We start from the raw sequence: 55,093 nt of genomic DNA, 5'->3' as shown, positions 1-55,093 counted from the left end.
TTCCAGAGGCAATCACACCCCATTTTTTATGAATCTTTCCAAAAAGAATGGAATGCATATTTCTATATACTGTATTATTGAAGCAACTAGCATAATTCTGCTTTTTTTAACTTAATGTGTGGCAACAGAGAATATAACTACATATGGAATGACCTCATGCTTTTTAACAGTCGCATATTAGTTGGTTATGTGATATATCTGTCATATAAATGCCTAGAAGTGAAATTCCTGGGTCAAAGATGAGTGCGTTTAAAATTTTGTATTAATATCTGCAAATAGCCTCCCATGGGAGTTGTGTCAGACATCTATAAGCGTCTTTGTTCTCCATACTCTCATTAGGACAGATCAGGCTCTCTTTGACTTTTGCCAATCTGATTGATGAAAAAATGTCTTTTTTTAAAAAATTATACTTTAAGTTCTAGGGTACATGTGCACAATGTGCAGGTTTGTTACATATGTATACATGTGCCATGTTGGTGTGCTGCACCTGTTAACTCGTCATTTACATTAGGTATATCTCCTAATGCTATCCCTCCCCCCTCTCCCCACCCCACAGCAGGCCCCAGTGTGTGATATTTCCCACCCTGTGTCCAAGTGTTCTCATTGTTCAATTTCCATCTATGACTGAGAACATGCAGTGTTTGGTTTTCTGTCCTTGCGATAGTTTGCTCAGAATGATGGTTTCCAGCTCATCCATGTCCCTGCAAAGGACATGAACTCATCCCTTTTTATGGCTCCATAGTATTCCATGGTGTATATGTGCCACATTTTCTTAATCCAGTCTATCATTGATGGACATTTGGCTTGGTTCCAAGTCTCTGCTATTGTGAATAGTGCCACAGTAAACATACGTGTGCGTGTGTCTTTATAGCAGCATGATTTATAATCCTTTGGGTATACAGCCAGTAATGGGACGGCTGGGTCAAATGGTATTTCTAGTTCTAGATCCTTGAGAAATCGCCACACTGTCTTCTGCAATGGTTGAACTAGTTTACAGTCCCACCAACAGTGTAAAAGTGTTCCTATTTCTTCACATCCTCTCCAGCACCTGTTGTTTCCTGACTTTTTAGTGATCGCCATTCTAACTGGTGTGAGATGGTATCTCACTGTGGTTTTAATTTGCATTTCTCTGATGGACAGTGATGAGCATTTTTTCATGTGTCTGTTGGCTGCATAAATGTCTTCTTTTGAGAAGTGTCTGTTCATATCCTTCACCCACTTTTTGATGGGGTTGTTTGATTTTTTTTCTTTGTAAATTTGTTTAAGTTCTTTGTAGATTCTGGATATTAGCCTTTGTCAGATGAGTAGATTGCAAAATTTTTCTCCCATTCTGTAGGTTGCCTGTTTACTCTGATGGTAGTTTCTTTTGCTGTGCAGAAGCTCTTTAGTTTAATTAGATCCCATTTGTCAATTTTGGCTTTTGTTGCCATTGCTTTTGGTGTTTTAGACATGAAGTCCTTGCCCATGCCTGTGTCCTGAATGGTATTGCCTAGGTTTTCTAGGGTTTTTATGGTTTTAGGTCTAACATTTAAATCTGTAATCCATCTTGAATTTTTGTATAAGGTGTAAGGAAGGGATCAAGTTTCAGCTTTCTACATATGGCTAGCCAGTTTGCCCAGCACCATTTATTAAATAGGGAATCCTTTCCCCATTTCTTGTTTTTGTCTTTATAGTCTTAATTTGCATTTCTGTCATGAATTAGGCCAAATATACTTTGTAAGAGCTATATGTGTTTTCCTTGCCTGTGAACTCTACCCTTTGTCCATTTTTCATTTGGATTGTTCTTTTTCTTGCCCCCGATGCAGACAGTGATGCCCCGGCTAGCACCCCAACCCACTCCCCACCGCGGGCAGTGCAGCCCCGGATAGTGCACCTACCCCACAGCCTTTCTACCACTCTGGCCGTGCTGCAGTCTCCGTCGTTGTCACCACCAACCACAGCGAGGCGAGCCACGGTGCCACACCCAGCTAATTTTTGTATTTTTAGTGGAGACAGAGTTTCACTATGTTGGCCAGGCTGGTCTCAAACTCCTGACTTTGTGATCTGCCCGCCTCAGCCTCCCAAAGTGCTGGGATTACAGGCATGAGCCACCACGCCCAGCCGAGAGATTTTTAAAAGAATCTTTGCTAAATATTTATAAAGGCTCTTTCTGGATGGTAACATTTAAGGTGAGTTTAAATTCATATTGTTGTTTGAATTTCTATAATGTATGCATCATTTCTACAGAAATATAGCGATGGCATTTTGCTACAAAGTGAAAAAACCTTGTTCAATGGGAAGGATGGGTGAAAATCAAAAGGTATTAGAAAAGGAATAAATGTAATTAGGGCTGCCCAGCAACAGAACACAGCAGTCTGCTTTACAAAGGTTGATCCACTGGCTTTGGAAGTATCCCGGCAGAAGAGGATGAAGGGCTGTCTCTGCAGAGATTTCACCCTGTGCCTCCAGCCCTGAGTCCATGCATCTGAAGCCATGACTGTGCTGCAGTTGGCTACTGTCCAGCGACATTTGGGAGGCACTGGTCTCATTAGAGTTTTTCACTCAAAGCCAACTGGAGGAGGGGTTATTTCTGGAAATGATTCCTAGGCACGTCTGTTGTCTTTGCTGACGTGTAGATTCTTGTTAGCCTCACAGAGGCTGTTCCCTTTAATTTGGGTGTTCTATCAACCTTCCCACCTTTTGCCTCAAGTGTTCCTGGCCTTAATTTAGGCTAAATTCACTTCTGTTTATATGGTTCTTCTGCAATTTCTGCAGACATTCCAGCTTTAATTCCGTTTTATCTTTCTAGGGCCATCTGTTCAGGTTATTTGAATCTCTCCATTTGTGGGATGAGTGTCCAAAATAAACTCCACAATCCTTTGTCTGGTCATTGGAGGTATTTATCAGAGTGACACTCAGAAGCATGGTATAAAGAGGAAATATGCATTTGTCAAATGAAAAATTAAAATGTAAAAAAATGTTTAAAAGGGAAAAACAGAATGAGAAGGGCAGGGACCAGATTATACTTTTGTCAACTGGGACAAACATTGCAGTTTTAGCCAAATATTTGCCATCTTTGTAGTGGAAGACTTTGACATTAAGTTCTAAATTATACTTTTATTTATAAATACCTGTAGCTTAATAAGATGGCTTCTGTTAGTATCTCAGGCCATCTGTTGAAGGTTTACTGAATCCTTCCAAGGCATGTGAATCAGTGCTCCTCAGCAAAGCAGTGACAAACCTGCTTTTCCCTGGTTTCCCCAACTGTGTAAAACCTTATTAAAGAATTCCTGAACAATATAAAGTTCCCTCAGCAAGACGGAACTTCCCAAGCTCTTGGCCCAGGAGACAATGTGGATTATAGAAAGATTGTAGGTGTGAGTGGAGTGGGAAGTTATTGAAGTAATAAGATTTTTAGGCTGGGTGCAATGGCTCATGCCTGTAATCCCAGCACTTTGGGAGGCTGAGGCAGGTGGATCACCTGAGGTCAGGAGTTTGAGACCACCCTGGCCAACATGGTGAAACCTCGTCTCTACTAAAAATACAAAAAGTAGTCAGGCATAGTGGCATGTGCCTGTAATCCCAGCTACTGGGGAGGCTGAGGCAGGAGAATCCCTTGAACCAGGGAGGTGGAGGTTGCAGTGAGCCAAGATTGCGCCACTATACTCCCGCCTGGGCGACATGACCAAACTCCTTCCCCCAGCTGCCAAAAAAGAAAAAATTTTCTTTTAGGCAAGGAAACAAATCATAAAAACAAGATTGGGAAACAGAAGTATGATGCTGCTATTGGTAAACTTTGATGAAACAAAATTTTAAAACAATAAAGGATATTGAGATTTAGAACAAAGTTTACGACAAAAGTGTAAAAAATACATTATTTTTCAGAATACATAAATAACTTATAAATCATCAACAAAAGATGATAATCGATTAAAACATCATCAGAGGAAATGACTAGATATTTTTTCAAAGAATATAGACAAATGGCCAGTAACCACATGAAAAGATGCTCAACATCATTCCTGCACATTTTATGAATGACAACTTTTAAAGTAGCTAATGAACTCTGGTGGAAATAAGCGTGCCCAGTTTTGGGTGCATCAGCCTGGATTTGGACTGCTGATTGCCTGGCCCAGCAGTGTTTCCACTTTGCAAGAGAAAGAGGAAGCTGTACTCTTGTGCCTGCAGGAAGGAAGAGTGGGGCCTCCACTGGCCTGCTGAAAGAAGATTAATCAGACCAGATTTTTCATCCCCTCTTGTGGGATATCTCACCACTATTTGCCTTTGGTGTTTGGCCTTCCAAACTGCATATCTACATTCTGACATTTTGTGCCCTTTATTGCAGAAACACGGAGCAGATCCTTTAAATCCACTTTCCTCACCCCTTTCCAGTACACACTACTCACTAAGGCAGTCTGATATTCAATGAAGCTGTCCCCAGAGAGGGGCAGATCTGCTCTCTTGACTTTTTATTAAGTCATGGTCAGGGCAAAAGGGGTGAGAGATAATGTAAATCTATTTTGAAAAATTTTGAAAATGCAGGATTTCACCTTGACCATTTCCCTGGGCTTAATGTGTCTCTCCCTACAGTAATCCCATGTCAGTTTGGCTGAAAGGTGACTTAAGGACTTTGGACTTATCTCTGTTTAAGTTGTAAGTAAATGTTCTCCTCTGAAATGGCATCTGCTTCTCTTGCACCCTATCTTTGTGGACAAAAGTTCTTGGTTAGTGTCAAGGATGACTGGAAGTTAAAATTTATCAAAGCTTAGGTACACATATATATATGGTGCCAATTTGCAGTAGGGAGAAATGTAAAAACAAATTTTAAGGTGCAGTATTAAATCATAACTGCCTAAAATTAGCTCTAGTACATAATGTGCTACTGGAATAATTTTGTAGCCACTTGCTGTTGCTATTGCAGTGAGCTCAAGTGTTATATCACTTAAAGTGCTGTATGATGCTAATCTCCAGATGGAACAATCTGTCTCTCCAGAAAACTGCATTTTGCAGTAAAAAGTGATCTCTCATGGTTCTCGTGTATTGTTCATTGTTACTAGCACAATAATGTGAACCTTGACACCATGGAAGCCATACAAAGGGCTACTAGTGATGCTGGAAGTACTACAAATATATTCTCTTTCTTAATGGCTTTAATAACATTTCCCTAGCTTACTTTAACAGTCTAGAATTCATAGAACATAAACATATGTGTTAATTGACTGTTTATGTTATAGGTAAGGTTTCTGGTCAACAGTCAGCTATCAGTAGTTACATTTTTGTGAAGTCTAAAATTATATGTGGATTATCAACTGTGGAGAGGTGTCAGTGTCCCTAGTCCCTGCATTAAGGATCAACTGTACCAAAGGGAACAACTAGAATAAACACTGTGAAACTGGATTAGAATTGAAAGTATTGGTGAGAACCCATGGCTCTCAACATATTTTAATAGAGAAATATAGGTGAATGTATGCGTGTTTATGTATACCCATGTATTCCCTGCTCTGTTCACTGAGGAAGCCTGTGAGCAATGAAAACCCCTGCAGCCATACACTCACCTATCACAGTGAGCACCCAAGACCTTGGTTTTTAGATATTATTCTCTCCTCAGAAGAAATCAGGTTTTCTAAGAAAAATGGCTGATTTCAGGCCTGAAGCACAGAAAATATAAGCTTGGAGCATATTGTTGTACCAGAAAGTAAAGTGCTCAAGGAGTAATGGGGACAGGCCACAAAGATGTGAAGCCAGCTTGAAATGGCTGCCATTGGCCAAATCTGGGAGCACCTGAGCACCACAATCACAAGACAAGACTTCTCTTTTCCTATTTGTTTGTTGGTTTTGTTTTAATAATTTATCCATGCAGAACAAATGAAAGAATACAAGAATCATCATCTGGAAATCATCATCATAATTATTGCAAGTAAGACTAATCAGTGAAATGCTACTCTAGTGGGTGAAATTCTGAGGAGTAGCCAGATATTTACAGAGCTTCCAAGTATCTTCACATGGATAGTAGGAAATACAAAGGGTAAATAATAACTTTACCATGGACAAACCTGGCAGATTCTCCTTAACTAAATAATCAAAGTCAACACTGGCCAGTAATGGAACCAAGTGAAATCATATGCCTCCAGACATGCTGCATTGGGAAGAACTCAGCCTCACTTGTGCAACATTCCTGCCCAAATGGCATAACCTAAATCTAAGTATGAGGAAACATCATATGAACCCAAATTGAGAGAAAATCTACAAAATAACTGGCCTACACTTTTCAAAAACATAAATGCCATGAAAATCAAAGACTAAGGAACTGTCTCAGATTAAAAAAGACTAAAGAAACAGGACAGTTGAACACAACACACCATGGATTGTGAAAATCCACCCACTTGGATTTTCTTTGACTACAAAAGATATTATGGAGACAGTTGGCATCTCTGAATAAGGTCTGTAGATGATTAGATATTAATATTAGCCAAATTTGGCCAGGGGCAGTGGCTCACGCCTGTAATCTCAGCACTTTGGGAGGCCAAGGTGGGCGGATCACGAGGTCAGGAGATCAAGACCTTCATGGCTAACACGGTGAAACCCCGTCTCTACTAAAAATACAAAATATTAGCCGGGCGTGGTGGCGGGCACCTGTAGTCCCAGCTACTCGGGAGGCTTAGGCAGGAGAATGGCATGAACCCAGGAGGCGGAGCTTGCAGTGAGCCGAGATCACGCCACTGCACTCCAGCCTGGGCGACAGAGCAAGATTCCATCTCAGAAAAAAAAAAAAAAAGAAAATTCCTTCTTTTTAGGAAAAACACTAAAATATTAGAAGTAAAGAGGAATTGGATCCCCAACTTACAAACAGTTCAGGAAAAAAGTCTATGTTATATACCTACATTTATATTTATCTAGAAAGAGAAAAGGAGAAAGAATAAAGCAAATGTATGTAGTCAAATGTTAGCATTTGGTAAACTGTATCCAAGAATTCTTTGTACTACTTTTTTTTCCTGTAAGTCTGGAATTATAAATTAAAACATATCTAAAAAGAAAAATCAATTTTAAAAAATTTTAACAAATTATAACCTTTGAAATGAAACATGAATCCGTATTGATACAAATAAACAAATTGAAAGTTCAATGAGGAACAAATATATTTACAAAGTCTCAAATCTCCTCCCCACAAACTACTAATTACAAGGTGAAAAAGTAACATAACAGGAGAAACCCAGAAAATAACACTATTGGTGATCAAGGCTAACGTCACCAGTAACATGACAAATCAAAATTTTAGGTCACGTGATAGGATGCAATGAGATCATAAGATACTCATCAAAAACATATGATCTAAGTAATCATAAGAAACATCAGAGAAACTCAGCTGAGGAAGCTTCTACATTACTGGACTTTATTCTTCAAAAGATTCAAGGTCATGAAGGCTAAGAAAAGACTGAGGATCTGTTCTAAAGAACCTAAGAGACATGACAACTAAATGCAATCCATGGTTCTGAATGGGATTCTTTTGCTATAAAGGACATTATAGACAAGTAATACAACTTGAAAAGAATCTGAGGATAACATGATAGAATGTATTCATGTTACTTTCTGATTATGAAAATTGGATTGTACTTATATAAGAATGCCCTGACTTGTAGAAACACTCACTAAAGTAATCAGGGGTGATGGGGTAATGTCAGCAATTTATTCTCAAGTGGCTGCAAGGGAAAAAGTTGTTTGTATGAAAACTTGGAACTGTTCTCTAATTTTTGTTTGTTTTTGTTTTTGTTTTGAGATGGAGTTTCACTCTTGTTGTCCAGGCTGGAGAGCAATGGTGTAATCTCAGCTCACTGCAACCTCTGTCTGCCAGGTTAAAGCGATTCTCCTGCCTCAGCCTTCCAAGCAGCTGAGATTACAGGCATGAGCTACCGCACCCAGCTAATTTTTTGTATTTAGTAGAGATGGGGTTTCACCATGTTGGTCAGGCTGGTCTCGAACTCCTGACCTCAGGTGATCCACCCCACTCAGCCTCCCAAAGTGCTGGGATTACAGGCGTGAGCCACCACGCCCAGAACTTTTCTCTAATTTTAAGACTGTTTCTAAAAAGTTAATCAAAAATAAAAAAACAGAAATGGTAAACAGCCTTAGGCAAACCTTATTTTTCCATTCAACATTCTATATAATTCAGTGTTGAAAATTAAAATTATATAAGTTTTATAGAATGAAATAATTGTAATACATCTAATATTGATGATGGGCACGATACCAGTGTATCAAAATCATGTCTGTCTATATCTAAATCTAAATCCCTATATATAGTGGTAAAAAGTATAAAGTACAAGTAAGACATCAATTCACTAAAGTATTAATGACAACTTTGTTGTTTAATTGTTTAAACAGCTGAAATTTGGGCAGTTTGAATATGTAAAACTGAAAAATTCTGGTTTTCATTTGTAAGATTCACTTAAAAGTTAAAGAGGTCAAGAAACATCATTTAAAACACTATCAGTTGTCATCAGACATATAAGATACAAAAATATTTTCATTTAATAAACATCTTTGCATGTCACACATTTAATGGGAAACAAAATATCATGTGAACAGTCTAGTAATACAATTTTATTATCTTTCAGAATTTTTTTTGTCAGCACATATTCTTTTTGTTTTGTTTTATTTTTGAGATGGAGTCACTCTGTTGCTCAGGCTGCAGTGCAGTGGCGTGATCTTGGCTCACTGAAACTTCTGCCTCCCGGGATCAAGCAGTTCTCCCACCTCAGCCTCCTGAATAGCTGAGACTACAGGCATGTGCTACCATGCCTGGCTAATTTTTGTATTTTCAGTAGAGATGGGGTTTCACCATACTGGCCAGGCTAGTCTTGAACTCCTGACCTCAAATGATCCGCCCGCCTCGGCCTCCCAAAGTGCTGAAAATACAGGCATGAGCCACTGCACCCAGCCAGCACATATTCTTGTTATGTTTTTAAAACTAGTTATTAAATTAGATTTTACTCATTAGTAGATTCTAGTGCAGAAGCTATAGAGCAGCAGTCCCCAGCCTTTTTGGCACCAGGCACCAGTTACGTGGAAGATAATTTTTCCACAAATGGGGGTTTGGGGGATGGTTTCAAGATGATGATTCAAGCGTATTACATCTATTGTGCACTTTATTTCTATTATTACTACATTGTAATACACAATGAAATAATTACACAACTCATCATAATGTAGAATCAATGGGAGTCCTGAGCTTGTTTTTCTCCAACTAGATGGTCCCATCTTGAAGAGATAGGAGACAATGACATATCATCAGGCATTAGAGTCTCATAAGGAGCATGTGACCTAGATCCTTTGAACATGCAGTTCACAATAGGATTTTCACTCCTACGAGAATCTAACGCCTTTGCTGATCTGACGGGAGGCAGAGCTCAGGTGATAATGTGAGCAACGGGGAGTGGCTGGAAATACAGATGAAGCTTCACTGGCTTGCCTGCCACTCACCTCCTGCTGTGCAGCCTGGTTCCTAACAGGTCATGGACCTGTCCGTGGTTTGCGGGCTGGGGACCCCTGCAAGGATCCAGATTTAAATTCAGAAGAAGCTAGAATGAAAAAGAATTATATTCTTTATCTAAATGATTTCACAGTTAACAAGAGAAAATAAAAGTTGAAAAGTTTATCAGTGTTAATAAGAATGAAAAATATGTACAATATGCAATTACTATTAAATATAATTTGCCCATAGTTGCACACTGAATTCATTATCATGGCGGTTAAGTATCAGAGCTTCTGGTTTTCTCACTCTTCATTCATGTATTCAGCAACCATGTGCTAAGGTACTAGGACAAGCACTGGAATTACAAGATAAAGATGATATGGTCCACCCCTCAACAACTGTATGCTATATAATCTGAAAAAACAAACAGGCAATTCCCATACAGAGTCATACATACAATGACAGGCATAAGACGGCACTTATTGGAAGACACAGAAGGGATACTAGCCCAGGTTTGTGTCAATATTGTAGGCTTTTTGGTAGAGGCAAGTCATAGGTTGATATCTGAAAGGGAAGGAAAACACATGTAGGATAGAGGGAAGAAGTAAATGCAAAGAGCTGGAGGTGAAGACGATCACTGTGGAGCTCCATGTAGTCTAGTTTGGCTGGATGCTAGAACAAAGGTGCAAGTATGTTAAGTGGCGAAAGATAAGGCTGAATAACCTGACAAGAACCACACTGATGTGAGAGTTTTGATTCCTTGCTAAGGAGTTTTCAACTTTTCCCAGGGGCAAAAGTAAACCAACGACAAAGTCAATGCTTAGAGATTTAAAATGTCACTGGTCAAGTGACTGCTTGTGACCTGTAATTGCTTCACTAATTCTTATCACATGAGTGTGGGGGCTGTTAGCCTTAAATCACTGCCTTAACCTTGACAAGCTGATGATGCCTTTGTTTTCTGAGAACAGTTTCATTGTGCAGGCTGACAGTTCCATAGGGGTGGCAGAAGAAAAGTGTAGGGCCAGAAAAAAAGGGATACACAGACTTCTTGTGATTTTTTTTAAAGCTATGGAACATGATGAATTAACAAGGCATAAGTATACTCTTCACTATGAATGTTTATGTTTTCACATCTTTCACTAGATGTAAGAAAAAATATTTAATATAGTATTTATTAACCAAGCAATGGAGAGGAATACCATTCACTACTTAGAGTTTATTTCAGAAATCAATGATTTGAATTTAATTCATAAATTTTGGCAACATACCTTCATCTACTTCTGTAGTTCCATTTTCTTGCAACACCTGCTGCAGCTGAAATAAATATTATAATGTTCCAGTCAAACAAGGGCTATTATCACGTAAACCCATTGTAAGTCAAGGAGCATCTGTACTGTAGATTGATCATCCCTAATCTAAAAATCTGAAATCCAAAATGCTCTATAATATGAAACTTTTTGAGCACGGACATGACACCACAACTGCAACGTTCCACACCTGACCTCATGTGACAGGTTCCAGTGAAAACAGTAAAAACTTTGTTACCTGCAAAAAATTACTATAAAACATTGTAGAGAATTACCTTCAGGCTATGTGCATAAGGTATATATGAAACATAAATGAATTTCATGTTTAGACTCAGGTACCATCCCCAAGATATTTCATTAGGTATATACAAATATTCCAAAATCTGAAAAAAATCTACTTTTGGATCCAAGCATTTTGGACAAGGGGTATTTAACCCATCCTACTGGAAAAATAAAATTCCTTTTCAGTATGACAGAAATTAAGAGATTGGCTTACCAAACTTGAACACTGCAGGATTTTCTCAAGCCGCTCAGTTTGGTCATCTTGCTTTTTTATAGTTTTTCTTATCATGGCATTTTCTACTTTAAGCCTAAAATGTGCATTTTAAAATAATTACTCTCACACATAATTTTTTTTAAATCATGTAAATTCTAAAACTTCTGAAGGTACAATTACACAAATTCTTAGCGATCGCAAAAGTAGATGATTGGGCTACTGTGTCATTTTTCTACCTGTGTTTTGTTGATAATATGCAAAATTTATGAATAATGTAGAAATGTGATGTATTTCAATATAGCTTACAAACGAAACTTTTCCTTGGCTTCACAAAGACATACTTATTATCATAACTGATACAATTCTCATACTACAGTGCTCTTTTGCTTTATAAATACTGAACTTATTTTGTGTGCTGCTTCACATTGTATTTTTGTGCATGGCCTTCTGTCTCCATAGTACATCTTATAGGTGCTGTAAGTTGATCCTGTATTTCTTGAAACTAAAACAAAGAATTAAAAAAAAAACCATTTACATTTGGAAATGACCTAAATGTCCATCAGTAGATGAATGAATCAACAAAATATATATAAAATATTTTTAGACTATCACAATCTTTTTTTATGTAAAAAAGGTCATAATCTAGGAGAAATCATCCCATTACCTGTTTTTTGTAATTAATTTTAGTGGGACACTGCTACACCCCTTCAATCTGCATACTGTTCATGGCTACTTTTGTGCCATAACTGCAGGGCTGAGTTATTGCAACAAGGATCTTATGGCTCACAAAGCCTTAAATAATACTATCTGGCCCTTTACAGCAAAGTTCACAGACCCTTGCTCTAGGACTAAAACACAACATTCTTCTTGCTTTTGAATTACATTTTATCAGATAAATACTCAAAGTTACAAACTGGTAAAATGAGGAAAGAGAAAGGATTACCTCATGGTAAGCATTTATATTTTTGAATTCCAAACATTACCACATCAACTATAATTTTATTTTTTGTATGTATGCATTTAGTTGTATTGTAGCAAAGCAACTTGTACATTTTTAATATTTAAAACTAAACATCATCTTTCCTTTCTAGGGAAACAAGAAAATTTAAAAATAAGGAAGAACAAAATTAAAATAGACAAAGTCAGTTCCAAATAAGATCCTACAGGATCTTACTGACTCTCCCATTGAGTAGTAGGACTCAAGTCATCATTAGGAGAGAAGTAATTTAAAAGCATCATCTTAAACTGCAAGGATGTCCATTAAACATGCCAAGGGAGGCCAGGCATGGTGGCTCATGCTTGTGATCCCTGCACTTTGGGAGGTTGAGGTGGGCGGATCACAAGGTCAGGAGTTCGAGACCAGCCTGACCAACATGGAGAAACCCTGTCTCTACTAAAAAAAAATACAAAAAAATTAGCCGGGCGTGGTGGCAGGCCCCTGTAATGCCAGCTACTTGGGAAGGCTGAGACAGGAGAATCACTTGAACCCAGGAGGCCGAGGTTGCGGTAAGCTGTGATCGCGCCATTGCACTCCAGCCTGGGCAACAAGAGCAAAACTCCATCTCAAAAAAAAAAAAAAAAAAAAAGCCAAAAGAGAAGCCCTGTTGTCCAGATGCCCACTTAACCAACCCAAACATCTCAAACCCATCCTTTGCTGACCTTTCTATAACCCCCTTTTTAGTTTAGTTTTTTTATAAACAAGAGAAAATAGATACATGTTGGCAAATGCTAACTGTCCATATTCATATAGAGACAGTGCGCTCTCTGAGCCCAATACAAAGTAAGGATTTTCATCAAAATAAAAATGTATTCAGTAGAATGGCCTTTCTGTACAAGTTAACCTGAAATCTATGAAATAAGTATACACAGGTTCTTTATTCATTCAGAAAAGTAGAGATTAAAAATAAGATAATTTTCTGAAACATTCCATCAGACATTATTCTCTGAATTGATCGGGCTTGCCTCACCATGGCAACAGAGAAATCACTAAAAATAGATTGTTTAACAGGAAAAACTCTCTTGGAACTTCTGTGAGAAATGATGCATAATTCTCAACTTTCCTAAGGTTAACTATTTAAGAAAAAAATATATGTATAAAAAATGGCAGAATGAAAGCCAGAGATTAAGATATAGATGCATTATAAAGCTAATAAAATTTTAATAAAATTAATAATAATGAAAATAGAGAAGAAAGCCATCCACTAAAATTAGTACCCCAAAACACTTTATATTAGTTAACCAGCTACAGATTAACTGTTGTTGACATGCGAAGTTTCATACATACTCGACTTCTCATCTGGCCTAATTTCTTTCTTGAATCCTGCATCTCACTTTCTAATGGATGCAGTGATGCGATGAAGCATCCAGCAAAGCTTTTGATGTTGGTTCTTTGTTTGGGACAATCACCCAGTTTTTGTTGAAGTTGTCTCACAACTACCTGATGTTATTTTTGTTACTGATGTTACAAATCACCTTATTATGAAACCATTAATAATATTTAACTCTGAAGTATACACTTTAAAATATATCACCACACAGACTGATTCACCTTCTTTTCCTCACGTGTACACATCCCTGTTCATTACTGAATCCAGTTAAGGATACAGAAGGTGTTATCTTCCTGCCAAACTGGTATTGTTATTCACACAACATATTCAGCCCACTAGTCATTCCTCCCCTGATGACTCTGCAATGCTTAAAAACCTTCTGAAGTCTCAAAAAGAAATGAGTATGTGGGTGAGACTGATGGTAGGAAATTACACATTGTGGAATGATTTCCCTCTTTTTTTATTAGAAACTCAGATCAACCTCAGAGTTCCTCACATTAAATCATCTGCTTAAATCCTTCCAATAGATTTGTATCTCAGAAGAAAAGTAAAATTCCAGTGGCCTTAGATACTCTAAGTAACCTGCCCTCCACCTCCCGCCCTGACTCAGCTACTGTATCTCTCCTTCCTACTCACTCCACTCCTACTCTACATGAATCCTGCCACTCCTCGTTAGTCTGAAATCCTCCTTAGTCTGAAAATGGGGATCCAGTGTCAAACGAATAAATCACAGATAGCTATGCCTCTCTTTGTCCTGGACAAAGTTATATCCAAATGATAGTAATTGAGCCTTGAAATAAAAATTATGAACGAATTTTTAATTTAAAAAACTGAAAGTAAATTATAAATGTCAGTGGGAAGATTAAATCAAACATGGTTTGGCTAAAATTTGCCGCATTTTCCCCGTATTATAAGTAAAATTAGATGCCTTTAAAGAATGGAATGATCATATCTACACATAATTTAAGATTGAAATAGTTTCAGATTTAAGTCTAATAGTTTCAGATTTAAGTCAAATTGACATGAAGAAAAACAAAATTGTACCAACTAAGATATATTTAAAGCTACTGAAGAAAAATAATTATGAAATAGGGAATACAGGTCATCTGGGAAATCTGAAATTAACTGTCAAAGTACCCCACCCACTTAATTGAATCAATTTCAAAATACCATATTAGGTATGAGCATTTCCATATATCTGATTTATCATGGTCATAAAATGTGGCAATATAAATATATTAATATTGCTATTTCAGCAGTATAAGACATTATTTTCATCTATATTAACATTTTATAACTTAAAATTTCATAAGCGACACATTGACTTTAATCAGAGGAAAGCATCTCTCAGTTCTAACTTTGACTTGCTGGAAACAAGGAATGTTTCTAAGCTGATATAGCAGATATATTTATCATATGTATCCTTTTTTATATTCAACTAGATTCAACATTTAGCTGTACCAAATATTACTTTAAATTTTACTTCAGGAAGTTTGAAAATACTTATTTTTTTGATACTTATGTCTCTTTCTGCTTTCTCTTTTTCATATTGACATTTTCTTTCAAATGATTACATTCATTGATCAACTTATTGTCTTCTAGCAAAAGATGGTGCTTTCTGCACTCAGCTTGAAGGTTTTGTACTTTAGCATCACATTTGGCTTGAATATTAATTGTTTTCTTCTTGACTGTCAGCTTTGTTGCGAGCATCATCCAGTTGCTGTTGAAACAACATATTTTGTCTTTGTAGTTGACATAATAATCTTTGCTGCTTTTCTATGTGTTTTTCTATTTGATCTTGGTCATTTTTGTACATTTTTTCAATGTTCTTCATTTGACACTGTATTTGATTTAGGTCTCTTTGTACGTGTTCAAAAACCAAAGCCTTTTCTTTCAGAGCCTCTCTTGTGTAATGGAGCTCAGTTTCGAGGCCCCTGGACTTACTCTCAGCTTTAGAAAGTTGCTGAAAAAGAATCAGAAGATGAGAATTCAAATTTTCCTGTAAATGACACCATTTATCTACTGTCCTCTGAAAAGCAAGCTCTTGGTCTCTTTCTGATGAGTGACTTTGGTTTTTTATTGTGTCTATTTCCAGCCTGAGCCTGGCAATTTCATCTTGCATCAAGTGGTTTTCATGCAGCAGGTCTTCTTCTTTCTCATGAGTATCAGAAATCTAAGTAAAACAAAGAAAACGGCCGGGCGCAGTGGCTCACGCCTGTAATCCCAGCACTTTGGGAGGCCGAGGCAGGTGGATCACGAGGTCAGGAGATCGAGACCATCCTGGCTAACACGGTGAAACCCCATCTCTACTAAAAATACAAAAAATTAGCCGGGTGTGGTGCTGAGCTCCTGTAGTCCCAGCTACTCGGGAGGCTGAGGCAGGGGAATGGCATGAACCCGGGAGGCAGAGGTTGCAGTGAGCCGAGATCGCGCCACTGCATCCAGCCTGGGCGACAGAGCGAGACTTCATCTCAAAAAAACAAAACAAAACAAAAACAAAGAAAACTTGTAACTACTACCCAATAGTATAACTTATTATGATTGCTTCTGAAATTTAATAATAACCTGTACATTTATACAATGAGAGGGTTGCCATAACTGGATATCTAACTGGGAAAAAAAAAAGTTGAGTCAAAACCTCAAACCTCATAAAGCATAAATTTCCCAAAGTTTAAAAATGTATCTGAAGACAGTGAATCCATGAAAGCAAAAAAGAAACCATTAGATAATTTTTTTCAAATCTCAGAATTAAGAAAGACTTTTACTGAATTACAACAAACCCCAAGGCATAAAGAATAACTACAACTACATTAAAAAATTAGGTTTACACTCTAACATCTAACCTATACCTCTCCCTATAGTATGTTAAATTGTCCATAATTTCTATTGCTTAAAATTGTAATTCAGTGTTTGATGTTACCTTATTAGTTCAAATGAATTTCATTTGATTAACTAGTATCAACACTTGTATATAACTCTCATAAATTATTCCCACCACTTCTTTCCTCTTTATTTAGCAGTAGTTATGTCTTGAACTGCTCTCCAATGGTTCTTCTTCCCAATTTCAGTGTAGCGAAGTCTATAATCTTAGTACTCAGATCATGGCCAAGGACCAGCAGCATCAGGGTCACCCGAGAACTTATTACAAATAAAGAATCTCAGGCGTGCTGAATCAGAACGTGCAGCTTCAATGCAGCCAAAATCAAATCGTCTTTTGTGCAAATATTCTAAATGCATCAGAAGTGAGTTCACTTATACTTAGTCATAATTCAAAAAATCATTTTCTTTATACTCATGAAGGCTTCTGATATTCCTACAGTTCCTGGATTTGCCCTCTTGCTGTTTCTTCATCCACTTTTGCAAAAACATACATGTCAAAGAAGTAATGTGTAACCAGATTCCCATGAAAATAAACTAAACAAAATCTCTAACCAGAGACTTATTTTCTTATTAATAACCAACCAAATATATATATATGTATATATATATGTCATGATTGCCAAAATTATTGGCAGTTACCCTTTCAGTACTCAAGAAATGCATTCTTTGATTCCTTGTTCCTAAAAGCTGTTTGATATGATATACCATAGAGTTATCTCAGGTCCTTTTATGAAATAACTACCTCGGCAAACACAGCTTTCCTAAAGAAAAAAAAAAAACTTTTTCTAGATTAAGCTGCATCCCAATATGCTAACTGACACGAATGAAACACAAATCATTGATGTGCAAAACTTCTAGGGAGAACAAATGAGACACTGTGGGTCACCCTCATCCTTCTAACTTCTACTTTCCATTAAGTGACTCCCCACAAGTCTCCTCATCAGAAATCTCCAAATTACCTAGCTAGCTGCTTTCTTTGTTTACATCTGCCCAATTTGACATACACCCTTTTTTGTTCATAAATCTAATATCCATATTGGTGGACTTCATTCTTTGCCCTCCACATTCATTTCTTCATTATTCTCACCACCACTGTATTGTGACATCTGTACAATCCCATTCTGACCCATGTGAAGATAAGGTTTTACTTCATTAAAATGTTAAATGTGTCAGACACTTGACTAACGTGTACAAATTCCTTCTTCACAAAAGCAGCCCCATGGCCTTCTCTCTCCCATAGACACTGTTTCACAGCTGTTCTTCACTCACATCGGTTTGAGTATCTATCGTCTCTCATTTTGTCTCTATGCTTTCACCTCATATTATGAGTTATTATCATAGGCTCAGCAGCCTATCTTACCTATTTTCCTCTCCAGAAGACATTACTGAGCAGTAAATTAGAATCTTCCAGGATATGAACACTTTTATATACACAAGACTTTGTGGAGCCATTTTATGTTTACGCATAACACCACTATGTCTACGCCTTCCAGAGAAATGGGCTCTGAAATGTTATTGAACATAACCTATTTTAAAACTTCTTTAACTACTATGACACCGTCTCTCCTCGACACACCAGCATCTTCAAAAATAACTTGTGAAGACTTGAAAACATGTCCATCATTGACCTGAAAAATGAAGCGTTGACATAATTTTTTGCAGGTATAAATAAGACACGCTGAGATCCTTACTAGATTGAAGAAGAGCAGAGTGCCATGAGACAGGAAATAAATATGGAACAGAAATATTTTCATTTGTAATGAAAATTCTATTTACAGTTTCAGAAGATAAAAAAATACACACACACACAAACCCACATTCACACAGAAAAACCAGAGCAATATGGCTTTACAGGGTGTTCCTTCATCAAGGGTCTATTTGCCATTTGACATTCGGGAACACTCTATAGGGATCAACAAAGGGGTTCTAAATTGTGACCTGAGTAGTTTAGAGCTTAACATTCATGAGGGGGAGCCGAGAGGACAAGTAACACTTTGACCACTGGCCATTTCCACTCCTTACTGTTATTCTCTGAAAAGCACACACTGGATTTTCTCAGAGTCAGGACATGTCAAAAAGACATGCTTTAAGGGGGAAACAGTTGCAATCAACACAGCCATGGGAGAGATACAGCTATGCTTGCTAGGATTTCCAATACTTCTGTTTCATTTCTAATATAGTACACATCAATAAAAGCAACCACATAAGCATATCCATGTTGGTATGTCATCATATTTATGTCCATATGGTATCAGCATGGAGAGACCTTAATTAAATATGCTGCAGTCATCACATGGCATATCATGAGACCATACAATACATCAAGAAATACCTCAATAGGTCAGTGTGGATAGATCTGAAATACATATCACGGATTTTACAAAGACCAAGTTGTAGTCATTATGTGCACTGTCTAAACTTTTCTACAAGATTTTAATACACAAAATCAGGATCCATCTGTTACGTATGAATGTGCACATATGTTGTAAGAGGTTTTTAATGTGCATTGGGGTGATTTCTTTTTTTTGTAATTTAATTCCAGCTCTTGGTTACATGTCGTCAATAAGTGTCAGTAGTACAGACAACCCTAAGACCATAACAGCTCAGAATCACTGTCTTAAAAGGCTATGTCTACCACAGTCAGGAAAGCATGACTACTTATTTTCTCATTTTTAAAAATCAGAGGTACCCCACACACACTCCCAAATAAAACTGCACACAAGCTCTTTAGTTTAATTAGATACTATTTGTCAATTTTGGCTTTTGTTGTCATTGCTTTTGGTGTTTTAGTCATGAAGTTTTTGCCCATGCCTGTCCTGAATGGCATTGCCTAGGTTTACTTCTAGGGTTTTTATGGTTTTAGGTCTTACATTTAAGTCTTTAATCCATCTTGAGTTAATTTTTGTATAAGGTGTAAGGAAGGGGTCCAGTTTCAGTTTTCTGCATAAGGCTAGCCAGTTTTCCCAACACCATTTATTAAATAGGGAATCCTTTCCCCATGGGTTGTTTTTGTCAGGTTTCTCAAAGATCAGATCGTTGTAGATGTATGACATTATTTCTGAGGCCTCTGTTCTGTTCCATTGGTCTCTATATATATCTGTTTTGGTACCAGTACCATGCTATTTTGGTTACTGTAGCCTTGTAGTATAGTTTGAAGTCAGGTAGTGTGATGCCTCCAGCTTTGTGTTTTTTTTTTTTTTTTTTTTTTTTTTTGCTTAGGATTGTCTTGGCTATATGGGCTATTTTTGGTTCCATATGAAATTTAAAGTAGTTTTTTCTAATTCTGTGAAGAAAGTTAATGGTAGCTTGATGGGGATAGCATTCAATCTATAAATTACTTTGGGCAGTATGGCCATTTTCACAATATTGATTCTTTCTATCCACAAGCATGGAATGTTTTTCCATTTGTTTGTGTCCTTTCTTATTTCCTTGAGCAGTGGTTTGTAGTTCTCCTTGAAGAGGTCCTTCACATCCCTTGTGAGTTGTATTCCTAGGTATTTTATTCTCTTTATAGTAATTGTGAATGGGAGTTCACTCATGATTTGGCTCTCTGTTTGCCTATTATTGGTGTATAGAAATGCTTGTGATTTTTGCACATTGATTTTGTATCCTGAGACTTTGCTGAAGTTGCTTATCAGCTTAAGGAGACTTGGGGCTGAGACAATGCAGTTTTCTAAGTATACAATCACGTCATCTGCAAACAAAGATAATTTGACTTCCTCTCTTCCTGTTTGAATACCTTTTATTTCTTTCTCTTGCCTGATTGCCCTGGCCAGAACTTCCAATACTATGATCAGAGTGAACAGGCAGCTGACAGAGTGGGAGAAAATTTTTGCAATCTCTCCATCTGACAAAGGGCTAATATCTACAGTCTACAAGGAACTTAAACAAATTTACAAGAAAAGAACAAACCACCTCATCAAAAAGTGGGTGAAGGATATGAACAGACACTGCTCAAAAGAAGACATTTATGCAGCCAACAAACTTATGAAAAAAAGCTCATCATCACTGGTCATTAGAGAACTGCAAATCAACCACAATGAGATACCATCTCACGTCAGTTAGAATGGCAATCACTAAAAAGTCAGGAAACAACAGATGCTGGACAGGATGTGGAGAAAAAAGAATGCTTTTCCACTGTTGGTGGGAGTGTCAATTAGTTCAACCATTGTGGAAGACAGTGTGGTGATTCCTCAAGAATCTAGAACCAGAAATACCATTTAACCCAGCGAGCCCATTACTGGGCATATACCCACACTATATGTATAAACACACATACACACACACACACACACACACACGTATGTGTATGTATATATACACAGTGGCTTGTTCCTATAATCTCATATATATACATATATATGTGTATATATGTGTGTGTGTATATATATATATATTTATGAGACTCCAGTCTGGGCAACATAACAAGACTCTTATGTTTATTTAAAAAAAAAAAATCATGCAGGCTGGGCGCGGTGACTCACGCCTGTAATCACAGCACTTTGGGAGGCCGAGGCGGGTGGATCACTTGAGGTCAGGAGTTCGAGACCAGCCTGGCCAACATGGTGAAACCTCATCTCTACAAAAATACAAAAAAAATTAGCCAAGTGAGGTGGCACACGTGTGTAATCCCAGCTACTCAGGAGGCTGAGACAGGAGAATCACTTGAACCCAGGAGGCAGAGGTTGCAGTGAGCCGAGATCGTGCCATTGTACTCCAGCCTGGGTGACAGAGTAAGACTTCATCTCAAAAAAAAAAAAAAAAATGCATACTTTTGTACATGCTTTAGACCTTGTAGGAAAAAAAGTGTAAGACTTTGATGCTTTATTACAGAGACTCTCATGATTTGTTACAAAGCAGTTCTTTAGAAACATACTTGGAGGCTATACTAAAATTATTAATTATACTATTTGTAGGCAACTAATGAATTAAGAAATCTTATTTCCCGTCTTATGTGCTTAACATATATTTATCAAATGCAAAGAATAGAATTTATCAAAATTTGATACAAGTGAACCTCAGTATAAAATAGCCATAATCCTAACAGAATCATATCAGACTGACAGAAAATGGCATCATTAGCAGAATCAATATAATGAGCAGACAGTGTCAAAGAACATGATTTCTGGACAAATGAACCAGGAGTAGCTAGAACACAGTATACAGCAGTCCCCCTTATGTGCTGTATGTTTAGAAAACACATATTCAACATGATGTTCCTCTTCTCTCACACCGCAACAACAATCATCAACACAGAAGATTTCTGTGACCAAATACGTATTTTTCCCCAGCAACAAGCAAACAATCAATTCCGATGGGTGCCCTCTAATTCTGACACTATCTACTTGGGGATTGTGTCAGATCCCACAGGTTGAGGGCTCAGTACCACAAGGCTATTCCCCCACAGCAGTTACAAGTCTGGGCCTCCAGAACTTCTAATCAACTTCCAGTTGGACTTCAAGTTGGGTTTCCCAGGACCCCCTCTTTGGTTTGATTAATTTACTAGAGTGGCTCAGAGAACTCGTGGAAACACATTTACCGGTTTCTTATAAAGAATATTAAAGGATACAGATAAAGAGATGCATAGTGCAAGATATGGGGGGAAAGTAACATGCTTCCATGTCCTCCCAGGGCACTCACCCTCTGGGAACATCCATTTATTCTCCGTACGCCTTCATGTATTGGAGAGCATCCAGGTAGCTGAACACAGCTACCTGGATGCTCTCCAAATCCAATCCTTTTGGGATTTTATGAAAGCTTCATTACATAGGCATGACTGATTAATTGAACATTCAGCCCCTCTCACATCCCAGGAGGTGAGGGGTGGGGCTGGAAGTCCCAACCCTCTAATCACACCCTGATCTTTCTGATGATGGGCCACACCCTGAAGCCATCTGGAGGCTGCCTGCCAGGAGTCAATCATTAGCATACAAATGACATCATGTTGGAAATTCTGAGGATTTTAGGAGTTGTATGACAGAAAATGGTGTTGAAGACCAAATATATATTTCATAATATGACATTGGTGGTTTTACTGACTGCAGATTCAGTTACCCATGGTCAACCATGGTCCAAAAATAAAATTCCAGATGTATATACATCATAAGTTTTAAATTGCATACGATTTTGAGTAGTGTGACAAAATTTGAGCCATTAAGCCATTACATCCCAGTCTGCCCAAGATGTGAATCATCCCTTTGTCAAGTGCATACACATTATATATGATATCTGCTCATTAGTCATTGACATAATCTGTTCCTCACATCCAACCAACAATATCATCATGGCTCACGGATCCAAGATCACCTGAAGCAGATGATCTTCTTTCTGACATATAGTCAAATAGAAGGTCAATAGTAGCCTAAGACTACATGGCAATGCCTACTGCATTCACCTCACTTATCACATAGCCATTTTATCATCTCACATCAGTGCAGAAAGTAGGGTGACTATAGTACATGATATTCTGTGAGCTCACAGTCACATAACTTTTATTACAGTATACTGTTACATTGATCTACTTTACCATTAGCTATTGTTACTGTGCCTAATTTATGCATTAAATTTTATTATAGATAGGTATGTATAGGAAAAATTATTGCACACATAGAGTTCAGCACTATTCATGTTTTCAGGCATTCACTAAGGGTCTTGAAATGTATCCCCCATGTATAAGAGGAAATTACTGTACTTATTTTGTTGAAACACAACAGTTTCTCCACCTCTTCAGATTAAAATGTTTACTGTAGGATACAGCACTCTAATTCAAAAAATCTAGGTCTATGAAAACTGTACTCTATTCTATGGCAAAACACAGGGTACAGACCAGGGTCAAGGATCCCTGCAAAGACTTTTCAGCTGCCAGTGCACAAGAGCCTAAGAGAGATCAGTGTCCTTACTCTCACTAATCCTCTCCTAGGGAAGATTCTGGTAAGTTTGCTTAGTTCTAGCTATTCATTCACCCTATGTAGGGCACAAACAATGCTGAAATTCAGCTTTCATTTTAGCTCCTATAAAAAAACACACACAGAAAAGATCACTCCCTTAAAAGCTTATCCAATCTGAGTCTTATCTGCTTGTCAGAGAGAAGCTTATAAAGAAACACTGGAAAGGTATGGCAAGTTGCCAGGGAGTATGTACTACCTAATATAAAAAATATACATAAAAGAACCATAAACTCACTGGAGCTACCAAGATGTGCCAACAGTTGTCCCACCACCTACTGGGCAAACAACAACAACAAATCTACGTCACTTTACGTAAACAAAATAGTATGACTCTCTTGGCATTTTTCATGATGGAGAACCTAGTTATAAGTGAGCCATGTTATAATAATATAGACTGTTTTCAAACTGATCCCTCAAAGAAAGAAGGTGAATAAGAAACATATTTATATGCCTATAGTATTCACTAGCTGGTCTTATTTCCAACTGCAAGGTAAATAGGAAAGACTTTCTGACTCCAGTTTTATAAAGCACAACCTCTTGAGATTGTCCCTTTCCACTGCTAGTCTATCTGGACCCATCTCACAGAGAAGGATGATCCAGTTAGTCTGTGTAGTACACAGCATGAAGTCATTTTCCTCAACCCTCCCCATTATGTGGCAAATGTCTATATAAATCATGCTTTTTCAACATGTAAAGCATATGCCATTAGATCCTACATAAATAAGCAACTAAAAGCAAAAAAGCACAATGGATAGCTTAATTGAATACATTCAATTATCTTGGAAATTTATGTTTTTTAATATTGAAAAAGATACCCACAATATTGTCCTCAATATATGACTATGCTGGACATATCAAAACTACGGAGACAGCAGAAGAAATATTAGTAGTCAGGGGTTCATTGGGAGGGAGAAATAAAAAAAGAGAGAGAGGAATTTCAGGGCAATGAAAGTATTCTAAGATGCTACAATGGTGGGTACATTTATTATACATTTGTCCAACCTTATAGAATGTACAATACCAAGAGTGAACTTAAATATAAACTATGGACTTTGGGTGATTATTATGATGCATCAATGTGAGATTCTCAGTTGTAACAAATGTACCACTCAGGTGGGAGATATTGATAATGGGGGGAGCTATGCATGTGTGGGGGGATGGGGTATATGAAAAATCTAGGTTCTTTTCAATATTGCTGAGAATATAAAACTGCTCTTAAAGTTATTAATTTTTTAAAAAGATTGTCACTGAATCTTCTATTACCATATATTATAGCAAGATGTACTCAATTTGAAACACAATATGAATATTCTCTCCAGAATTATAGTATATAAAAGTACATAAAGCAAATAACTTAACTGTATTAATACGCAAGAAAATAACTGATAAATGATTGATTTTTTAAATTTCATAATTTTAAACAGAAATTTAACAAAATATAAAACAAAACTGAACCATCTATATAATTAAAATGAAACAAATTTTTTATTTTAATTTTAAATCAGAAATCATTACTTATTTTATCTAACCATTTTACTGAAAGGTTAATCAAATAAGAACAGATTATAATTACCTAATATTGCCATAGTAACTTATGTATAGAAACCTGTTAAATATTCACCAAAATTCCAAAATCTAACAGCACAGAAACTTAACATTTCATAATAAGTTGCAACTGACGCAAATGAAATAAGCACCATGCTATATCACCACGTTATTCACTATTAAATAGAATTTTTAAGACACTAAAATTAAGTTGGGGCTGTAACTGCTGTGAAGAAAATAATTCATATAACAGTCATAAGACTGTCATTCTTAGAAAGGCTTACATGCAAAACTGGCCCTTCGCTGGTGTTTGGAAATTTGCATTTTAAAGGTTTGTCACCATTTCCTGAGAAAAGTAGCTCACTGTACCTAAACTGTTTGCATAAACAATGTGGCTGACTCTGAACAGCTGCTTTTCTTCTGGAAGTGTGGAATTTGTGTGTGTGTGAGAGAGAATGCCTATGCAACCAGCTTCCATAAAAACCTTGGACACTGTGTAAGTCTCTAGTCAGACTCACACTGGTAGACAACACTGCCCATGTGCTGTCAAAATTCGTAGCTGCAAGAATTCAGCACATCCTGGTGACGCCACAGGAGAGGGCTCCCGGAAGCTTGTGCCCGGCTCCCCAGGACTTGCCACATGCCCCTTTGCCCTGAGCCAATTTTCACTTTGTATTCTTTCACTGTAACAAATCAAAGCCCAGAGTAGGACTGTTTGCTGAGTCCTTCCAAGTGAATCACCAAACACAGAGGTGGTCTTGGGAAACCCTCACATAATGGCTTATATGAAATTAGTTTTCTTTAAGGTGATGTGACCTGTGACTACAATCAGAAGGCTGTTTATAGAATACCTTTCCCTAATCTGTTTTCCTTAACAGTTGCCCTTGAGATTCCTGTATTTCCACATGAATAAATCCATAAAGGAATAGAAATAAGTATGCCAAAAAATAATGAAAAACAAGCAGCAATCCTATTATAACCAGAATAAAAAATTGAGAATATGGATGATTAAAAATATATCCCATAGTATGAAAGCTTCTAGAAGAGAAACAAAAAGATCGTAGTCAATTGTCTTCAACTCAGCAAGATTTCTTTTATAATAATTGGGGATCAGGCCAGGTGCAATGACACGCACCTGTAGTCCCAACTACTCCAACGGCTGAGGCAGGAAGATTGCTTGAGATCAAAAGTTCGAGGCTGCAGTGGAGATTGTGCCTGTGAATAACCATTGCACTCCAGCCCAGGAAACAGAGTGAGACCCTGTCTCTAAAATGTATTAGTAGGCCAGGCGCGGTGGCTCACGCCTGTAATCCCACCACTTTGGGAGGCCGAGGCAGGCGGATGACGAGGTCAGGAGCTCAAGACCATCCTGACTAACACGGTAAAACCTCGTCTCTACTAAAAATACAAAAATTAGCCTGGCGTGGTGGCACACACCTGTAGTCTCAGCTACTTGGGAGGCTGAGGCAGGAGAATTGATTGAACCCGGGAGGCGGAGGTTGCAGTGAGCCGAGATGACACCACTGCACTCCAGCCTGGGTGACAGAGTGAGACTCAGTCTCAAAAAAAAAAAAAAAAAAAAAAATTAGTAAAAACATACATAAAATAATTTGCATCTTTCAGGTCACTGTGATAATTATAGAAATATATGTAGCCATTGGATAGAGTATAATACTGTACTACCAATCATAGAGCTCATTTAACTTGTTTCTAATCTTTTTTCTTAACTTCTTACAAAACTAAATATATCTATTAAAACTAAAAATCATCTGTTAAAGATGTTTTTGACAGAACAGGTCAAAAAGTCAAGAACTGCATTGAAAATGTAGGATGAGTTATCCACTTCTCCTCCCAAACAGTGGGTTTTTATTATTAAGGGCCAATAGGACTTTAAACTCATTTTGGGGAATAAAGGAAGTTATGGACCAGCACGATGGCTCGTGACTATAATTCCAGCACTTTGGGAGGCTGAGACAGGAGAATCTCTTGAAGCCAAAAGTTTGAGACTGGCCTGGCCAACAGAGAGAGACCCTTGTCTCTAAAAATTAAAAAAGTCAGCTGCGTGTGGTGGCATATGCTTGTAGCAGTCTCAGCGACTTAGGAGGCTGAGGTAGGAGGATCACTTGAACTCAGAAGTTTGAGGCTGCAGTGAGCTATGATCACACTATTGCACTCCAGCCTGGGAAACAGCAAAAGACTCAATTTCAAGAAAAAAAAAATCCAGGAAAGTTTTATGTAGATGGTTAAAAACGCGGTAATCCAACTGACCAAATAGTACCAATATTTGAAGAAATATAATATCAGAAAAGTGTTTTACATTAAAACTATGTCAAGTTTGAAAATTTGTCTTAATTTAAAAATTTAAAAGAAACTTAAAATCTTAAAGGGCCATCATCACTTACACTGTCATTGTGCTAAAGATATAAAGATGTTTAGCATTAAAGATTAATAGAATACCAGATATACTTTAGAATAGGTAGCTAATTCTCTTAAAAGAAAATCATATGTAGTTGTCAAAAATACCTGTTGAAAATGTGTTCTAACAATATTTTCTTTAGGGATGAAATTCAAAAGAAAACAGTAAAAGCAGAGATATTAGAAGAGGTCATGAAAAGGGAATTGCACTAAAACAAAGTGTCCCAGAACACAGAGACTTGCTGTACTTAGCATATCACCTTATATTTTTCTCCATGACATTATATAAAAGATGTCAGCTTCTCCAAACTGCTCGTCTGTAGACTACTTCTGATTGAAACTTGAAACTCACTAAATGCGGCTGTGTTATGATTCCATGTTGGAGGGAGTCGGGATGTATGTGCTTTGGACAAGCTGGTTCCAGTTACTGCTGCCAGACTTTTGTTTCAGAATGCATCCAGAAGAACTTATCAGGGATTTCAGTACAAACTAAGTATTTCCACAAGGAGCAGATAAGAAGACCACAGTTTTTCTCACACATTACCCTTAGGTTTTGACAATTCTGTAAAACTGTGGGCACACGTTCTCAGAAGTCAAGACCATTTTCCCTGACCCTGTGCACGTAGCTTCTGCAGTTACAAAAGAGTTACGCAGGATCTTGGTAGATTTCTTCCTGCATATTTGGACACCAGACATACCAATCACATCAATAGCCCACATTACACCTCAAAAATGGTTCTTTTGAAAAGAGTACCGCCAAAGAGCTTTTAAAAGTTAAATCTAATTGGCTTTTTAGTAATCTTACTTGTTAGAATTGATGCTCCCTCCTTAAAATTCTCACATTTTTTATTTTTGCAATATCACTTCCTCTGACTCCTCTCCTACTTTTCTCTAGCCACTGCTCATTCTCCTTTACCAACTCTTTTTTTCCTGGGGGCGGGGGGTGGAAATGTTGACATTCCCAGGGTTTTGTCACTGGATGCCTTCTCATTCTACATCTGCATCATGGACAGCTCATTGAGATCGATGACTCTGCCTAATAATTGTAATAACATCATTCTACGTCTGCATCTCCAACCTCAGAGTTGTAGGGAAGGGAAGTTATTCTTCCCTGTTGACCAGCTGTACTTCTCCATTCAGTGAACACATCCTACTCCTTTCTCATGTGCAGTATAAAGGCCAGTACGCAACCTGGAAACCTATGAATGATCCAAGATTTCTCTCTCCCCACTAATGTTTTACATTCAATGTTCACTAAATCATATTAACTGTACCTCTTTTCTGCTTCTGTTTTATATATCTACTGCCACCAAATAAGTATGTTTATATTTCCTAGATCAACATGGCCTCTTCACTGATGGCTTTCATGGGAAAAAAATTCCCTACCAACTATTACTGTTTTTTTATAAATAAAAAATTAAGCAAAACAAACAAGGCATAAGGGCAAGATAAAGACCAACATTTTAAAATGAGTAAATGCAACTTATTTACTTATTTTACCACGGATGGGTGAATACCTCACACTATACTGATAGCAGTTCAAAGACTGAACTACAAGGAAACCACAGCTTTACTGCAAAAGCTTCCTTTCTCTAGCTTACTTTCTTGTACTCAGAATACAATATATAATATATATAACATACCAAATATGTATTTTCAACAGCATGGGGATTGGCAGCACTAAATCCCATGTTGTTCAAGGGTTAACTGTAGTTATTGTTCATTTACTAACTGCAAAGAATTTATTTTACAAATTAAATAGAAGTTCTAATTATATAAAAAGTCTAATTCATTATAATGTGACTATAAAGAAAACATACAACATAATAATTTAAAAATTTGTGTTCTTATTTACACAAAAAGATCATCTAAAATATTAGGAACCATAATTAAATAATAATTTTGTCAAACAATGTTATTTGAGATTATAAATTACATACAATTAACTTTTTAAATAATTATGAAATCTAGACTAGTAAGAAAGTATTTTTCAAATGTGTGCAATTTAAACAGTGATTTTTTAAACTGCTTTTTTGTAATCAAAACATCCTTATTCTTTTTCATCTATGGTAGTACCATCAAGAGTAATTCACTATCAGAAATCTACCTGGATTGCTATTTATAGAAAGCTCTTTAGATTTCTTTTCTTCTTTGTATTCAGGAAATAGTATGATAATGCTATGCATAAAAATTAATAAATGAAATTAATATTTTAATACTATTATCAAAAACACTTACCAAATATACTAAATTATTAGAGTATTTTAAACAATATCAAGACGTTAATTATCCTATACACTTCTCTTCTGTAAGCTCTACAAACTTCTTAGTACCTTTCTAATTAAATAATAAAAACAGGTGAAGTACTCATGAAGTGAAGGCAGTATAGCTCAGCAAACTGTCTCACATCAGCTTGACATAATGGAAAGTCACCTTCCTGGCTCTTACTGGTAAGTCCTGGTTCTATAGCCAACAGGTATTTGCTCTTAAACGAGTTACTTCTCTTAGGCACAAAAAATACAAAAATTAGCCGGGTGTGGTGGTGCGCGCCTATAATCCCAGCTACTCTGGAGGCTGAGGCAGGACAATCGCTTCTTCTAGATTTTACTGCCTTCTTTCACTAGGTTGTTATACAGGTTTAATGAAGTAGCATTTTTAACATTCACAAAGAAATAGTAAAGCAGTAGAATTTGTTCTTGAACTTTATTGCTAAAACTATTTTGAAATCCCAAATCAAACCCAATGTGTATTTTTTCATAGGTTCTAATATTCAAATACTTCAGTTTAAGAAAAATGTTGTTAAGTCCAAATTTTGCTTATTGTTGTATTATTTGTGGCTTATAATTCAGGGCATCTCAACTATTTCATAATTTGTAAATAAATTTATTTATGAATACATTATTTCATTAAAATAGGTAACACGATTGTTCATTATTATTGAGCTCATCAAATTCCAAGGGCAGAAAACTAACATGTCAAGATCTGGCTTGGGCTACCACTGTTACTTCTCTACAGACTCTAACTGAACCAGCAGATGTTTGCTAGAATGATGGTTAATCTCCATCAGTGACATTATCTCCAACTGACATGGAACACAAAACCCAACTTTCATTTTTTTTAAGTTCCATGAAGTAGATGAAAGTTGACATTTTCTCATTTCCAAGATACATACTAACAAAATATTTACACGACACCCCATGTGTTACTTATCTCCATTCTCAGTTTATAGATCACCTTACACAAACGTTTCTGTAGTGAAAAATCACAATTCTAATATAATGTGCCACCCATTTTGTTTTGATTCAAACTATGACTTAGCTAGCCAGCAGTCAAGTGACCTTCCCGTGACTGCAAAATATGAAATGTTTCACCATGCTAATTTTCTCCATATTGTTCCAATTTTAGTATTTGTGCTGCCAAAGCAAGCACAAAGCCTTACTTTTACATATAAATGCTGATAAGTCATGGATGAAGGGTTAGCTCTGTTAAATCTAACTAACCAACTTGAGACTCAGATAATTCTAATGAATGGCTTCCTGTGAGGTAGAAATTGAAAATATTTTAAAAACGAGATAGTGATGCAAGCAGCATGAGAGATATTCATTATTACAGAAAACAGATCACTTGAGGGGCCAACCACAAGTTGATGCCTCCTACTCTAAGGAAGGATGGCATAGAAGCTTCCACTACCTGAGAAAAGCTCTTACACTGTTTATTTAAAAAGTCTCAGGGTACAGATCTGGTAGCAATAAAAATAAAAACTGTAATCTCTTTCTACAATGTTATCTGAATATCTCTGATGGTTTAGAACTATCCCAACTAATGTTTGCTCTAAAGAGAAAGCAAACAAACAAACAAAAAAAGGGACCCCAAAAATAACTCACCATGAAGGTCTAGAAGCCCAGGTTAAAATGTGGGCTCTACATCAGGTTTTGAGTGTGGGTGAAAGTGTCAATTTGCTCAGTATGTATGTTGATAAAGTTAGAATATCCAGCTAACAGAGCAAGGTTCTGCTGTTTTGGAAACAATGGCTGAGCATATAATAATGTGCATGTGCACTAAAAAAAAGTAGTTGTAACTTTGAAGCCCTTTTATGGATCAACATGAAGACTGAGGGATCTCAAACAGAAAGGGCATCCTGGCGGCAAAAGTTAATAATTACCAGACTGCAAGAGTACTTTCAATGGCAAGAAAGCAGCAACAGAATCAATGAAAACAAAGCAATGATTACAATGTCCTTTCCCCTTCTCCTTCTGACTTATAGACACTGATTGTCTTCCTTGGACTTAGGGAACCCCTTAGGTTCTTGAAAAATTCAAGGATCAGGCTATAGTAGATGGTCCCCAGTAAACAGCACAAGATTTTTTGATAAACTGGACATTTTAAGACCCAAGTAACTAATTAGAAAAATCAAAGATGTGAAACTACTTTATCCTATGCATAGGGGTTATACTTGAAATAAAATGAACAACATTGGAATCCCTAAGGAGAAAAGTCCTAAAGGTTTCAATATCAAGAATCCTGCACCTACTGCTACTTATCTAGTCTTTTGCTTGATTTCTGGCTGACGAAGTTGCAGAACTCTTGAAAACTTAAAAATTTGAAAACTTGCCACTTGAAAACTACCTGAACCAAACTATGAAATCTCACCCGATATATAAGATGCAATTGTTACAATTATTTTAAACTTCAATTTAGTGTTCACTAGCCTTTTTATGTAAAGACTTACATTTTATTCTTAGCCTCAATTGCATAATCTTCTGCAGTCTTTCCATATGCATCTCGAGAAAACACATCAATATTGTGCTGCAGAAGAAGAATGACTATATCTTTTTCTCCAAGATTAACAGCAAGTATGAGGGCTGATCTAAAATAACAGAGAGGTAATTAAAAACTTTAATGACATTTTAAAAGCTAAGTTTATATACTTTATCAAACATGTTGCCTGTCCATGTAGAATTAACCCAATTACCTGTGCTAATAAACAAGCATCTTGCGTGCTCAAGGGTTTATCTTTGTAAATTACCACAAAGGTTAAAAGCAAGGAACAAAAAGGAAGCCTCTTGTCCTACTGTGGTATGACATAAAGTTGCTAACTTAAAGTCCTTTGATGGGCAAGAAACTATGCTCAGGCCACCTATCTACAGTAGGCAAATTTAAGTGAAGAATTATTCATTTCTTCCCTAGTCTGATATCATATATTGTAATGCAAAATCAGCTAAGGGGTCAGATAAGAGCTATCTACAGGCTTAAAACAATATTAATAGGAATGCTAATGGTAGTAGTCGTAGCTTCAGTTAATGATGATGATAAGCATGTGCTAGGCGTTTAATTAAACACTATATATATATATTTGCTTCTGTCACAGCATTTAGCATGGCGTGTTTCAAGGGTTTTATTGTTTCCCACCTCCATATACATGGAGGGTAAAATATCCCAATAATTAAAAGTTAGTCTTCTTATTAATGTAACATTTCTGACTTGAGTGACTGCTACCACTCTAAAATGACACTCAGGTTTAAAAACAACACAACAAGAACTAAGGTCTGTACCTGTTAAATGAATCAACTGCATTTACATTTGTATTTTTCTTTAATAAAAATCCCACCATGTTCAGTTTTGCTTGACTCACAGCAAGTAAAAGTGGTTGATATTCATACTGTAAAACAACAGCAACAATTTATAATCACATAATTACATATTTATCAACTGAACTGAAAACCTTATGTAAGATCCTGTGAGCTTAAATATATACAACTGAAAGGACATAAGAGGTAGTCCCTTTCTCTTCACTCCTCGGTGCTCTTCTACGTTCTGCTCCTTCCCCAGGAAACAACCTCCTCTGCCTCACCACAAGAACTCTGGTCATCTCCAAAACTCACTTCAAACATTTCCCAGTTCCAAGAATCTTTGCTTCTGTCACAGCATTTAGCATGGCATGTTTCAAGGGTTTTATTGTTTCCCACCTGAACCAAGAGCTTCCTGAGGGCAGCAGCTGTATTTTTTTTCTCTATGTCCTCAAACTCTAAGACACAGTAATAAATGTTTCAGGTATTTTTATTAATGATCTAAATTATTATCTATAGAGCAGTGTTTCTTAAACTATTAATATATTCCAAAGGATATTTACCTTACCAGAAGTTGAACATTATACCCCAAAAGAAAGACTCCATGATCACCCATGTTTGAAAAATGTTACAAAACTGTGCATTATGTGTCTAGTATTTGAGAAATCTTTTGAACTTCACCTAATCCCTATTTGTAAATACTTATTATAGAGAATATTAACATTTGAGAAATGAGAGTTTCAGGGATACAGTTGTGAGAGCTTACGAGTAAAGGTGGAGGTTTCCTCTGGGTGATACACACTTGCCTGATTCTCTTCTATCGATGGTGTCAGAATCTCAGATGACAATGTCAGGTGCTCCTGTTCCAGGAGCCTCTTGTTCCAGGAGCACCTGACATTGTCATCTGAGATTCTGACACGATTGACAGTTCATTTGAAGCCTATCTCTTTTTAATTCGGAGAGCCGGGCTCTGAATTAATAGAGATAGGCTTCAAATGAACTTTCACTGCTTATTATTAAATAGTCCACGGGTTTTATCTAGTAATATTTTTATCTTCGCTGTCAGAAAGCTCTGTATGAAATCTTACTCTCAATTACAATCTTAGGACCCTGGTGCAAATGTTGATGCAATGATAATCTTAGGACCCTGGTACATAACTCCTTTAAAAATTTATTTGTATTCTAGTTTCCAGATTGTTACTTAAAATTTCTTTTATTTTAGGTAAAATATGAATCAGAAATAAAAATACAATGGCTTACCAATTAATGCTCTAATAATGACCTGTATGAATTATTTATAGCATAATAAAAGCCACTAAATTACTTGCTTTTTTTGAGACAGAGTCTTGCTCTGTCACCCAGGCTGGAGAGCAGTGGCGCAATCTCGGCTCACTGCAACCTCTGCCTCCCGAGTTCAAGTGATTCTCCTGCCTCAGCCTCCCAAGTAGCTGGGACTACAGGCACATGCCACCATGCCTGGCTAATTTTTTGTATTTTTAATAGAGACGGGGTTTCACCATGTTAGTCAGGATGGTCTCGATCTCCTGACCTCGTGATCTGCCCGCCTCGGCCTCTCAAAGTGCTGGGATTACAGGCGTGAGCCACTATGCCCAGCCAATTACTTGCATTTTTAGGAGACAATGCTGAAGAGAAAGATATAATGTTGTCTGCAATATGCATAACCTATGCAACTATAGAATCATTCACCTCAAAAAGCTTACATGCATTCTAATGGGAAGATGATTATGGTATATATAAAGAAAAATAGTTTATAAAACCCCACCATTTAAATTCAAAATTCAACCCCATTACTAAGGGATTTATATAAAATATGGACTCTATACTTAAATAAATATAAAATGTCTTGAAAACCTTGAAATATTTACTAAAATATACTATAAAACAGGACTTGTAAAGTCATCCCTACAGAGGCAAGGGAGATGACCTGAGGAAGTGAAGTACCTAGGTAGGCACAGTAGCAAAATGGAGACCACGTGCCTCATAGAAAGGGGCAAACTCTGCACAGCATCCTAAACGTGAGAGGCTCAAGGGACACCAGATCGGATTCCTGAAGAGAAGCCTGGAATCCAGATCTGTGCATGAGTCTCCTAAACCTTACATGTTGACACAATTTATAGAGGCAACTAAACATCTCTATGGGCCACATTTACACTATAGACCTTGTATTTTTATATTTGCTATGGATATATCTCCAAGCGGTTGTGTATAAAGCCAGTATTTTCATGTAAAATACTTCTTTAGTTTCAGATTTTTTTCCCCCAAAATACGCCCAAGAATGCAAAAAAATTATTGAGTCATAGTACCCACTTTAAGCGCTTTTACAACATTCATTCATTTATAATTTACGTTTAATTTTCCCAGATTGTTAAGAACCACCGGATGGCTAAGTATAATATAAATTCCTCTATCTCAAAAACTTAAGAAATCTCTAGAAGAGTTGGATAGGTGCTGAAACCTCTTTTCCCATCTTATTGATAAGAAGGTAAAATTCAAATCCTGAACAGATCTTTCCATCAGAACGTGTCCTTCAGTTTCACAATCACAGAAAAACATACATGGCTCACAAACATGAAAAATGTTCAGTCTCTCATAACAGACAGAAATTCACTTCGCTGAGATACAATTTTTCACTCATCAGATCGGCAAAACTAAAAAACATGTGAAAAGATTGTGTAGGTGCAGCAGTGGAAAGCAGGCTCTCTGTCACATCTTGCTTGTAGGTGGGCATGTGCTCAATTCCTGCCAAGGGAATTATCTACCAAAACTGGACTGATTTGCTTTTGATCCAACAAACCACTTCTGCAGATCTAGAAGACACATACACATGTGAATCCGCAAAATGTTATGTACAAGATTTTTCACCGTGCCACTATTTGAAACAGATTGTCAACAACCTGTGTCTATAAATAGTTGACTGCTTAGATCAATTAGGGTACACGAAATATTACACAGTTGTAAAAAAAAGAATAAGAAAGAACTTTAGGTATTGGTAGAGATCTCCAGGGATATTGTTAGGCAAAAGAGCAGTGTATATACTGTTATATTTTATGTGTGGTAAAGGCAAAAAATGTATACAAACATGCAGACATTTAATATATTATAATAATGTAAATATTTATATTTCCAAAAAGAAACTAGAAAAACGGTTACATGTGACAGAGTAGGACAGCAGTCAGGTACAGGAGTTCTCGGTAAATACTGTTCTAAATCTTTTTTTAGTCATATAAACGTATTGCTTATTTTTAAAACTAAAAAAAAATTATAATTCTGAATTTTGAATGTCCCTCATGCCTTATAGCAGAGGGACAAATCCCTATTTCAGAACCTTTCTTCCAAAATATGTCTAGTAGGCTCGCCCAAGGTAAACATTTCATATTCTAACACCAACCACATTTCTCTAGTAAAATGACCTAAATACACGGTAATAGTAAAACATCCAGTTCATTAAAGCAAATTCATCTTTTGACTTACTAAGTCAAAATAGGACCAGGAATATCTGCTTTCCCTTTAAAAAAGGGGCGGGGGACGTCTGAAAGAAAATAATTTGCTGGCTAGGTTGAAGGCTACAGAAAAAGTCTTAGAGCAAATGGATTTTTGTTTTGACTGTATTTAACAATCTCGGTCTTCTGATCCCAAAGAACTGATAAAACGGACCAGTTTTACTTCCTGCACCTATGACTTAATTGTTTTAAATGCCTTTAAGTAACAGTCTGGGTAAATCATCTAAGTCATAAAACAAACGCGTGGGAACTTTAAAGAGTTAGTGATGTTAGCAGGTTGGCACACATCACTCAATAATGAGCAAAGCTATTTTTTCTTCAATTTTTTTTCTTAAAGTACACTGTATTCAAACTTTTAAAAAATAGCAGTGAGATTATGGATAGGAGAGCAACTTTAAATTCGTTCCCTACTGTAGTCGAATTGTTAAATACGTGACTTTGAAAACATCATAAAATCTAAACACAAGGTTCAGGATTTTTGTTAGGTTGAACTGTCAGGAGGGGATTCCTTACAAAGAATAAACGAGAGCTCTGAGGGCCTAACGAATTATCCAGATTGCTCCAAACGGCCACCGTGGCGCAGATGGGCGGACAAGCGCCGGGCCTCAGCGGAACCCAAGGTGCCGGAGCCCTCCCTCGCCGGCTCTCAAGCAGCCCACGGCCTTGCTGGGTGGGACACATTCCAAACCCAGGAAGGGGGCGAAGGGGGCAAAAGAAGGCAGGTCTGGGGCGGGCCGGGCCCGAACCCCAGGCGCCCCAGCCCCCTGGGCTTCCGCACCCCACCAGACGGACACTTACTGAAGGACATTTTCCGGGGTGTCCATGACCAGAGGACGCTGGCCGGCAGCGGCGAAACTTGAACCGCAAACGAGAAGCCGCCGCCGATTCGAATACCCCGCGCAGCCGCAGTCGGCTCGCCGAACGTTTCAGGGCGCCTGCCCATTGGTGGCGGCTGCAGAAGGGTGGCCAGTCACCGGGGCCGTTGCTCGGAGATCAAGTCCCGCCTCCCTCCCTTGAGCCAGTAGCTCCTCCCACTTCCCGTGGTTTTCGGTTGAACCGAAACCTGGCGGTTGCTGAGCGAGCGTGGGGTGTTTGGGATGCGGCGCGGCGAGGGGGAGCTGGCTTGGCTCGGGCGTAGGGAATTGATTTTTTTAGTTTTAGCTATCCAGGTTGTAACTGGTTTACATAATTACACGATTAAGCCATCATTGTAGGAAAGGCTTTGCAGGAGAAAAATGTCTTAACTGGAGGTCTTTGAGACAGAAAAACTCTGCCTCCCCTTGGGTCCTGAGAGTCGCGTTTCTTCTCCCCTTCGCTTAAATATGTAAACTAGAATCATTATGTCTGGTTCATGGAACGCAGGAAAAAAATCCGTGCGCAGGGTCGAGACTGTCGTGGCCTAAGCCGCTGCACCCGGGAGGCAGGTGGGGAGAAAAAACGGGACCTGCTGCCGGGGACCCCTCCCGCTTTCTGGCAGTTTTCTATTCAGCGTCCTCCGCTGTGAGAAAACATCCCAGATGCTGAAACCAATAGTCTTAGCCCAGAATCTCAAATGCCCTGGCAAAGAGGGAGTGACGACGGCCTGTGGAAAAACCTGAGAAGTTTTTGGCTTAGCGACTTCATGTAGAGGGGACGTGGAGGCGGGGAGGGCGTTCTAGGGTCGGCTACGTAATTATACGAGGCACTGGAAAGTAATGGGTTAGTGTCCTTGGAGTAGACCCCTGGGCTTTATTGAACTGATCTGAAAGGCTGGGCCCTGAGCCACACAGGGGACCTGTCAAACAGCTTCAAGCGGAAGATGGGGCTCACGGGACTGGACTCTCTCTACAGGCAGCTGTAATTAACATAAAAGCAGAAGAGTCTGGGTAGATTATAGAATGCCAGCTTTCAACATCTTTTGGGGGACAGGGCACTCTGGGAGACCAAGTTCTTAGACACCATAAAATCAAAAATAGACACCTCTTTGTAGAGGAGTCCAGATGTCTAAAGAGGAAATATGTAATACGCTGATGTTTTCTTTTGTTTTTTTTTTTTTTGAAAAGTTAAAATACTAAGTTTATAAAGTGAAAAAGTTATAGTAAGCTAAGGTTGACTTATTGAAAAAAATGTGCTTATACTATGGAATGAGACCACCACTTCTCCTGTTGTCCCTCCCAGCTTCTTCCCCACCTCCCCTTTTCCCTAGTTTATAAGACAGGAGAAAAGTGAGAAAGCAAAAAGTTAGAAAGAAACAGAAGTAAGATAAATACCTAGACGACCTTGGCGCCACCACCCGGCCCTGGTGGTTAAAATAATAATAATAATATTAACCCCTGACCAAAACTACTTGTGTTATCTGTAAATTCCAGACATTGTATGAGAAAGCACTGTAAAACTTTTTGTTCTGTTAGCTGATGCATGTAGCCCCCAGTCACGTTCCCCACGCTTGCTCGATCTATCACACCCTTTCACATGGACCCCTTCAAGTTGTAAGCCCTTAAAAGTGCTAGGAATGTCTTTTTTGGGGAGTTCGGCTTTTAAGATTCGAGTCTGCCAACGCTCCCGGCCGAATAAACTTCTTCCTTCTTTAATCCACTGTCAGGAGTTTTGTCTGTGGCTTGTCCTGCTACAATATGTATATCAACGGTTTCTTTGTTGGTGTCTGACACAGACACAGAACCACTGATGCCCAAGCCAGTGCTCTCTACACACAGAAGCCTCCAACCTCATCTTGAGAAATGGGGCCATGAGGCCACCCCAGACACCAAGGGCTCCATGGAGGCTGGGGGGTCCGTGGGACTGGGCACATCCCAGCGGGTCTTGGATCCTGGCCTTTCCCTTTCTTGATGCCAGGACCTACTGAGTGCTCGCAGGTGTGCAATGCTGGGCTGCGGGTGCTGCTTGTGTGGCAAGAAGCCTCGGGGTGCCTCCCTCCTTCTCACACCTTTCCCAGGAGGCATGAAACAGGGGGATTCATGATCAACCCTGGTGGCTGCTCATGTTGAGCTGGTGAAGCTCCCTCCCTGTTGTCTTCTGGAGACATGGAGGGCAGGGCTGGATCCCCTCAAATGAGCTTAAGTGGTACTGCAGACAAGAACGCGCTGCATGGCCCTCGGAATCCTGCATGTGGTAGCCTGACCGGCACCTCAGCCCCTCCCTCACTAAAGCAGCCTATGGAGGGCTCAGCCCAGTGGGCTCAGGGGCTGCTATGGAGAGGGTGTCTGTTCCCTGGAGGATGTTCTCAGGGCTCCTTCACTTGCCTTTAGGGATTTCCACCATGAATACAAAGGCCACAACAGATCAGGTCAGGCTCTTCAGCATCCTCATCCTCCTTGAGCTCACTAGGTTTTATTTCTTCTGCCTCTTCAGGGATTTTCTCTACTTTTCCTGCAGGTGCTAGGAGAGGACTTGTTGGTATACGCTGACGGTCGTCTGCACACTTGGACTCTTCCATATCTGCTCCAGAAGCTGGAGTGTCTCCGCCACTTGCAGAGTCTTTGTCATTATGGGTTTCAGAAAAGTTGTTGTCCTCAGAGCTTCCATTCTCCTGGTCTGCCCAGGTAGCCTTCAAATGCTGGGGAGCATCCTCAGCTGAGCCTTTGTTGCTGTCTTCCAGGGGCTCCTCTGTCGCTGATGTTTCTTAAGAGTGAGTTGGGAAAGAGTTAGCCTGGTCTTCTCTGCCCCCTGGTCTTTACTCCACGTCTCAAAAGTGTTTCAAGAGCCACTTGACAATACAGAATAAAGAGCTGTTCATGCTAGAAAGAGGTTGGGTGGATGTTTCTGCTTCCTTGGCCTCTTGAGTTAAATACCTAAGAAAACAAGGCTGGGCACAGTGGCTCACGCCTGTAATTCCAGCACTTTGGGAGGCCGAGGCGGACAGATCACCTGAGGCTAGGAGTTGGAGGCCAGCCTGGCCAACATAGTGAAACCTCGTCTCTACTAAAAATACAAAAATTAGCCAGGTCCTGTCTCTACTAAAAAATACAAAAATTAGCCGGGTGTGGTGGTGCGCGCCTATAATCCCAGCTACTCTGGAGGCTGAGGCAGGACAATCGCTTGAACCCAGGGAGGCGGAGGTTACAGTGAGCTGAGATCGCGCCATTGCACTCCAGCGACAGAGAGGGAGTCACTCCCAAAAAAAGAAAAAAGACATGCGCGGTGGCTCACGCCTGTAATCCCAGCACTTTGGGAGGCCGAGGCGGGTGGATCAAGAGGTCAGGGGTTTGAGGCCAGCCTGACCAACATAGTGAAACCCCGTCTCTACTAAAAATACAAAAAATAGCCGGGCGTGGCGGCACGCGCCTATAATCCCAGCTACTGAGGAGGCTGAGGCAGGAGAATCACTTGAACCCGAGAGGCAGAGGTTGCAGTGCGCTGATCGCAACACTTCACTCCAGCCTGAGCGACAGAGCGAGATTCTGTCTCAAAAAAAGAAAGAAAGAAGGAGAAAGAAAGAAAGAGAGAAAGAAAGAGAAAAGAGAAAAACAAAACACCAAAAACCTAAACAAAAATTTAGCTTGTGGAAATCCCGATGCTCACTGAGTCCAGAAATTTCTTCCAGTGTGTTGATGGCTTTGAATCTACCTGAGTCTCCAATTTGTGGGGTTTATTACTCAAAGGGTAATAAACTCTGAGGTCTTTAGATAAGTGCTAGATTCTGCTAACCATCACAGGAACTAGGACACTTTTGGTTCCATCAACTCAAGTTTTCATCTGCTTCTGATAGGGGCTCGATCAGTAATCAACAGGAAATGTTGATGGAGAAGCCATCATGAGCTAGGTGCAAATTATAACCTTGTCTAACTCAAACAGAGCCTGTCCTGAAGGACTTAGTGATTTTAGTCTTGGAAATGAGGACACAGAAATAAAGAATTGTTTAAAGGTGGTATATATGTATATTAAGAGCCAAATGAGTTCAGACTGTATCTGCTAGGCCAGCAGTCCCCAGCCTGTTTGACACCAGGGACAGGTTTCATGGAAGACAATTTTTCATGGTGGGGTGGGGGTGGGGGCAAGGGGTTGGGGTGAGCAGTGGGTGGGGTAGTTTCAGGATGAAAGTGTTCCATCTCAGATCATCAGGCATTAGATTCTCATAAGGAGCTCGCACCCTGGATCCCTCGCATGCGGCAAGTCCACAATAGGGTTTGCACTCCTGTGAGAATCTAATGCCCCGCTTATCTGACAGAAAGTTGAGCTCAGACGGTCACCCGCCAGTTACCTTCTGCTGTGCAGCCCAGTTCCTAACAGGCCATGAACAGGTACTAGCCCATGGCCTGGGATTGGGGACCCCCGTGCCAGGGGTATTCAGAGGAGGAAGAGGTCATGCGGACCTGTTGGTCAGACAAAGCTTCATAGGGAAGGTGGGGCTTGAATTGGGCCTTGAAGGGAGAGGGGATGGATATGGGTTTGGCAGAGCCTTGGGGAGGTCATTCCGTGTGTAAATCAAGATTTTAGAAGGAAATCACTCTTGAGGATTCATGAGCATTAGAGGTTCTTTTTTGAAAGACTGGTTTGCTATTTTGATGCTAACTCTTGAATGCTAGACTAAGAAGTTTGTACTTCATCACTTTAGTAATGGTCTTTTTGAAGCAAATAAGCATGTGATCATAAGGACCTCATGATAGTTACACTTAGTTCTACCCTGTTTTCTAAAAGCCATAGAGACTGTCTACCCTCCTTCACTTCTGTTACTAGGGGTTCCTCTCCCACCACGCTTGTTTATGGGTGAGGTGTTATAGATACTCTTCTACACTGCCCTTAAAAAAGGCACACTAACCCGTTGTCAAACTCCAATGCCAATCCCCACAGGTATATCCAGGAGTAATAGAAATAAAATACTAGCATTGTCAGCAGTAATTAGAAACCAACATTTTCCTAGGAATAATGTCCTGGCTTACTCAACGGCTTTCCTTTATTCTCACTTATGGCAGTCCCTCTCTGCCATTTTTCTTAGAGGAAGAATTAAAGTGATCTGCCTACACAATGTGTTCATCTGAATGTCCCTATTAGGCTAATTAACATAAAAATCTACAGAGTCTAAATCCTGAACCTGGTAGTGTTCAGGATTTACTGGAGACAGGGAGAGGGATGGGCAGAAAAGGCAGAGAAAAGTAATTTGCAGACTTCAAACTGGTGTTGCAGGCAGAGAGAATGGAAGATGAAGGAGGGAATCAGATCACATGGAAGGACAATTCTCAGAACACAATGATGTCCTTAATATATGGGAAAAAGAAAAGAATCCAAGATAATTTGAGAGCCTAGGAGAATTAATAGAAACAGGCCATTGGTGCTGGGAAGGCTGCTACTTTGGCTTTAGTATGTTGAGTTGGGAGGGTTACCAGGCCTTTTTTTTCTACACAATAGGCCCTGTAAAAGAACAGACAACTATGCTTCACAGGCTTCAGAAGCTTATTGAAAGAAGTTTCAGGTTCCACTTCCTAAGCCGAGAATGATTTTTTTTTTTCCTAAGAGCTTCACATTATCTCTACATGCCAGGGATAAATGAAGAACCTCTGAATATTTTGATACTTTGATAAAGAAAATCTGTAAACCTCAAAGAAATACACACTGGCAATTTATATATATCAATATAAGCAGAAAATACCAAAGGGCTGGCAAATGTGTTGCTCATTTTTAAAAAATTCACCAATTGGAAGCTCGTGCCACTGATAGCACTCCGATTTCTCTGTTCTCACCCTTGTCTTCTTTAATCTTCTTCCTCTGCCATTTTGTCTCAGGCCTGAGTTGAGAGTGCAGCAGTTGTCATAGAATATCTGAAAGTCTATTAAATGATGATTCTTGCTTCAGTAATTTGTCCCTCCCTCTTACTTTTGCTTTAGTGTTTCTGTTGCCTTATCTCCTCAAACCCACCCCAGAGTGTGAGAGGAGAGGTGTGCTTTTGTCTGGCTCAGAGCGGCATGTCCAGCTATGTCTAAATATACGCCTTTCTTGCATCTGATGCAGAAATGTGCAGCTGTTAAGTCTGTCTTCCTTTCCAACTCCAATTCCCCTTATAATTTTAATACTAAATGTCCATCTGTCTAAAAATGACTCTGATAAATTTCTCTATTATAAAGGCCAATAGATAAAGTATCTTCATTTGTATATGGGCTTTCAATGTCTTGTGATTCCAACATCATAATTCCAAACTTAATGGAGAAGGAAAATCAGGCCACACCAGTGTATCCAAGATCCAACCGTGATTTTCCTAAGAAGCAGTAAATGGGGCAAATGACCTAAACTCTCAATCTGGATATCAGCTTCCTGATCTGTGAAATGAATGAAGAAACCTGTCCCTTTGTCTTCGTAATGGTCCTTTGTCTTCCACCATCCAGTAACCTCATAAGATTTTCCACTTAATTCCTAACATATCTTGGATTGCCACATAATATCAAAGTTAGTGCTGTGTTTCACAAAGGAAAATGATTTTCTCTAGGTTCTGCAGATTTGATCTAAGCAAATAATCACAGATACTTGTATCTCTTCTTTTCCCTGAGAAATTTAGAGACATTCAAAGTAGTAGTACTAGATGTGTGGCTAGCACATAGTGCCCTGAAACATTATATAAGGTTGGTGATTTACAATTAGAATAGTTTCAGAAAACAAAGGAGTGATTTAGGAGACTATAGAATATTAAGAATAAAGTCGACATGCAGAAAAGGAGATGTATAGCTCCATCTTAGACATTTTTCATCTGTGTGTGTGTTGTGATTTTGGAGGATACCTATGAAACCAAAGCCCTGAGTCTACCCTGTATCACTGCAGACTGGGAGGAAAGATGGAGGGGAGATAGGGGAATGGGAATCCAACTCCCTCAAGAAACCTCCCCTGTCATCTTTGATAGATTGTGCAGTTCAGCACATCATCCTGGTATTTATATGAAGGGCTCAAGTGATCCCTAAATGTTAATTCCATTTTAGGTGTGGTAGTTGTATTAGTCCATTCTCGTACTGCTACAAAGAAATACGTGAGACTGGGCAATTTATAAAGAAGAGGTTTAATTGGCTCATGGTTCTGCAGGCCGTATAGGAAGCAGAGTGGCTTCTGCTTCTGGGGGGCCCTCAGGAAACTTACAATCATGGTGGAAACTGAAGAGACAGCAGGCATGTCTTAATGGCTGGAGCAGGAGGAAGAGAATGACAAGAGGGGTGGTGCTACACACTTTCAAACAACCAGATCTCATAAGAACTGTATCATGAGAACAGCACCAAGGGGATGGTGCTAAACCATTCATGAAGGATCCATCCCCACGATCCCATCACCTCCCACCAGGTCCCACCTCCAACACTGGGGATTACAATTTGACATGAGATCTGGGTGGGAACACAGATGCAAACCATATCAGTAATAGAGACCAGAGGCCATATTTCTTTCCCTTTCCTATTGGAGGCAATTTGATTGTTCAGAAGCTAAGCCTTGAATCCTGAGCACTGATATATGGCTGCTTGTATTTCCTCCAAACTGGCCCACCTTAACTTTGTGCACTTCTTCAGACTTCCTCCCTCTTGTCAGCTACAGAGTTCCTTAGCTTCTGTTCTTGAACTTTGGATTTTTTCATCGCTGTGTAAGTTGTGCTGACTTGGATTCTGGGGTAGACTGTCCTAATACTTAGGAAACTGGATGCAGCAAACTTTAGTCTTGGAACTGAAAGCACACATGGAACATGTCACTTTCTTCTTTAAGGGCATTATTCTAAATTTGTAGTCTCAATCCCCTCCAATTAGGCTCCTAAATCCTAGTTTAGTGGGATGATCTCTATGGGCAATGCCAGAGACTAACAGCTTTTCCCAAGCCTTCCTCTGCCTTCAGGCATTGAGGACAAAGGTTGTTTTCCTTTCTTCTTCACAGCTGCTGTCACCTTTTCGATCTCTTATGACTTACTCACAAAATAGGATGGATGAGAATAGTCTCTTCAGATCCCACCATTTTTCCTTTGGATTCCTGAAAAACAGAGGCTTTTATCTTGAAAGTTTGCCAAAATGGATATATTTAAAATGTTTTGTAGAGTTCAGGAGATGTTGCTTAATCTATATTTTGTGCTTTTTCCTTTATATGTTTTCCGAAGTCTTTTCTATCTCTTCTGCTAACTGATGATGAATCTTACTTTATCATTTGTTTCCTCCATGAAAGAATTGCTCTGTGCTCACTTTCAGTAGAGAGATGGCCTGTCAGGATGGACAACTGTTAGATTGCATAACCGGCCTCAGAACCAAGACACCCTTAGACCGCAAATATATTTTTTTATTTGGGAATTTATTTTACACATGCTTACAACAGTTAAATCACATTTAGTTCTAAGCATAACAAATCACCTTTATTGGGAAAGAAGGGAGGAGTTCTGGCTTCTCTGGAAAAATCACCATTCAAATCATATGTCAGGTGGCCAGGCACAGTGGTTCATGCATGTAATCCCAGCACTTTGGGAGGCCAAGGCGGGCAGGACACAAGGTCAGGAGTTTGATATCAGCCTGGCCAACACAGTGAAACCCCGTCTCTACTAAAAATACAAAAATTAGCTGGGTGTGGTGGTGGGCGCCTGTAATCCCAGCTACTCAGGAAGCTGAAGGCAGGAGAATCGCTTCAATCCGGGAGGCAGAAGTTGCAGTTAGCTGAGATCGCGCCACTGCACTCCAGCCTGGGTGACAGATTGAGACTCCATCTCAAAAAAAAAAAAAAAAATCAAATCATATGTCAGCGAAGTGTTGAGCTCTGAGGAAAAGAGAGCCACCTGCCACTAGGCCCTGGCCAGATTTATCTTAAAGGTGGTGGTTTGGGCATGTAGGCAGTGACAGCTGACCACATCGCTCTTGAGAGGTGACTGGCCAATCCCTTTCTTGATTCTGACAGAATGTGTTCTGTTTCCACTCCACCTGGATGTACTGCAATTCAATTCTGACACTAACTGCCCATAGTTAGCATCGGACTCTGCAGGTTTAAGAGCATAGTCCCCAATAAGACTACTCTTACTTCAGACGCTAGCTGCAAGTTCAGGGGTTCTCAGGCCACCTGCACTTCTGACCAACTGGCCACTAAATTGGGAGTTTCCATGACCCCCTCAGGTTCACTAATTCACTAGAATGGCTCACAGAGCTCAAGAAAGCCCTAAGCTTATTATTATAATTTTATTATAAAGAATACACCTAAGATGAGGTCTGGGAGGGTCCTAGACATGGAACTGTCATACCCCGCTCCCTGGGAAATTTGGTATGTCACTCTGCTGTCACATCAATGTGTTTGCCAACCACAAAGTTCCACTGAGCTTTGGTGTTCAGAGGTTTTATTGAGGTCTCATTACATAAGCATGATTGAATAAATACTTAGCTACTTGATCAAAATCAATCTTCAGCATATTGGAAGTCTGGAGAACAAGCTGATCTCATAGGGCTCAAAGCCTCAATCAACACTATTTTCAGGTGCTTGGTCTTTCTGCTGACCAGCTTCCATCCTGAAGCTGTCTAGGGGCCCCAGCTTCCATCCTGAAGCTGTCCATGGTAATACAGGATTTACTAAGAAATAATTTTTAGGTAGGTAGAAAGGGTGAGGGTTCTCAGTGGAAATTTCTTTTAATAAAAGCAACTCCCAAAACATTTCTTTCCTAATAGAAAAGCAGCTTGGAAAGCCAGGCCGGCAAGTATTGATATGCAAATGCAAGCGATTAGAAACTAGGTCCATCCAATTGGCAATTCCTCCCCTCTTCTCTTTGTCACCAGGTGTGCCAGGTGTTGAAATGCCTAACCTTGTTTTTACTTTAACTCGTTACTTCGAATTTTGTCCTGCTTGTCTGTTTAATCACCTAGCCTTGCTTCTCATGTAAATAAGACTCTCTCTAGCTAGGAAGGCCGGACAAACTCCAACTGACCCCTTAATTTACAAGACACTAAGGGCTCCTCACCCAACCCCCTTTCGTAAGGAGTTGGCCTGGGTAAACAGATCCTCAGCATTTCAAAGGAGCCCAATTAACTGATAAGGTACTAACACCAACAATGTTATGAAGTTCCCAGGATTTTTCTCCAAGAGATAACAACATAAAACCTTGAGTTTGTCCGGCATAGACCCTATATTTAATTATAATGAAAGATTTAGAAGCTTGCACCTGGTACCGTTGCTCTTCTTGTAACCATTTGTCTTTTAAGTTGTTTATCACTCTGTAACCATTTTGCTTCTTTTGATTCTTGCATGTTTTTACTTCTGTAAAATTATTATATTTGAGTCTTCCTCCCCTTCCTAAACCTAGGTATAAAAGTCAGTCGAGCCCCTTCCTCATGGCCGAGAGAATTTTGAGCATTAGCTGTCTCTTTGGCCGCCGGCTTAATAAAGGACTCTTAATTCGTCTCAAAGTGTGGCGTTTTCTTAACTTGCTAGTGGGTACAACAGTGTCATGGCCACCTACAGATAACACCACCTGTGCAGGACATCACGGCGACCTGCATTTGCATATTAAAAGGCTAGGGTAGGAGGACCAGGTTTTTCGCGGGCTACATAAATGATACACCCGGTCAAACCAATCCCCTGGGCCCTATGCAAATAAGACACCACATCCTCCAGCCTCCCAATACAACTGATGACTTTTCTGCCACACAGGGGTTTTTCTCTCTGTTAGGAGCCCCTCTCCCTCTGTCTCTCTATGGGGGAGTTTTTTCCTTTTTTCTTGCCTATTAAACTTCCCGCTCCTTAAAACCACCCCACTTGTATCCATGTCGTTTATCTAATCAGCGGGAGACAAAGGATCATGGTGTTTCTCCAGTCATCAGATGGGGTCACCTCATTAGCATAACAAAGGCACTCCTATCACTCAGGAAATTCCAAGGGTTTTTGAAGCTCTGAACCAGGAACTCAGGAAAATGACCAGCGGATTTTTTTTTTTATTATACCACAGAGGTGATCTGCATGTTTGAACACAAGCTTACAATTCCATGAGCTTTAACAGCATCTCTACTTTTATAAAATCATACTCTCAGGACAGCAACCTTGTCCTCTTACCAAGCTGGAAAGTAATCGTCATTCTTGCTCAGCTTGTATTGGCTTCTGGCCCTTCAAAGAGCTGGACACTTACTAATCTGGAGAAAAGAGAGGTGAGCAAATCTCAGACCTGGTTACTTAAAAACATCCAATCTCAGGGATAGTCCTGATGGAAGTTTATTTTATTATTATTTTTTGAGACAAAGTCTTGCTCTGTGGCCCAGGCTGGAGTGCAGTAGCTTGATCATGGCTCATTGCAGCCTCGACCTCTGAGGCTCAAGTGATCCTCCTACCTCAGCTTCCCAAGTAGCTTGGACCACAAGCATGTACCACCATACCCCACTAATTTTTAAATTATTTGTAGAGATGGGGTCTCCCTATGTTGGCCAGGCTGGTCTTGAACTCCTGGGCTTGAGCAATCCTCTCACCTTGGCTTCTCAAAGTGCTGGAATTATAGGCATGAGCCACCACACCCGGCCCCTCACAGATGTTTATATAGCTGGGCACTAACATACTTCTTGTGTGTGTGTCAAAGTCTAAATAGCATTCTTTAGCTTGTCTTTTTGGAAGCAAAGTCATAACGAGGAAAACTGAAGTGAGACTGTAAGTTACCTGTAGACTAGTTTATCAGATACTTAGTTTGGGCATTCATATGGTTAATTATCATATCTACCACACAGATGTGCTTCATGTTTAACTGCTGTCAATCCAGGGAATGACAAAAGCTTCTAGCCACAGGTAACTAGAGGCAACGTTGTAATAGCCTTGGTTCATTTCAATCCCTGTCTTTTGTGTCTTCCTGTCTATAATTTCCCTGCCAGAGAGTTGTCTTATCCAGAAGTAATGTTAGCAGACGTACATGACGTACATTACTTTAAAATGGTTGCTCAGCCTCAGTCAGCATTTACGTAAGTTGCATTTCTATTAGACAGGACTTTCTGCCTTGCCTGCTGCTGTTGTAATTACTGCTGCTGCTAGTATTCAGAAATTTTCATCTTTCTTTCATTCGTTAATCTTTGCAGTCCCCTTCCTTTTGCATATTAGTGCATGACATTACGCTTCTGAATATGAGATTGTCTTTGCATTTGTTGCTCTTTGCAATTCATGTGCCGCATTAGTCTGCACAGGGCTGTTTCCCTGGGATACTTGGTTCACTGGGCAGTGTTTCTCTATTTCTGCTTCTCTTTTGGATAGGCCTTTGGGCTTCTGGTTTTCTGACTTCTCAGGCTTCTGTTTTTGGACCTGTTGCCCATTTTGACTTCTCGATGGATAATGAATTCGAACCATTAACTTCCCTTGTGGTCAAGTTTATCTTTCTGATCATCTCTGACCTTTGGACCTCAGTGTCCACTTGGACTTTGCAACCAGCATTGTGGGAGGGACTTTTTATTTGGTTCACATATTTGGGGGTCAAATGAAATAAGAGGTAGGAAGATCAACTCTCCAAGAAACAGTGGAGACTGTTTTCTCTATTTACATTAAATATTTTCTATAGTAGTCACTTAAAAGCTTCAAAGCAGACTTGCGTTCTAGCTGCTTCTGCGATTGTCAGCATTTTCTCATTCTTTAGTTGCGTCCACATCATTGAATATATACTATGTTTATTGAACATATGCTATGCCTGCCTAGACCCAGTTGGCTTGGTAAGGATTTTGATGACATTGAAAATTTGAAATCAATTCAAATCCCACAGAAATCTATTTTCCTTCCTTTATTCCCACATGATAGTCTCCTTCATTTTTCTAAAATTCAAGGTACGTCTTCATCAGTATCTCTCATCCTGGACATTAATTAATATGTCATGATATAGTAATTGGTACACACTTGGAAGAACACTGGTAACATTTCAGGGAAGCTAATAAATCTATCCAGATATTTTGAGTTGCAGTCAACAAAAAACTCAACTCAAGCTAGTTTAAACAATAAAGTGAATTTAATGGTTCATTTAACTGAAAAGTCCAGCGGTAGGTGGGTTTCAGGTACAGTTTGATTGAGACTCTGGCTCCCTTTGTCTGCAGTTCCCTCAACTCTGCTATCTCTATTCACTTTGCCCTTATGCCGATTTTCTTCATGGTAGCAAACCGGTTACAGCAGTTCTTGGTCTCATCTGTTTTCTCCACAGTCTCAAATGCACTGTGTCACTCTAAACTGGTTAAGTTTCTTGCCTTCCTCTAAAGGCTTCTCAGAGTCACATGGGTATATGACCTAAGGAAATCAGGGGCTTTGGGAAATAAGATGGGGAGTATGTCCTGGGGAGGCAACCAATAAGGTAACCGTGCAGTGAGTTCTTAGCATAGTTCTCTGTCACTTTGAAAAGAAAACTTAAAAACCATTGAAAATAAATGGGTCACTCTAGCGGACTGCAAACTACGGACCCTCAACTGCTTCAGTCACTAACTGGTGATTCCTTTTTAGTTCTTTCCAAGAACAACCTCCTTGTGACTCATTTTTAGAAGAATGACAAAAGAACAGTCCTACCTGTAAGCCCAACAGAGACAAGGCTGGAATGACTACCAGATGCACCAGTCATGGGTGCCATCTTGTTTCTCGTGTGGTCACTGCACTTTCATGGCATTCGAAAACAAAAAAGAAAAGAATTAGTTGCAGAAAGCGTAGCTGTCAGGCCTCTGAGCCAAAGCTCAGCCATTGTAACCCCTGTGGCCTGCACATATATGTCCAGATGGCCTGCAGGAGCCAAGAAGTCTGGAGCAGCCGAAAAACCACAAAGAAGTGAAATAGTCAGTTCCTGCCTTAACTAATTAACCCACCTGATGACATTCTACCATTATGACTTGTTCCTGCCCTGCCCCAACTGATCAATCGACCTTATGACATTGCTCTTCTGGACGATGAGTCTTACGATCTCTCCACCATGCACCTTGTGACCCTCTCCCCTGCTAACAATAGATAACCACCTCTAACTGGTAACTTTCCACTGCCTACCCCAGTCCCGTAAAGCTGCCCCTCTCCTATCTCCCTTCTCTGACTCTCTTTTCAGATTCAGCCCACTTGTACCCAACAGCCTTCTTGGTCACACAAAGCCTGTTTTGGTGGTCTCTTCACACGGATGCGCTTGACAATAATGACCTGTTGTATTTCTACGAGCTTTTCTTGCAGTTTTGCTCCTGGTTGGAGGGAAGCCTCCATCTTCACAGAGGTAGATCCTCTGATGGGCTAAATTTTGTCCCTCCCCTCGAATTCATATATATTGAAGTCCTAACCCCAATACCTCAGGATGTAACCTTATTTGGAGATGGAGTATTTAAAGAATTAATTAAGTTAAAATGAGGTGATTAGAGTGGGCCCTAATTCAATATGACTAGTGTCCTTACAAGAAAAGGAAACTTGGACACAGGCACGTATGAGGGAAGACAATGTGGAGAGGCAAGGAGAAGATGGCCACCTGCAATCCAAGGAGAGAGGCCTGGAACACACTCTTACTTCATGGCCCTCAGAAGGAGGCCACCCTGTCAACACCTTGAGCTCAGACTTCAGCCTCCAGAGCTGTGACAAAATAAATTTCTGTTGTTTAAGCCCCTCAGTTTGGGGTAGTTTCTTATGGTGGCCCTAGCAAATGAATACAGGTCCCAAATAACTCTTCAGTTTGGCCGTATTTCCCTTACCTCTAGGGACTAATTTCTAAGTGCCAGTTGTTTTCTTGACACCAACCATTCAAGGTGGGTGAAGAGGGTCTGACAGGGCAGGACACCTAATGGGAGTTACCCAGCTGTTGAGGGGGACGCAGGTCTTCTGGTCCAATCGTCTGTCCTCTATGAACTCAATTTCTTCAGTGGGAGAAAGAGAAATGCAACTCCTCACAGTCAAGAGCTGGCCTGTCACTAGGCTGCGGTCGTGTCTTGTTGAACATAAACAACTTCACAGAATGTTCTCATGAAACAAGGCCACTCACAAATTTATACCTGCTTCCTGACAGCGCCCAATCCACAACAAATGCCTGCTTCTCGGAACGCCCACACCCTGGCCCATATAATGACCTAACACAAACCCAAATCCTACAACCAGTCCTTCTAGTGCTTTCTTAGGGAGACGTGTTTCCCATAGCACGCTGGCTCCCTTGAGGCAGTGAGCCAACGAACCTAACTCTGTTCGTAGTTGTCTTTGAGACATTAACAAGAGTTTTGAGTTTATTTTATACCTACATCAGTCAGTGGGGTACCCTCGCCCCCCACACTTCAGCCAGGACAATTTATACGGTTTAATACACCTCTTAAAACATTGACTCTTATTTTTATTATCATTACATTAATAGTTACTAATTTATTAACCTTGAATTTTTTATCTCTTCATTTAATTTGGAATTTCTTAATATAGAATGTGGTAGGGGAGAGGAGGACCCTTTCAAAACAGCAATAGTGGCCGGGTACATTAGCCCACGCCTATAATTCCATCACTTTGGGAGGCTGAGGTGAGAGGATCACTTGAGTTCAGGATTTCACTGTAGAGGTTATAGAGCTATGATCACACCACTGCACTCCAGCCTGGGTGTCAGAGTGAGACCTTGTCTCTAAAAAAAATTAAAAAAAAAATAGCAATAGTTATGATAAGAGTTGTTAAACTTTAAGGGTAAAGTTTAACTGTATAGTGAGTTTATTTAGCTGCTTATGAGAGTGGAATGAATGCGATCCTCCCGCCTACGAATAGGTCAAGAATGTGCTTAATGCCTTATTCCCAAGGTAATGCTTGTATGTGTTGGTTTAAACAGCATTCTGGATGCCCTTTAGGGTTTTCTGTAAAATCCTAATGAACGAGCCATTTTTGTGTAACCCATTTTTATCAGGCCCCATCAACCCAAGTGCTGCAAAACTAGGCTCATGGTCCCATCTGGGAAAAAATTCTACTCCCAAATGCTGCCGCTGGGATTGACAATTGCTACAGCTGTTTTGGAAAGTAATGTCAATATCTATCTACAAAACCAAATAAAAACAAACTCAGCCAGCCCTCTCCCAGGGACAGAATCCAAGGAATGAAGCTCAATGGCAGGCGAGGGGTGTGCAAAAGGTGTTCTGCCACCCCCGGGCAGTGGCTCCATGTGGGAAACAAAGTGTGTGCTCAAACAAGCAGGCAGCAGTGAAGTTTTGAAACACTGTTACCCCAAAATATTTTATACATTAAAAAATTGAGTCTGGGCCGGGCGTGGTGGCTCAAGCCTGTAATCCCAGCACTTTGGGAGGCCGAGATGGGTGGATCACGAGGTCAGGAGTTCAAGACTAGCCTGGCCGACATGGTGAAACCCTGTCTCTACTAAAAATGCAAAAAAAATTAGCCGGGCGTGGTGGTGGGCGCCTGTACTCCCAGCTACTCCGGAGGCTGAGGCAGGAGAATGGCGTGAATCCGGGAGGCGGAGGTTGCAGTGAGCCGTGGTCTCGCCACTACACTCCAGCCTGGGTGACAGCACGAGACTCTGATTCAAAAAAAAAAAAAATTTCAATGTGGTTTACAGCAATGACTTGGAAGCGCTTCTCCTATGTTCAATTACATGTGAAAAGCAAGAGGCAGAAGTGAAAAAATAATCCCAACACTGTAAAAACAAAGGTCAAAAATTCACATTTCCATGTGATTAGGAGAAAGATAAGAAGGATTATTATTATTATTTTAACACTGGTTGGTTTGCTTGGGAGAAGGCAGAGGTGGGTAAAGGAGGAAGTATGAAAAACAGGGTGGAGTAAACATTTTAATAGTTATTAAACTTTTTGAGCAAATGCAGAATTAGAAGCAAGAGGAAGAGGAAAAGTGGTAGTGGGGTGGAGAAGAACTCAGCAATAAAAGTCTCCAAGCAAAAGAGAAAACCGCCAGGTAGCACCTTGGCGGCAGGGAACACGGAAAATAATCCTACCTAAACCATTCCTTCTGACTCACTACTAAGAGCACCACTTCCTTAGGAAAAATCAGAGATAAGCTATCAGAACCCACTCCCTGTGTATCCTTTGTGTTTAACTGTACAGAAATTTGTAGGGCAGCCTATATAACCAAGAAAGATCAGTCGGGAGAGAGTATTTCCCCAGTTCTATCCCGATGACAAATTTAGAAACCTTACTTCGTTCAACGTTTCCCCTTCCCAACTGTACCCGGGAATCCCTAAGGCAGGAGAATGGCTGCATAGTGGAAGGAACTCTTCAGACCCTGCTACATCCCATTCTCTGCCTTCCAACACCCCCCGCTAAGTCTGGGCCCATTGATCCCCCTGACAGAGCAGGAACACTGTCATCTTGGACAAACACCACCGCTTTAAGTTCTAGCTCCCTTTCTAGCCTCATGCGTTTCAAGGGAATCACTTCTCTTCTAACTACAAGCAGCCAGAAAGAGCAGACAGTAAAACACAGATAAAACAGCTCAGGCACAGAGGGAGGTGGGGAGAAATTCTCTTGGGTAACTGCCAAACTTCGCTGTCATACAATGGGCTCCAGTAAAACAGTGGGCCTTAATAAGCACATTCCTTTCCCTTCAGGTCCACTAAGATAGGGAAGCTAAAAGCAGACTCGGGGGTATGCCTGCAGTTGCAGAAAGATGTATGAAAACAAACACACAACTCTCCCTCCCAAACAAGCACAACAAAGAGACACAAAAACAGTCCAAGCCTCTAATAAACTCTCCCACTCTGAATCCTTAAAAACTCTTAGCCTGTAAGAAAGTGGGGCTCTAACCTAACTTGGCCAAAACCCCCTCCTAGGTTTGTTTTCTAAAA

The 55,093-nt window shown here is 39.4% G+C and overlaps 1 protein-coding gene and 1 pseudogene across 3 annotated transcripts; both read right to left on the bottom strand.

The window, feature by feature from the left end:
* Positions 1-8,323: 8,323 nt before the first annotated feature.
* Positions 8,324-40,852, bottom strand: LOC129030383 (ankyrin repeat domain-containing protein 36B-like). 3 transcript variants are annotated; one of them, XM_054475657.2, is made up of 6 exons: positions 37,252-40,852; positions 32,918-33,024; positions 32,095-32,232; positions 11,252-11,345; positions 10,717-10,762; positions 8,324-10,120 (listed from the first exon to the last, which is right to left on the bottom strand). In XM_054475657.2, exons 2-6 carry the CDS (start codon positions 32,974-32,976, stop codon positions 10,083-10,085), a joined length of 375 nt encoding a protein of 124 aa, XP_054331632.1. In that variant the 5' UTR covers positions 32,977-33,024; positions 37,252-40,852; the 3' UTR covers positions 8,324-10,082. The 3 variants fall into 3 exon arrangements, with proteins under 3 accessions (XP_054331632.1, XP_063504621.1, XP_054331633.1); XM_063648551.1 differs by having other exon boundaries at positions 8,324-9,554; XM_054475658.2 differs by lacking the exon at positions 32,918-33,024 and having other exon boundaries at positions 8,324-9,554.
* LOC134737780 (ankyrin repeat domain-containing protein 36B-like) lies at positions 14,382-32,086 on the bottom strand (annotated as a pseudogene).
* Positions 40,853-55,093: the final 14,241 nt, after the last annotated feature.

The sequence above is a fragment of the Pongo pygmaeus genome, chromosome 12 (genome assembly GCF_028885625.2).
Source record: "Pongo pygmaeus isolate AG05252 chromosome 12, NHGRI_mPonPyg2-v2.0_pri, whole genome shotgun sequence".
NCBI classification, from domain to species: domain Eukaryota; kingdom Metazoa; phylum Chordata; class Mammalia; order Primates; family Hominidae; genus Pongo; species Pongo pygmaeus.
This window is presented reverse-complemented; position numbering and strand designations above follow the sequence as displayed.

Bases quoted from the DNA above. Each gene is read 5' to 3' on its own strand.
- LOC129030383 (XM_063648551.1), bottom strand. From the start codon at position 32,976: ATGGTGGGATTTTTATTAAAGAAAAATACAAATGTAAATGCAGTTGAT. The intron at 32,233-32,917 runs GTACAGACCTTA...CTGTTATTTTAG, and splicing joins GCAGTTGATTCATTTAACAG to ATCAGCCCTCATACTTGCTG. The intron at 10,763-11,251 runs GTAAGCCAATCT...TATTTATTTCAG, and splicing joins TCCTGCAGTGTTCAAGTTTG to CTGCAGCAGGTGTTGCAAGA.